This window comes from Oppia nitens, unplaced genomic scaffold (assembly GCF_028296485.1).
Source record: "Oppia nitens isolate AA-2021 unplaced genomic scaffold, nextdenovo-longstitch-racon4-pilon3 scaffold3_pilon_pilon_pilon, whole genome shotgun sequence".
NCBI classification, from domain to species: domain Eukaryota; kingdom Metazoa; phylum Arthropoda; class Arachnida; order Sarcoptiformes; family Oppiidae; genus Oppia; species Oppia nitens.
Window position 1 is genome coordinate 9,774,502 of NW_026533221.1, and position 60,948 is coordinate 9,835,449.

General features: G+C 21.5%; 19 protein-coding genes across 19 annotated transcripts in view; 6 read left to right on the plus strand and 13 right to left on the minus strand.

Annotated features, from left to right (window-relative positions):
• LOC128958357 (myotubularin-related protein DDB_G0290005-like) overlaps positions 1-29 on the plus strand; it is a 1,432-nt gene extending 1,403 nt beyond the window's left edge. Inside the window, exon 3 of the mRNA XM_054304203.1 lies at positions 1-29. This exon is cut by the window's left edge and continues 494 nt beyond it. The gene's annotated coding sequence lies outside the window, so the exon portion shown is untranslated.
• A 1,255-nt stretch (positions 30-1,284) lies between these two features.
• On the plus strand, positions 1,285-5,492 carry LOC128958242 (ATP-binding cassette sub-family G member 1-like). The gene is made up of 7 exons (XM_054304058.1): positions 1,285-1,595; positions 1,665-2,046; positions 2,122-2,418; positions 2,489-2,677; positions 2,774-3,241; positions 3,315-3,639; positions 5,356-5,492. Exons 1-7 carry the CDS (start codon positions 1,285-1,287, stop codon positions 5,490-5,492), a joined length of 2,109 nt encoding a protein of 702 aa, XP_054160033.1.
• Positions 5,493-10,190: 4,698 nt separating this feature from the next.
• Positions 10,191-12,766, plus strand: LOC128958243 (ATP-binding cassette sub-family G member 4-like). Its single transcript, XM_054304059.1, has 7 exons — positions 10,191-10,495; positions 10,679-10,915; positions 11,415-11,556; positions 11,616-11,813; positions 11,994-12,176; positions 12,289-12,320; positions 12,391-12,766. The coding sequence occupies exons 1-7, from the start codon at positions 10,191-10,193 to the stop codon at positions 12,764-12,766; spliced, it is 1,473 nt and encodes a 490-aa protein (XP_054160034.1).
• A 163-nt stretch (positions 12,767-12,929) lies between these two features.
• Positions 12,930-17,117, plus strand: LOC128958244 (ATP-binding cassette sub-family G member 1-like). The gene is made up of 7 exons (XM_054304060.1): positions 12,930-13,173; positions 14,292-14,574; positions 14,666-15,029; positions 15,106-15,573; positions 15,650-16,123; positions 16,190-16,479; positions 17,018-17,117. Exons 1-7 carry the CDS (start codon positions 12,930-12,932, stop codon positions 17,115-17,117), a joined length of 2,223 nt encoding a protein of 740 aa, XP_054160035.1.
• Positions 17,118-18,368: 1,251 nt separating this feature from the next.
• On the minus strand, positions 18,369-18,947 carry LOC128958245 (uncharacterized). The gene is made up of 2 exons (XM_054304061.1): positions 18,660-18,947; positions 18,369-18,500 (listed from the first exon to the last, which is right to left on the minus strand). The coding sequence occupies exons 1-2, from the start codon at positions 18,945-18,947 to the stop codon at positions 18,369-18,371; spliced, it is 420 nt and encodes a 139-aa protein (XP_054160036.1).
• Positions 18,948-19,677: 730 nt separating this feature from the next.
• LOC128958526 (uncharacterized) lies at positions 19,678-20,322 on the minus strand. The gene is made up of 2 exons (XM_054304396.1): positions 19,964-20,322; positions 19,678-19,860 (listed from the first exon to the last, which is right to left on the minus strand). Exons 1-2 carry the CDS (start codon positions 20,264-20,266, stop codon positions 19,738-19,740), a joined length of 426 nt encoding a protein of 141 aa, XP_054160371.1. The 5' UTR covers positions 20,267-20,322; the 3' UTR covers positions 19,678-19,737.
• A 994-nt stretch (positions 20,323-21,316) lies between these two features.
• On the minus strand, positions 21,317-21,965 carry LOC128958538 (uncharacterized). Its single transcript, XM_054304418.1, has 2 exons — positions 21,623-21,965; positions 21,317-21,511 (listed from the first exon to the last, which is right to left on the minus strand). The coding sequence occupies exons 1-2, from the start codon at positions 21,908-21,910 to the stop codon at positions 21,386-21,388; spliced, it is 414 nt and encodes a 137-aa protein (XP_054160393.1). The 5' UTR covers positions 21,911-21,965; the 3' UTR covers positions 21,317-21,385.
• Positions 21,966-23,315: 1,350 nt separating this feature from the next.
• Positions 23,316-23,858, minus strand: LOC128958573 (uncharacterized). The gene is made up of 2 exons (XM_054304450.1): positions 23,552-23,858; positions 23,316-23,459 (listed from the first exon to the last, which is right to left on the minus strand). Exons 1-2 carry the CDS (start codon positions 23,813-23,815, stop codon positions 23,334-23,336), a joined length of 390 nt encoding a protein of 129 aa, XP_054160425.1. The 5' UTR covers positions 23,816-23,858; the 3' UTR covers positions 23,316-23,333.
• A 1,502-nt stretch (positions 23,859-25,360) lies between these two features.
• LOC128958246 (uncharacterized) lies at positions 25,361-25,889 on the minus strand. The gene is made up of 2 exons (XM_054304062.1): positions 25,583-25,889; positions 25,361-25,486 (listed from the first exon to the last, which is right to left on the minus strand). Exons 1-2 carry the CDS (start codon positions 25,844-25,846, stop codon positions 25,361-25,363), a joined length of 390 nt encoding a protein of 129 aa, XP_054160037.1. The 5' UTR covers positions 25,847-25,889.
• Positions 25,890-27,302: 1,413 nt separating this feature from the next.
• On the minus strand, positions 27,303-28,084 carry LOC128958461 (uncharacterized). The gene is made up of 2 exons (XM_054304318.1): positions 27,737-28,084; positions 27,303-27,594 (listed from the first exon to the last, which is right to left on the minus strand). The coding sequence occupies exons 1-2, from the start codon at positions 28,013-28,015 to the stop codon at positions 27,469-27,471; spliced, it is 405 nt and encodes a 134-aa protein (XP_054160293.1). The 5' UTR covers positions 28,016-28,084; the 3' UTR covers positions 27,303-27,468.
• A 1,510-nt stretch (positions 28,085-29,594) lies between these two features.
• LOC128958471 (uncharacterized) lies at positions 29,595-30,295 on the minus strand. Its single transcript, XM_054304331.1, has 2 exons — positions 29,927-30,295; positions 29,595-29,809 (listed from the first exon to the last, which is right to left on the minus strand). Exons 1-2 carry the CDS (start codon positions 30,203-30,205, stop codon positions 29,687-29,689), a joined length of 402 nt encoding a protein of 133 aa, XP_054160306.1. The 5' UTR covers positions 30,206-30,295; the 3' UTR covers positions 29,595-29,686.
• A 1,497-nt stretch (positions 30,296-31,792) lies between these two features.
• Positions 31,793-34,110, minus strand: LOC128958248 (long-chain-fatty-acid--CoA ligase 4-like; the record flags this gene model as incomplete). Its single annotated transcript, XM_054304063.1, has 3 exons — positions 32,665-34,110; positions 32,235-32,602; positions 31,793-32,173 (listed from the first exon to the last, which is right to left on the minus strand). Coding segments are annotated over exons 1-3 (2,160 nt in total), but the record flags the coding sequence as incomplete, so codon positions are not given.
• Positions 34,111-35,498: 1,388 nt separating this feature from the next.
• Positions 35,499-36,268, minus strand: LOC128958475 (uncharacterized). Its single transcript, XM_054304336.1, has 2 exons — positions 35,853-36,268; positions 35,499-35,745 (listed from the first exon to the last, which is right to left on the minus strand). The coding sequence occupies exons 1-2, from the start codon at positions 36,189-36,191 to the stop codon at positions 35,551-35,553; spliced, it is 534 nt and encodes a 177-aa protein (XP_054160311.1). The 5' UTR covers positions 36,192-36,268; the 3' UTR covers positions 35,499-35,550.
• Positions 36,269-38,314: 2,046 nt separating this feature from the next.
• LOC128958429 (uncharacterized) lies at positions 38,315-39,254 on the minus strand. Its single transcript, XM_054304282.1, has 2 exons — positions 38,751-39,254; positions 38,315-38,637 (listed from the first exon to the last, which is right to left on the minus strand). Exons 1-2 carry the CDS (start codon positions 39,123-39,125, stop codon positions 38,440-38,442), a joined length of 573 nt encoding a protein of 190 aa, XP_054160257.1. The 5' UTR covers positions 39,126-39,254; the 3' UTR covers positions 38,315-38,439.
• A 2,664-nt stretch (positions 39,255-41,918) lies between these two features.
• On the plus strand, positions 41,919-42,847 carry LOC128958484 (uncharacterized). The gene is made up of 2 exons (XM_054304346.1): positions 41,919-42,396; positions 42,557-42,847. The coding sequence occupies exons 1-2, from the start codon at positions 42,019-42,021 to the stop codon at positions 42,818-42,820; spliced, it is 642 nt and encodes a 213-aa protein (XP_054160321.1). The 5' UTR covers positions 41,919-42,018; the 3' UTR covers positions 42,821-42,847.
• Positions 42,848-47,140: 4,293 nt separating this feature from the next.
• On the minus strand, positions 47,141-47,749 carry LOC128958566 (uncharacterized). The gene is made up of 2 exons (XM_054304445.1): positions 47,377-47,749; positions 47,141-47,275 (listed from the first exon to the last, which is right to left on the minus strand). The coding sequence occupies exons 1-2, from the start codon at positions 47,734-47,736 to the stop codon at positions 47,144-47,146; spliced, it is 492 nt and encodes a 163-aa protein (XP_054160420.1). The 5' UTR covers positions 47,737-47,749; the 3' UTR covers positions 47,141-47,143.
• Positions 47,750-49,276: 1,527 nt separating this feature from the next.
• Positions 49,277-50,656, minus strand: LOC128958249 (uncharacterized). The gene is made up of 2 exons (XM_054304064.1): positions 50,173-50,656; positions 49,277-49,543 (listed from the first exon to the last, which is right to left on the minus strand). The coding sequence occupies exons 1-2, from the start codon at positions 50,596-50,598 to the stop codon at positions 49,277-49,279; spliced, it is 693 nt and encodes a 230-aa protein (XP_054160039.1). The 5' UTR covers positions 50,599-50,656.
• A 7,052-nt stretch (positions 50,657-57,708) lies between these two features.
• Positions 57,709-58,715, minus strand: LOC128958454 (uncharacterized). The gene is made up of 2 exons (XM_054304312.1): positions 58,240-58,715; positions 57,709-58,014 (listed from the first exon to the last, which is right to left on the minus strand). Exons 1-2 carry the CDS (start codon positions 58,591-58,593, stop codon positions 57,817-57,819), a joined length of 552 nt encoding a protein of 183 aa, XP_054160287.1. The 5' UTR covers positions 58,594-58,715; the 3' UTR covers positions 57,709-57,816.
• A 367-nt stretch (positions 58,716-59,082) lies between these two features.
• On the plus strand, positions 59,083-60,391 carry LOC128958250 (uncharacterized). Its single transcript, XM_054304065.1, has 2 exons — positions 59,083-59,340; positions 59,434-60,391. The coding sequence occupies exons 1-2, from the start codon at positions 59,189-59,191 to the stop codon at positions 60,389-60,391; spliced, it is 1,110 nt and encodes a 369-aa protein (XP_054160040.1). The 5' UTR covers positions 59,083-59,188.
• Positions 60,392-60,948: the final 557 nt, after the last annotated feature.

Here is a 60,948-nt window from a genome sequence, read left to right on the forward strand (position 1 = left end):
TCACTTATTATTAATAATAGTATTATTATTATGAATAAATAATTTTTATTCAATAAAAAATTTGCATATTGTTTATTTAAATTTTTAAAATTATTTTTGTTTTAGTCTTCAATCGATAATTAAATATAATGATAAAATTAAATAATTATTTTAATTTTTAGTTAAAATTATGTTCACAAGAGAAATAAAAAAAACATAAATTTAAAAAGAAAACTATTTATTTAATTATAAATTTAATATCTTTTAAATCATATATATTTATTTTTAGAAAAGTTAGAAAAAACTATACGATTTTCAAGTATACAAATTAGATATCTAATAATAGTTATTCAATATTATGCTATTATACCTGTATATATTATACCAATAAATTACTAATAAATATACTGTATAAAACACATATTAGATATAAAAAATTAAATATATTTTTCTTATATTGATAATGACAACTTTGTGATTTAGTTAAGAAAATCAGTATTATATTTAATAGTAAACAATATAAAGTAATTTTTCTATTAGTAAAACTAACATAACTTTAAATAAAAATTATTTATAAAATCTTAATAAAATATATAGATATAACATAAATTATAATTATTTTATTGATTATAGATATTAAAGAAGTCAAACATTTTTTAAATAAAAATAATAATAAAAATAGCTTAATAAAATATTTATTTTATTTTATTTATAAAATCAGTATTATATTTAATAGTAAATAATATAAAGTAATTTTCCTATTACTAAAACTAACAAACTAAAATTATTCATAAAATCCCAATAAAATATATGGATATAACATAAATTATAATTATTTTATTGATTATAGATATTAAGCAGTTTTTAAGCAGTCATAAAAATAAAAATAGCTAAATAAAATATTTATTTTATTTCATTTCATTTGCATTTAAAATTTTTAAGACATAATTATACATGTATTCTACTAATTAAAATGCAGTTATTTCTTATCCAATTAAATCATATTTTATTTAGATTTAAATAAATTATTATATACTTTTGCTTTTAAATATATAAGCATTTTAAATACATAACTACAAGTTTCATAACTACAAGATTTTTATATTATTAGTAGTTTAATATAAAATTATATTTTTTAAAAATAAGTTTGTAATGTAATTTAATAATAAATATGAAAATTATTATTCTTTCATATATATAATTTAGTTTATTAACTAATTTGTAATTTGGCAAATTGTTTTTTAATAATATAAAATCAATAAAATTTAAATTGATTAAATATTGTAATTATTAAAAATAAGTGAAATGGTAAATAATAAAAATGAATTGGCATTGGCCTGGATCAATTTAAGTTATACACATAAAGGTGTACTAATCAATAGAAAAGAGACGACAATACTTCAGGCACTCAATGGACAAATCAATTTTTATGAAATAACGGCACTCATGGGACCGTCGGGTGCCGGTAAGACAACACTATTGAAATGTGTTAATATGCGGCAACAGTCGGGTCTGTCCAGTAATTCGCAAATATTTGTCAACAAATACATACCGTTGCGGACGTGTTTCATAATGCAGTCGTCCGATGAACACCTGTTAATGGGACTCACTGTTAGGTATATACAGTATATACTGTATTATAATTTATAAATGTAAGTATTGACTAAAAAAAATTATTTTCACAGAGAGTCACTGTTGTTTGCGTCAAAAATAAAAAATCGTGTGACCACTGGCCGCCAATATCGAGATAGTTGTGTCCAAACGGGCGACTCATTGCTGTGTCTCGAGTCCGACAACAGTGGACTTACTTATGATAGCAATGACAACATATACGATGACTTTAACGACACTTTTAACTCTGACGGCAACTTTGATCATAATCTTAATATAAACAAAATAATGTCTGAACTGTTATTAAGTGATTGTGCCGACACTACTGTCCAAAAGTGTAGTGGAGGCGAACAGAAACGTCTGTCAGTTGGCCTCGAGTTGGTTCAGCAAATTAAACCAAACTTATTGTGCATCGATGAGCCCACTAGTGGTTTGGACAGTAATGCATCGGAACTGGTATGTTAGCTGATATGACTATTTATAAGTCAAATATTATATATTAATATTATTATTTGTATTCATTAATTATAGGTTATTCAGTGTCTTAAACAGCTATCAGTGTTGCATCGGATGGCAATTGTCACATCAATACATCAACCAAACTCACTATTGCTCGACATGTTTGACCAGTTGTATGTGTTGGCCAAAGGCGGTCAGTGTGTGTATACCGGACCACCCAATCAATTGAGACAACACTTACTCGATTGCAATATTATATGTCCTCAAGAGGTCCTACCAATTGAACTGTTGCTGAAAATATCGTCAAATGCAACGAAAAACATCTCAAGCATAAAGTCTGATAAAAACAAATGCAACAAAATCTCGAGTGTTTGTCATAAATAAATTGCGATAAAATATTATAAAATAAAATATTAATATTTATAATTGTTTGATACAGTTATCAATGTTTGAGAGGAATGCCGTTGAGATCCGAAAACTATTGGATAAGACAAACAAATCAACGCAAGAGATCCAAGACATATGTCGACTGAATGGCAAACTGGTGTCTAAAGTGGTTGACAAACATAGCGTCGGTTTTAGCTTTTATAACATGTATTACCTATTGTTTCGAGGAATTACTTGTTTTGTATGTAAAATATTATATTTTATGAAATGTTAGATCACTTTCCCATTTTTCGGTTGAATAGTAATAAGACATGTATTACATTTGATTTTTTTTCAGATAAAACATGACTATATTTTGGGAATAGGATTGTTAGTTATGGCATTGTTTATAGCTAGTTGTTTATGCTATTTCTATGGCATGAATGTTGGCTATGAGGACAGTTGTCTCAATATAACAATGTTCGGCAACAGTACGTCAACAAAACATGTATCACTTGATAAGGCAATGAAAATTATTGATCAAGACTTGGATGTCATACAAAATATCAAGTGTCAGTTCTTTGCCATCACAACTATAGGTTTTATTACAATGGCCTGTTCTATACTATCGTTCCCGCAAGAGGTCCGGGTGTTCCTAAATGAACACAAAAACAAATGGTATTCAACCGGTTCCTACTATTGGGCTAAATCGTTGACCGACTTACCGATGACCGTTACGGTTGCCATTATCTACTCTATTATTATGTATTACGGAACGGGACAGTTGAATGAAATGATCAGATATTGTTATTATACTATAATAACGGTACAAATTTTTATATGAATTATCATATGTTATATCTTATAAACAAAAATTAATATTTTACAAAAATTAATAGATAATACTTATGTTGATAAGCAACTCGTTTGGTAACTTTATAGGCATACTGTTTGCACGAAACTTTCAATTAGCCACCTCTATTGGTGTCGCCTCCTTTTTGGTAGTGTTTTTGTTGGGTGGTTTTGCCGTCAGACTGTCCACAGCTGATCTAGTGCTACGAGGATTTAGTTATGTCTCGTTTATAAAATTTGCATTTAATTGCATAATTATAGTAATCTATGGTATGGATCGCTGCGGTGTTAACTTTGAAGGAAAGATATTGATTTTGGATCAGTTCGACGTCAATGATGATCATCTTTGGACTAACATGTATTGGCTGTTAGGTAATAGTTATAATATTTTTGAATAATAATTATTATTATTAAATATTCACTGTATATTTTTAGGTCATTTAATTATGTGGCGTTTACTTTCATTAACTGCACTGATAGCTAAATCTAACAATTTTAGTTTATTAAATTTTAGAAAATAAAAAATTTTCATATAATTTTGTTATTAACGATTCTATTTTTAATAAACAATTGATCACTATTAGACATAAAACTTAATCATTTCAATAAAAATACAAATATTATTATTTCAATTAAAAATCTACTGTTCCCAGCAATACTACAACTATTAAATGTTTATATAATGTATTTTTTATGGCACAGGTATAGTTTAAAAAAAACACTCATCAATGACTGTCGTATTAGATATACTCATATGAAATAAAATATCATGAATTAACTTAAAACTTGTGCAAAAAATAATAATTATTATTATGATTACATAAGTCCCCTGAAAATGACTAATTAATATGTATTATTTAGACTTTTTGTAATTATAATAACATGTTATTTTTAATAATTTTAGTATAACTTACTATTAAAATCTTTAAAAAATACTGCAAATCACTAATATTAATCAATATTTATAAATTTATATTAATATCTTACTAATATGATATTAAATTATTTTTTGTTATAAGCAATACAAACTATTATTTTTATTTAGTTTTAATTATTTTATTAATAAATATTTTAATATTATATTAAAGTTAACTCTAAAATTATTTAATGTCTAATATTAATCAATATTATTGTTTTTAATTTATTGTCAGTTTGTAATCAATATAATCAAAATGATTTAAATAGATTTATATTTAGTTTAATAGTTTTATTAACTATTTATATATTATATTTATCAATATTATACAGTATTCAGCATCTTTATGCAAACTAAAATCATATAAAGTAAATAAATAAAATCATTTTTTTATTACTTAAGTTAAATGAAAACATTTTTCCCGGGAATTGTTCCAACAAATTGTATTATAAAATATATAAACACATAAATATACAATTATATAAATTATAATAATGAAGACTAGAAATTTATTAATTATTATTTGATTAAAAATATAATAATAATTACATGATATTTAATTTATACAGTAATTAAATTAAACATATATTATATATATATATATATCATAAAATAATGTGTAACTATAAATTTGCAATTAAATATCTTTCTAAATGAAATAAGCAAATTAAAAAATATACAATTTCATAAACAGCAACAACAACAACAAAAAACATGAATTATTATTCAATTAGTTTTATAATAATTTTGTTAATCGCAATTAAAAGGTAGTAAAGATTTTTTAAAATTAATTTTATTATATTTATTATTTAATTTGTTTTGAGAATAATTGAAAGTATTATAAAATTTTTAGATACAATGTCTTACATAAGCCGATTGCATACATAGCTAAGTTGCGATTAATACAAACACAACGACCCTCATTATACTGTAAGTATTGAAACTTTATATTTAAAGTTATATTGATTAATGAATTTAATTTAATTTAACTAAGTTTAATGTATGTTATATAAATTTTCATAAAAAATAACATTTAGCACTTAACATAGTAATACGTGATATAAGTTTTCGATGCCATCACAAACAATATGGATGTATAACAATAGACACCGACACTACTGGCTATCAATTGTGGGACAATCATATAAAATCAAAAATATTGAATACGACAGACCATTACATGTGTTTACACAACTCACTTATTATTGGTATGTCAATGGACCTGGTTCAATTGGACTTAAATAGATCATTATATGATCAGGGAGTTGATATGGGATCAAAAGTTGATATAGATGTGCAAACAGGTTAATACAGTATGCATTATACAGTATATATATATATATAATCTTTTTATTATTTTAGTGAAGATATTGATAATAATATTATAACTACTGTAGTTTTAATTACTTTACAAAAAATAATATATTAATTGATATATTATATAATTGACATGATTATATATTGATTATTAGTAATTTATTTATTTAAAATTTTTAAATCATATTGCAATATAATCATTTATTGTACTTATTTGATAAAAATGTTATTTTAAACAAATCAAATTTATACGTTATTATAGTTAGTTTTTTATGACAATATTTTTAATAATATATTTATTTAATATTAAACATCTGTTAAACACATAAAATAATAAAAAATAGAAAAAATTAAAAATAATATACTAAAAGGTATAAATTATAGGTATTTTGTTATTTAAAATTATAATTATTGTTAAAATTGTTGAATTAAAAAATAGCTACAAATGTTTTTTTTTAAAAAACAAATTTTTATTATAATTATATATCTATTCTATTATTCAGCATTTATTTGTCATAAAATTAATTTTAATAATGTAAAAACAAATAGGAATTTTATATATTTAAAAAAAATTAAAGATATTTATTGATAATTATTAGTAAATAGTAAAAGTATTTAAAAAAAATATTACTTAAAAATAGTGAATATAATAGACTCTATTAAATAGAGTAATTATTTTTAAAAAAAATAAATCTAATTAATTATAAGAAAAAATAGTAATTTAGATGAAAAAATGATTGAAAAATAAAATAATTATTAATTATCCCATTTTAACCACTTTTGCCGCGAATTCTTTGAGCCAACCGTCCAATTGGTTTATCTCTGCATTTAAATGCCTAATACAAGCCCTCAATTGGTTTGCATCGCTCACACCGTTAGTATCGGCAGAAGCAACCAAATTGTGGTCAACACTGGGACCGCCACAGTCCGGGCAACATTGTTCCGGATTAAATGGACAGTCGTCCGATTCGTGTAAAAGCAATTCATCAATTTTAGCTTTATGTTGACATCCAGTGCCGCTGCTGCCGGTGCCGGAATAATACCTACATTTGATAATTAGTTTATCGAGAGCTTTCCAAACATGTTGGCCGACATTATCATCGACTGGTGTAAGCTTATCACACAAATAGCATACAGTATTTTTCTCACATCCAGTGTCACTGACTCCCTGTGCTATCGATTTCGATGCCAATACAGATGTTGTTGAATAGCATGATCGACACGTAACTACTTTACAACAATTCCGAAATACGGGATCAATTAGGACGTGGTCGGCACCAATCGGACAACATATAGTATGACGGGTTTCGGGACTAATCATTTCATCACTACTATTACTACTGATCCGATCCAAAGTGATTCTTCTTGAAGAGAAAGTGGTGGCAGACATATCAGCTGTTATTTTTGAAATACAAAATAATAAATAACTATAGAAAATATTTTTTTTAAAAATTATTTTATAAAATTAATTTTAATTTTATTATTATTTAGAGATATATGTCTTTAATACTCTTTTATAAAATATTTTCGAAAAAATCAATACTATTTATAGTAATATTTTTATTTTTGGTTTGTATTATTAAATTAGATTTAAGTTTAATCGCTTTCCATCTCAAAAATATGTATATATTACCTAACATACATAAGTAATGTCGTTATTATTATACATAAAGTAACGTTATTTTTGGATGGCACAAAGCATTGAAAAAAATTATTTTCATTTAAAAGTTTAAAAATAGATAGTTAAATTTTAATTATGTTGTTTTAAATTATTATTTTTCTTTATCAATAATAAATTATAAACAATTGTTTACGAAATATCAGATCAATATTTGAAAATGAAACTTTTTTATTCAATAAAATCATTGATATCGCCCGATGAAAATTGCAATGATGCTTATCATGAAGCTATTGTATAGTAAAATTTTTAAAAATTGATTAAAATTTTCAAAAGTGCTAATTATTACTTAGAATACAAGTTATATTCAAAGGTCTTAAAACAAAATTCAGACATATTTAGTTTTTAAAATCCAAAACTACTTAGTCAACCTAATATTGATAATTTTATGTTATTTTAATACACTAAAATAAATGTCATTCTATTTGCCGTTTAAAAATAATACTAGTTTTTGTACTTTTGAAACGACATTACTTATGTATGTTAGGTAATATATATTGTTTATATATTTTTTCAATAAACAATAACCAAAATCTATATATTCAGTATATGTGTGGAAATTTTTTTTATTATATATATAACTTTTAATCATTACTGACATTTTATTAATTAAATATATATTTGTATATATATATATATATATATAAATAATATTTTATATATAAAAAATTAGTATTTATATTATTTATTAATAAAATACTATTAAATTAATTTTTCAATTAAATTCAATTTAAATCTATTAATATTATATACTGTATATAAACTTATATATTATGGAATACTTAAACTTTTTATATAAAAGTAAATACAATATATATATATAAAGAAAACTTATTAATTAATAAATTGTATTAAAATTATTTACTTTTTAATCTAAAATCTATTCAATACTATAAATTGCAATTTTTTCCAAATTATTAGTATACAGTATATATATATTAAAGAATATTTTTGTTGCACTAAAATATATACTTTAATATATCAATTATTTGTTAATATAAATTATTAGTATTTTTTGGGTACTACTGTATTAATACAATAATATAGACTATATTATATAGTTATATTACTAATTATATCTATCTATTAGTTATCATAATTATTAATTAATATAAACTAAGTATAAACTACAAGTACTGTATATATATATATACTCTAGATATATATCGTATATATATTAATATACTGTATATTAAAACTCGTTATACCATTTTGTTTGCTAAATGCATCCAATATTTTGATGACACCTATCGGTGCGGCCATCAATTGATGCTCCCGTAGCGGTTTTCTGTCTAATGGACAGGTATTTTGATGCTGTTGTATGCGATGACCACTATTACCACCCATATCATTAGCTACCGGTGCTCTACTACTACTATTTTTGTTTAGCCATTGTCTTATACAATCCAAACAAAACAATTGTCTACAACATGGCGTAAGCACCGGATTTTTGTAGGATACCATTGCCAAACATATAGGACAAGTTAGATCAGCTACCAGTGCCTGACGATAGGCCTGTATGCTGACCGGCTTAGCCGACAACAGTTTAGCAAATAACGACAAACTATTATCCATTTATTTATTATTAAAATAAAGTTTATTTTTTTAATTTTAATCACAAATTTATTTTATTTCTATATAAAATATTGCTATAAATATTGTATAAATTAAAACTAAATAAATTTTTAACAACTAAAATAATAATATTTTATTATTATGTTTTACAGTATATTAAATATATTATTTATATATAAATATATATTTCATTTAGATATTTCATAGATATATATATATATATATAACTCATTTAATCATTTGATCATTTAATAATAATAATTATTATTAAAAAGCTTTAAATATTTTTAAAAATTATAAATCTTAAATTAATATTTTTATAAACTTATTTAATTATAATTTGTTATTAATACAAATAAATTGAATTGCATTTGTATTTGTTTAATATATTATTTATTGATTTTTTTGATAAAGTAAATTATTTAAAATTAGTATACCTTAAGTTTTAAACCTTATCTATGTTTTTATTGATTTATTTACTAATTTATTACAATAGAAAACATTAATTTGTTTTGTTTGTTTGTAAAGTTAATGTAAAATTTAAAAATCAAATTAATCTCTATTATTAATAATATTAGTAATTTAGTTAATATCAATAATATCAATAGTAGTTGATCATTTGATATTATTTATACAGGTGCGCTATTTATTGTTTTTAAAACAATATATATTATATTATATAATATATATAATTTATAATTTTACTTAAGTTCATTAGTAATAAAAGATTATTAATAATAAGTTATTATTTTAGAAATAATTTAGTTTTCTTTTTTATATATAGTAAACTTGTTTTTTAATTTATAAAATATTTATTTAAGTCAATTAATATTAAATAATTAGTACATATATATATATATATACACTGTATATTAGGGATCACTAAATGTCCTCAAGAGGTCCTACTAATTGAACTGTTGCTGAAAATATCGTCAAATGCAACGAAAAACATCTTATATATTGATTTATTTAAATTTTTTTAATCATATTGCAATAAAATCATAATTTGTGTACTTATTTCATCAAATTTTATTTTTTTAAATCAAATTTAAATGTTATAGTTTTTTATGACAATATTTTTAATAATATATTTATTTAATATTAAACAGCTGTTAGGCACAAAAATAAAATAAATTATAAAAATAGCAATAATTAAAAATAATATACTAAAAGGTATAAATTATAGGTATTTTGTTTTGTTTAACTAAAATAATCAAATTGTTTAAATGACAACTACCAATAAATAAATTTGCAAATAAATATTATAAAATAATTTTTTTAAAATCAATTAAATAAAAAATAAAATGTTTATAAAATAAATTTAAATACAAAAATTTAGTATTTCACTAAATTGTGTTGAATAAATAATGCTTAATATATTTAGATAATTAATTTTATTAAATTAAAATAAGTAAGCATAACATTATTATTGAAAATATGTCATTTAAAAATGATTTAGCAATTGCTTGGATTGACCTAAGCTATGGTAAAAAAGACTGGTTTAGTAAACATTCAAAAGTTATATTAAACTCATTGAACGGACGTATCAATTATCATACATTGACGGCACTGATGGGTCCGTCAGGTGCGGGAAAGTCGACACTATTGAAGTGTATTAATATGCGTCAAACTTCGGGTATAACATGCGATTCAAAAATATATGTTAATCAATGTACAGATTTTAAGACTTGTTTTATAATGCAATCATCTGATGAGCACTTGTGGTTGGGTTTGACTGTAAGGTAATGTTTGTTTAACAATACTTTTTTTAATTATATTCAATTTAATCAATTAATAAAAAACTTAAATATTTATATATAAATTAAATAAATAGAGAATCGCTGTTATTTGCATCAAAAATTATATAACAATACTTATATAATTATATTCAATTTAATCCATTGATAATATTTAACTATAAATAGAGAATCGTTGTTATTTGCATCAAAAATCAAGAACTATAAGATCAAGTATTGGGAGGAAAGTTATGATAATATGAGAATTGATTTTATCGATGAAATTAATGTATACCAGAGCTCTAAGTTTCGAGATGTTGAATGTCAAACGGATTACTATTTGGATAGAGATAAACATATTATTGATCACAATCTAAATGTTAACAAAATTCTTGGGGAACTCCTAATGGAAGACTGTGCCGACTAGTGTTGGCAAAAAAGAGAAATTTATAAAATAATAGAGAAATTTCTAGAAAGTCTCAAAAAGAAATTTCTATCTATGGGATCCCCATGTTAATTTTGTTTTCTGGATATATGTTATTATGTAACAATACATTGGTTTTACAAGTAATAATTAAATATTAATATTTTTATTATTAATTAAAATAAAAATTAATTTATTTAATTATCTTAAATTTTTATATATATAATAAAATGATTATTAAAATTTTAGAAAACTGATTATTATTAAATAATTATAATTATTTTACATATAGGTATCGCATTTTGTATAGTAGTGTATAGTGTAATGTTATATGAATAGTAGTATTGTCTCATTATTTATATATTATTTCAATAGCTATAGATATGGGGATCCCATAGTATAACAATAAAGTTAAATTTCTATAGAAATTTATTCCTGAGAAATTTTCTAGAAACTTTCTCAGTGAAATTTATTAGAAACTTTCTATTTGCCCATCTCTAGTGCCGACACACTTGTCTACTCGTGCAGTGGCGGCGAACAGAAACGACTGTCCATAGGCTTGGAGTTGGTTCAGCAAAGTAAGCCTAATCTGATGTGTATCGATGAACCAACCAGTGGTTTGGACAGTAATGCATCGAAACTGGTATAGTAGCTGAGGTAATACACATTTTATTGTATTTTTATACTTTATTATTGTTACAGGTAATACAATGTATAAAGCATCTATCAGATCGGCACCGGATGGCAATTGTTACATCTATACATCAGCCAAACTCATTGTTGCTCTACATGTATGACCAATTGTATGTACTGTCCAAAGGTGGTCACTGTGTGTTTACCGGACCACCCAATCAACTAAGAAAACATTTACTTGATTGCGATATTAGCTGTCCTCAGGATGTCTTACCAATTGAACTATTGCTAGAATTATCATCAAATTTACCGAAAAACTTAAATAGTATTGATATTACAGATAATACTAATAAAAATAAAGTTTGTAAACATTATTTCTTACTATATTATTAGTACTTATTTAATATTAATAATTGTTTTTTACTTTTATGCACATTATTTGATAAGACTGTCTTTGAAATCCGAAAACTGTTGGATAAGACAGAGATATCATCGCAAGAAATCATAGAATTTTGTCGACTAAACGACAAACTTGTGCCCAAAGACAACAACAAAGTGATAGACAATCAAAGCGTCTATTTTAGCTTTTATCACATTTATTATCTATTGTTTCGAGGATTTACTTGTTTTGTATGTATTATACAATATATATTCAAATGAAAAGTTAACATCACTTTCCTAATAATAGCTTTAGTTATTAAAAAAATAATACAATTATTTGTTTATTCATTTTTATTTTCAGATCAGACTCGACTATATTATAGGTCTGGGATTGTTTGTGTTGTCATTGTTTATGTCATTTTGTTTATGCTATTTATATGGCATGAATGTGGGCAATGAACAGTTGTCTTAATGTAACAATGACCACAACAAACAGTACATCCATGAAACAGGTATCACTTGAACAGGCAATGAAAATCATCGATCAAAACTCGGATGTCGTCCAAAACTCCAAGTGTTTGTTCTTTTCAGTAGTCATTATCGGTTTCCTAACAATGTCCTGTTCAGTACTATCATTCCCACATGAGGTCCGGGTGTTTTTAAATGAACACAAAAACAAATGGTATTCAACCGGTTCCTACTATTGGGCCAAATCGTTGACTGACTTACCGATGATCGTTACGGTTGCCATTATCTACTCTACTATTATGTATTACGGAACGGGACAGTTAAATGAAATGTTCAGATATTATTATTTTACTATAATTATGGTATTATAAAAGTAGTTAAAAAGCCTCATCATAGGTTTACAATCAATATATATATATATATATATATATATATATATATTTCTATTATTAGATTGTATTAGTATTAATTTGCAACTCGTTTGGCAATCTTATTGGTATACTGTTTGTCCAAAACTATCAAATGGCAACCACAATGGCCGTAGCCTTATTTTTGATAGTATTTTTGTTGGGCGGGCTTGCAGTTAGACTGGCCACACTTGATATGGTTTTTCGGTCAATCAGTAATCTATCGTTTATAAGATTTGCATTTGAGTCCACAATGATAATCATCTATGGTATGGATCGCTGCGATGTTAACTTTGAGGGAAAGATATTGATTTTGGATCAGTTTGAAATCAATGATAATAAGATCTGGACAAATATGTATTGGCTTATAGGTATAGATACAAATAAAAATTCATTACAATTATTTTTATACTTACGATTCAATATTATTAATATTTAAATTTGCAATATTTTTAGGTCATTTAATTATGTGGCGTTTACTTTCATTAATTGCACTAATAGTTAGAGCTAAATAATTGTTTGAAGATAATTATGCTGTTATTATTAATATTTTTTTGAATATTAAAATAAATACTAATTTTACTATATTATAAAATTAGTGTGTGTGTGTGTGTTTAAAAAAAATAAAAAATACAAATTTATATTTGTTAATTATTTATTAAGATTTTTAAAAGTTGATGTCACACATTATTATAAAAATTGTAAGTTTAACATTTGTTTTACAATAATTGTTAAGTGATGAAAAAGTTAGTTAAACTTAAAATTTTTACAAATCAAATAATGTTTTTGTTATTATTATGTTTTGATAATATGAGCTTAAGTTCATAAATCGTATTGTATTAATACAGTATTAGTAACACATTTGTTTTATATTAAAGATTTGTGTGCAAATATTATGATATATTATAAAAATTATGTTTTAATCTTATAGTTAATATATGATATTCAATCATAATAACAATTTTTGCAGATTTAAAATATCTTTAAATCATTGTTATAAATGTTTAGCTTTTTTTTATTTATGACAATATTTTTATAAATTTTGATTTTTAACATCTGTAATGAATAATGTATACTATTATAATATACTGTATATAGATAATATGCATGCATAATATAAATTTTAAAATTAAAAAAAAATTATACCATTTACTATAAATTATAATATAAACAATATTTTTGTATTTTGTGAAACTAAAATAATCAAATTGTTTGATGACAAATACCAAGAAATAAATCTGCAAATAAAATTTGTAAAATACAGTTTTGAAAAATTCATATAAATAAATATAAATTTTTATAATAATAGATTATATCCAAATACATATATGAAAATTTTTATTATTTTAATATACTTTTTAATTGAAATCAAATTTGAAAATATTAATACTGTGTAGAATAAAAAATGATTATTATGAATAATTAATTTATTTTATTAGTAAAATAATAAAAATTATGTTTGAAAATATGTCATTTAAAAATGATTTAGCAATTGCTTGGATTGACCTAAGCTATGGTAAGAAAGACTGGTTTAGTAAACATTCAAAAGTTATATTAAACTCTTTGAACGGACGTATCAATTATCATACATTGACGGCACTGATGGGTCCGTCAGGTGCGGGAAAGTCGACACTATTGAAGTGTATTAATATGCGTCAAACATCGGGTATAACATGCGATTCAAAAATATATGTTAATCAATGTACGGATTTTAAGACTTGTTTTATAATGCAATCATCTGATGAACACTTGTGGTTGGGTTTGACTGTAAGGTAATGTTTGTTTAACAATACTTTTTTAATTATATTCAATTTAATTAATTGATAAAAAACTTAAATATTTATATATAAATTAAATAAATAGAGAATCGCTGTTATTTGCATCAAAAATCAAGAACTATAAGATCAAGTATTGGGAGGAAAGTTATAATATGAGCACAGATTTTATTTGTGATAGTAGTGAATACCAGAGCTCTAAGTTTCGAGATATTGAATGCCAAACGGATGACTATTGGGATAGAGATAAACATATTGATCACAATCTAAATGTTAACAAAATTATTGGGGAACTCCTACTGGAAGACTGTGCCGACACACTTGTCCTCTCGTGCAGTGGCGGCGAACAGAAACGACTGACCATAGGCTTGGAGTTGGTTCAGCAAAGTAAGCCTAATCTGATGTGTATTGATGAGCCTACCACTGGTTTAGACAGTAATACATCAGAAATGGTATGAATTTAATTAGATTATACTTATACGGTATAAAAGTTTATTAACTAATTGTATTAATATACTGTTTTTACAGATAATCCAATGCTTGAAACAGCTATCAGTGCGGCACCGGATGGCAATCGTTACATCCATACATCAGCCAAACTCAATCATACTATCAATGTTTGATCAGTTATATGTGTTGGCCAAAGGTGGCTACTGTGTCTATATGGGTCAGCCCAGTCATCTGCGTTCACATTTGTCACTTTGCAACATCAAGTGCACTGACGATGTGTTGCCCATTGAATTGTTGCTGAAAATTGCGGCCTTAAACGGTAACGACACCAAACGGTCGGCCGTAAAAAATGGTAATACTTCAGGAGGACGACGTATTTCACGAATAGACCAATTGGCAACTATTGCCGACAAACAACGTGTCGACATTTTGAATGAATGTATAGAAAAGTGTCAGATAGTGACCAACACTGGAATAGGTTTACGAAAACAGTACTTCAATTTAAGACATTTTTATTATCTCACTTTAAGAACATTACATTGTTTTGTAAGTCTCTGATCTAATCTATTGAATATTAATAACTGTTTATTTTATTTTTGTTGTATAAAATCCTAATATTCAGTACCATCACGATTGGCTCATAAGTCTATTAATGTTTGTATTTCTAATATTTATATCACTATTTATGGTCTATCTGTTCGGTCGGGTCGGCGCCGATGACGGCTGTCTGGATGTTAGCCAACAAATAGACACATTGCTAGCAATCAATATATCGGTCATACCGTTGAAAGAAGCCAAACGTTTTATGACCGACCATTCAATGATTATGCAAAATGTCAAACTACTATATTTCATATTAATCTGTATGGCCTTTATATCTATCTCCTGTTCCGTACTATACTTTCCGCGTGATGTACGCGTATTTATCAACGAACACCGTAATCGTTGGTATTCGGCCGGTGTTTACTACTGGTCCCGATTAGTCATAGACACACCTATACTGATTGCTATGGCTGTCGCTTACTCTACAGTTATATTTTATACGACCGGACAGTTGTACGAGTGGTATCGTTACGAGTATTTTACAATTACCCTGGTTAGTAATATCTTATTTATTTATAATATTATATATTGATATATATATTTATTGTTAATAACCCAGGTAGCCTGTATGATAATAACGCACAACTGTGGTATGTTTATTGGTACAGTATTTTCCCATAATTTTCAATTGGCCAGTACGGCCGCCATAACTCTGCTAATCATGTGTTTTCTGTTGGGCGGCTTTCCCGTCAAACTGTCCACTCTTGACGTCGTAATGAAATGGTTAAGTCATCTGTCGTTTATTAGGCATACCTTTGAATGTCTACTATTGACGACCTATGGGTTCAACCGATGCCATGATAGTCAACTGTCCGTCATATTGAATGAGTTTAATTTAAACGATGATATGTTTTTGTGTAATATTCAATGGATAATAGGTATTTATATCAGATTTAAATATTCAATATATAAAATATTTTAAGTAATCAAAAAATTTATTAACTTTTCTATTTATTCAAAAATATACTAGGTCATCTATGTTTTTGGCCTATGATGGCATTATTTGCATTGATTATTAAAGATAGATAAATAATTGTTTTCAATTAGTATTATAATATGTAAAATTATTTATTAATAGTAAATAATTAAAATTTTAAGAAATTTATTAGTTTATTAAATCAACTTATAGTAAATTGATAGAATTAATTGATTGAATTAATAGAATTGAATAAATACAGTAATAAATATAACATTAATTAATAAATATGAAATAATAAATAATATAAGATTAAATAAATTTAGTTATTTCATCAACAAATCAAAAGTATTTAATTTATACAGTAACTCACAATTAGCTGTATTTATATGATACTGTATTACTAAAAATAAATAACATATAAAATGATTAATAAAAAACTAATAAACTATAACTGGCTAACAATGACAGTAAGATAAGCACCAAATTAGCAAATATCATGACAGTAGCCGAGTCTTTAGGTGGTGTGGGTTGTGGTATCGGTATTGGACAGTGGGTGCGATCTTTTTGAATGTGATAATCTATACAATAGACATTGTTAGCTTCATCCCTGACCTTATTAACTGTAGTTTCAATTTCATTAATAGTACATTGTGGCTGATTCTACACACAATTGAAAAAAGTTTTATTGCAATTATATAATTGTAGTTAAATAATTAATATTTTGTATTGTACATAAATTTTAATTAATAAAATATTTAATAAAAATTTATTTATTAAATCTAATTAAATCTAAACACTGAATAATTAAATTAATTAAAAATCTATATATTTAAAAAAATCTAAAATATAAACAATAATAATTTTTACAATCTATTGATAAAAAATATTTAAAAAATAATTAAAACTAATACCTTAGCAGCAATCAGTATGCAATCAAGCAAAATGCCCATGGCACAACATTGAAATTCAATATTATGTTTATATGTAGCTAGATCATTTTTGTCCACTTTAACAAAAAAACAATTAGTGGTTTCAGTTATAACCAAATTACAACAATAATCTAATTGACAATCTTCTATTGGATCACCGATATTGTTGTTATTATTGACGCCATATTTTACATTGATAATTTTCGAAGCCAGCTTTGCCCTGGTTATATTAATGAGATTGTAATTGTATTGTTGTTGTTGACAAAGTGATGGACCAAACAATATAAATATAAATAATAGACTTGATAACATAACAAATTTGTCCATATTAACAATAGTATAATATAAATTTCTAACTAAATCAAATTAACTATAATATATTTAATATGCTTTCAACTGAATAATTAATATACAATTTTATTTTATTATTTAATTAAATATCTTGTTTATTTCCAGGTAACAATTGATTCATTTAAAAAACAATGCATTATCTGATTTTATATCTTATTAACCATAAATAACTGTTTAGTGATGTATTAATCACATTATGTAAATTATATGTATGTAATATTAACTTAATAAATAATTTAAATCTCAATTTAAGCAATAACTGTCTTATTATATTAATATAATATAATTATTATAATTATTTATATGTAAAGTTACAAAAATTATATTTGATAATAGTTGAAGTTTAGAATTATTATAAATATGATAAGTAATTATTTAGTCAATAAATGTTTATAAATATCAATATAATATATTATGTTTTAAAGACACTTAAATTAAAAGTAATTATTTCTTAAAAATTTCAACACATAATTTACATATTAAATAAATTATTATTATTTTTAGATAAATATTCAATTTTATTTTTATAATTTTTATATTTATTTTGTAGGTATTTCACATTTATGTTGTCCACTAATGATGGGATTATCTTTACACTGACCCTTATTGTAGTCATGGGTTTCAGCTTCAATGTTAAGTCTGAATCTATCATAATCTGTACCACATTTTAGCTATAAATTTATTTAAAAAAAAACATTTAATAATCATTTTCTTTTATTTAAAAAAAATCAGACTAAATACTAAACAAACAAAAATATATAAAGTTGTTAGAAATTATTTAGAAATTAACTATTTAAAAAAATATATTATAATAATATAACAAAAATTACCTTGCCACTATCAATAGCACAATCCAACATATTACCAATTACACAACACATGAATTTGTTATTATAATAATATTTGGTGATTGTCTCTCTATCAACCAATTTATTAACACAAACGTCAATATCGGTGATTAACATTTTGCAACAAACGTCCTTTTTGCATGACTCGGTAAAATTATCAAATTGAACAACCGTACCAACAATACCGTTACCGTTTAGTTGGCCAACAATGCGACCAATTACGGTACATAAGACAACAATTTCTATAAAATATACAATGTTTTGTGTCATTGTTAGATAATAATAATAATATATTTCAATACTTTCAATGATACTTTAAATATAATTTGCTTATATTATAATTATTTGTAATTTTTATAGTTTACTAAAACTAACTCTATTTATATTAAAAAACATTATTACGAAATTCTATAATAATTGCGCCTGGATAATTATTAATATTTATAATACTAAAGTACTATAAACACTTGAATATTTTTTTACACAATATTAGCTATTTTTAAGATTATAATAATATAATTATAATAATTAACATACATAATAATTATTATAATATATCATTTTTTATCATAATAAGATTTTTTAAAAGTAATAGATTGTGTCATTAAAACTCAATTTGATATAATTTACAGAATTAAAGAAAATATAAAAATAGATAAATAAATATATTTATCAATATTAATTAAATATGAATATACAGTACTTGTGATATTTAGCAATAATAATATATCATAACTAGTAATTACTAGATTTGATAATTAAAGTACAGTACTTATTATATATAATATTTTTTTAATTTATAAATCTAATTAAATATGTGTAAATTATAATTAGTTAATCACTATAAAAAATATTTTGTAAAGTAAACTATTAATAAATAATAATATTTATAATAATAATTTTAGACTATTACAGATTATTATAAATTAGATTATTAGACAATAAATAATAAAAACAAATTTTTTTTTTTGGAAAATAACTTTTATTTAACAATTACAGTACAGTATATTAATGTTGATATACAAGTAATCCCTAAATTGATTACAATTATGATATAACATTAACCGACACATTTAGTACTACCAGTTTTAACGGGAAACTCTTTACATTCATTTTTGTTGAGGACATCCTTATCGGTTTCGACCACTTTTTTGAATCTATCGTAATCGGTGCCACATTTTTCCTATTAATTTTTATAAAATTCAAAAAAAAATAATAAACATGGTCAATGATCAGTATAAATTTATTTGTATAATTTTTTCAATATATATATATAATAATGTTACCTTGCCAATATCTTCGGCACAATCAAATTCTACGCCCAGCAAACAGCATAAAAATTTTCGGCTATCTTTATATTTTTCAATATCATCCTGGCTAATTTTTTTGAAAACACATTTAACAATGTCATCGATAACTTTTTTGCAGCAAGCATCATGGTCACAATCCTCAGTAGTATTGCCAACCAATGATTTCATTGATTGATGTCTACCGAGCAAACTGGGAACACTATTTACCCGGTATAGGGCAACAGTGTAACCTAATACAGTACATACTAAAAGTGTAATATATAAAATTGAGTTTGTCATTTTTGTTATAAAATATAATTATTTTGCTTTAATTATTACAATACCAAACTAATAATGATATTATATTATTTTAGATACAAGTTTTTATATAAACAAAGTATTAACCATTTTTATGGGTGGAATTAACTAGGACAATTTTATTAAAAAAAAGTAAACACTTGTAAGTATTGATATTTTAATTATAGATAAATAATGCTACTTTATAAAGTATAATGTACAATTATTATATAATAATAATGTTAATTATGTCATAGGATAGATACTAGCCAATAATTTAGCAATGCTTAAGTTTATCACAAATAGAAATTGTCTAATAATAAGATAATTTTAATTAAAATTAATCTTCAAAATTGACTAATTGTTAATAAATTGATAATTTTATTTGAAAAAATTATCTTTAAACTTATGTACAAAATATTCTAAGTTAAACTTATTAATTAAATGAATTAGTTGTAATAATATTAATTTTCTAAACTACTTTAATAAATCATTTATTTTTAATTTTATTAATTTTTATTTAAGATTTATTTGATTATTTCTTTTTCTTATTTAGTTTGATTAAAATACTAGAAGTATCTTATTACTAGTAATCATTATAAAATTATATAAAAATTATAAAAATTAAATTAAATAAATTAAATAAATATTAGAGAAATTAAACAGTTGTTTAATATTGTAATGATAACATGGTTAAGCAATTAATTAATTTTTAAACAAAATATAATTATTTAAAGAAAAATACAAGGTGATTTATCTTATTTATAAATTAATTATTAGTCAATAAAAGTACAGTAGCTGTAAATCATTAATATAGTTAAAATTATAAAACTATAAAAAATATTATTTAGTGAATTGATTAGTACTGGTATATTTTTAAAATTTTTAATTTGTTCACTAAAAAATTAATTTTTATTCATTTATTATTGAGAAAAATTAAAATGCTATATACTGTAAATACTTTAAAATTTAAATTATTAAAAAATAGATTTTATACTGTATGTAAAAATAATAAATGAAAAAATTCAATTAATTAAAATTTTATTATGCATTAGTATTACAATTAAAAAAAAGTATAAAAATACTTTTAACATTATTTTGGATTTAATATTATATAATCATTTAAATATCGCAATGTGTTACACCTTGTTTAATTTTATAATCTTGACATTCTTTTTCATTTAATAAATCTTTATCATGGTCAATTTTAGTTAACAATATATCACGATCTTTAGTTTCACATTTACTCTAAAAAATAAATAATTTTTGCAAAAATACATATAGATTATAATATATATATATGAATATATATACTCGTATAAGTAGAGTATATAATTATTGAATAACAAAAATGATTACCTTGGCAATTGAGTTGGCGCAATCAAATTCAATGCCAATAATACAGCAGAAAAATTTAGGCTCAAAAAAATGTTTAGCAATTGTATCTGGGTCCTCTTTATCAAAAACACATTGAACAATATCATCGATAATCTTTAAGCAGCAAGCATCTTTTTTACATTCCTCAGTAGCATTGCCATCTTGTGTGCCAATTAATTGTTGATAATTATTGATACCAATTATGCCGCCAAATGTATGACCTAAACATACAGTACATAGAAATACAGTTACAATCAAATATGTATTCATATTTTGTTTTAAAAATTTGAAATTTAATTAACAGTTAATTCAGTTTCTGTTATGTTTTTTTGAGCATAATTTTTTTGCGTTTATATACACAAAATTAATCTCTATTTAACAAAAAATTACTCATTGTAATAAATCTAGTATTGCAATTATTTGTGTAAATTTATTGATTATTGATGATAATTATACTAAACAATGAAAAACTATTATCAGTTTTTAAACTTTATTACTTTGCAAATAATTAGATAAAAACTAACCTGAAAGTTTTTAAATATACACAATGTACTTATAGTTTTATTTAAGATAAATAATGTGATGAGTAAATAAAAAAATTTCTAAAAAATTTTCTCAAGAATAATTTTCAATTTTAATGTTAATTATTTTCTACTTTATTTTTATTAATTTTATATTACATTTTGAAAAATAGTTCCATTAAATATTGTATTAATATAATAAAAAACTTGATGAATACTAATACTAATTATATATTTATAATAAAATTAATATAGTTTATTTTTTTATTTTTGTTGAATTTTTACTGATTTTGAACATAAACTATTTTTAGCTATAAAATAATTATTAGTAATTATTATTATTATTATATTTATTTATAACAATAACTAAATTTTGTATATTTTTATATTAAGTATTAAAAATGACAAATATATTTGAAACAACATTAAAATGTAATTCCAATAATAATAATAACTTATAAGAGAAACTTTCTAGAAATTTTATTCTTCAACCAACTTTAAATAATACATGTGTATTATTATTATTTTATGTAATCGACAATATCTATGAATCATTAAAATATATTACTTTATTTTTATATAAATTCTCTATTATGATAACATGACTAAAATATTTAAGAATAATGAGATAACATTTATTAAGCAAACAAACAAAACAAAAGTTATTATTTAAAATGTTTTTTTTTTAATAAATAAATATTTTACTTTTTAACATACACTAAATAAATTATATAAACAAAATTTAATCAAATTAAATCCTAATCAATTACTTATTTGTCTTATTAACATACTTTTATCAGTTATCGCTATATATAAAAAGTATATATATTTATATACTCTAAAATAAATTTTTAAAAAACAGTTATAAAACATTGACAATTTCAAAATCAATTAATAAATTTTAATATTATTTTGCTCTATAATAATTAAAAGTAATTTATAAATAAAAATTTTAATAATATAAATTATATATTAATTAATTAGACATAATGTTTAATTCAAAAAAAAAAAAAAAATAAAAATAAATAAATTATTCAACAAATAGTTCATTCATAATTTATTAGCTTAATTATTTAAAAAAACAAATTATTTTTTAGTTACAATCATTAGTTACTAATAAATACAATATTATTGTTATATAAATATTTAAATAACAATATATTTGTTGTAAATTATGTTAAACAATGTGTTCTACCGGTTATAATATGGTATTGTTCGCAACCATTAAGATTGAGATCATCTCTAGTTTGGTCGTTAAGAGTCTTCAAAATTTCGTAATCTTTAGTTTGACATTTGTCCTAAAAAATTATTATTTTACAAAAATTATTTATCACATTATATAAATATATATAAATTTTTATATTATTATCTAGATCATTTCAATTACTACCTTGGCTACTGCTGTCGAACAATCCAATCTAATGCCAATAAAACAACACATAAATTTATTTTCATCCTTATGTTTATCAATTGTTTCTTTGTCTACTTTGGCATTAATACAATTGGCGACATCATTGGTGATCAACTTTTTACATTCATCAGCACTGTTACCTCGTTTGCCAGTTAACTGCTGATCATTGATACCGAATAAGCCGAGTGTATGACCTAAGCATACGGTACATAAAAATACAGTTAAAATCAAATAATTATTCATATTTTTGTTTAGTATTGAAATTTTTCTAGACTGTTAAATTGTTTTTGATTGATGTGAACATAAAGTTTGTGAATTTATATACAAAATTAAATCGCAAAAAATAAATCAATTATCATAAAATATAGTATTGCAAAATTATTACACAATTTTTAAAATAAACTGAATTGAATTAAAATTAATTGATTAATTACATAAATAATTAGAAATTCTGTAATTAAAATAAATAGATATTTAAATAAGTACAATCAGTTTATTGAGATAAACAAATAACCTAAAAGTTTTTAATATAATATTATTTATGATAAATGTAAGATGATAAAAGGTAAATTATTTTCAAACTAAATTTAATTGAAATTAGTTAAGTAACTTTACTAAAAAATAATAACAATCATTATAATAAATAAAAATAAATCAAATAAGTACATTCAGATTATATATATATTAATTTTTATAATATTTACTACCATTTATATAGTATTATCAATATATGGTGTAATAGTCTTAGAGATTATTAAAATTATATTTAAGTTTTTCTAAGAAATTTTTCTAATATTATATTATTTGGTCAACTTTTGTTAGTAGTATTAACTTATTGTCAATATTAATATTTTATGTAATTAATAATAAGTATGATTTATGAAATTATTTTAAAAATCTTTTGCAGTACTTTAATTACATATTATTATTAATATATTTTTAAAAGTTAATAAAACTTAAGATTATTAAGATATTGTTTCTATAATTTAGAATCTAATGTTATAAAGTAAATAAATTCAATTGAGTATTTTAACATTTTTAAAACATATTTTTTAATAAAAATATATTTTAGAAAATTTAAATTTTGTCTATTTGTCAAATAGTTTAAACTATTTTTATTTATTATATGTATGGTCAATATTATGTATACCGTTATCTATTTATTAATTACAAATGTTGTGATAATATTAGTAATTAATTGTTGAAAGTTAGTTAAAAAAAGTATTTTATTGTTTAATTTAACAATTTTCATATTAAAGAAAACTTATTATTATTATTTGAATTTACAGTATTATGTTCATAATATAGAATATAGAAAATATATAATAGAATAATGTAATACATTATAATGTACTTTAAATTCATTGATTATTGAAAAATATTTGTTCATATTAAAATCAATATAATAGTATAGAGCGTTCATATTATAGAGATTTATCTGTATATATTTATATACTCTAAAATAAATTTTTAAAAAACAGTTATAAAACATTGACAATTTAAAAATCAATTAATAAATTTTAATATTATTTTGCTCTATAATAATTAAAAGTAATTTATAAATTAAAATTTTAATAATATAAATTATATATTAATTAATTAGACATAATGTTTAATTCAAAAAAAAAAAAAATAAATAAATAAATTATTCAACAAATAGTTCATTCATAATTTATTAACTTAATTATTTAAAAAAACAAATTATTTTTTTAGTTACAATCATTAGTTACTAATAAATACAATATTATTGTTATATAAATATTTAAATAACAATATATTTGTTGTAAATTATGTTAAACAATGTGTTCTACCGGTTATAATATGGTATTTTTCGCAACCATTAAGATTGAGATCATCTCTAGTTTGGTCGTTAAGAGTCTTCAAAATTTCGTAATCTTTAGTTTGACATTTGTCCTAAAAAAAAAATTATTATTTTACAAAAATTATTATATATATTATATAAATATATATAAATTTTTATATTATTATCTAGATCATTTCAATTACTACCTTGGCTACTGCTGTCGAACAATCCAATCTAATGCCAATAAAACAACACATAAATTTATTTTCATCCTTATGTTTATCAATTGTTTTTTTGTCTACTTTGGCATTAATACAATTGGCGACATCATTGGTGATCAACTTTTTACATTCATCAGCACTGTTACCTCGTTTGCCAGTTAACTGCTGATCATTGATACCGAATAAGCCGAGTGTATGACCTAAGCATACGGTACATAAAAATACAGTTAAAATCAAATAATTATTCATATTTTTGTTTAGTATTGAAATTTTTCTAGACTGTTAAATTGTTTTTGATTGATGTGAACATAAAGTTTGTGAATTTATATACAAAATTAAATCGCAAAAAATAAATCAATTATCATAAAATATAGTATTGCAAAATTATTACACAATTTTTAAAATAAACTGAATTGAATTAAAATTAATTGATTAATTACATAAATAATTAGAAATTCTGTAATTAAAATAAATAGATATTTAAATAAGTACAATCAGTTTATTGAGATAAACAAATAACCTAAAAGTTTTTAATATAATATTATTTATGATAAATGTAAGATGATAAAAGGTAAATTATTTTCAAACTAAATTTAATTGAAATTAGTTAAGTAACTTTACTAAAAAATAATAACAATCATTATAATAAATAAAAATAAATCAAATAAGTACATTCAGATTATATATATATTAATTTTTATAATATTTACTACCATTTATATAGTATTATCAATATATGGTGTAATAGTCTTAGAGATTATTAAAATTATATTTAAGTTTTTCTAAGAAATTTTTCTAATATTATATTATTTGGTCAACTTTTGTTAGTAGTATTAACTTATTGTCAATATTAATATTTTATGTAATTAATAATAAGTATGATTTATGAAATTATTTTAAAAATCTTTTGCAGTACTTTAATTACATATTATTATTAATATATTTTTAAAAGTTAATAAAACTTAAGATTATTAAGATATTGTTTCTATAATTTAGAATCTAATGTTATAAAGTAAATAAATTCAATTGAGTATTTTAACATTTTTAAAACATATTTTTTAATAAAAATATATTCTAGAAAATTCTAAATTTTGTCTATTTGTCAAATAGTTTAAACTATTTTTATTTATTATATGTACTGGTCAATATTATGTATACCGTTATCTATTTATTAATTACAAATGTTGTGATAATATTAGTAATTAATTGTTGAAAGTTAGTTAAAAAAAAGTATTTTATTGTTTAATTTAATCAATTTGATGACTTAGTACCTTATGATAATTAATTAAATAATTACAGTATTATGCAATAAAAGTAAATCACTAACAAAATATATAATAGATTAATAATAAAAAAAATTATTAAACTTTAAACTTTTGAAAATTGATTATTGAAATAATATATTTATTGCTAAATTTAAAAATCAATATAATAATACTTGTAGTTTTCAGTATTTTTTGAGTATTTATCTATTATATTTAATTATAGACTTAAATTAAATAAATTTAATTCAATTTTGTAAAAATAACACATATATACTGTATCATACAGTATTTTTAATGGCATTAAAAATTTTCTAATTATTTAAAATTATAATACTTTAGCTAAATACTTAACTTTATAATTTAATAACTTATATTAATATATTCTTAAAAATTTAGTTTAATAAAAAGATTGTTTAAATTTATAATTTGTTAATTTTATTATTATTTAATAATACAAAAAAAGTATTATGGTTACATTTTTAAAAAATATTGTGATATAATAACAAATACAGTAGTTATAATATTTATTATTGTATCAAAATTTATAATTTTTTTGTGGATAATATTACTAAAGTTATAGTTTTTAAAAAAATATCAATAAATCATTTATGTTTCGCATTTTGTAACACCGGTTTTAATATGATGTTCTTTACATTCACTTTGATCCAGTAATTTAGTAACTTGGTCAATTTCACCTTTCAATTTATCCGCATCTTTTTGATCACATTTAGTCTAAAAAATATAAATCGTTAAAATTAGATACATTTAAAATTTCAATATATTATATATATATATATAAATTTTAATACTAATTTAATTAAATTTAATTAAATTATCAAAATAATAATAATAATAAATTACTACTACTACTAACCTTAGCAAGTGAGTTGACACAATCAAATTCAATACCCATAAGACAGCAAATAAATTTTGATTCCTTAATATGTTTTTCAATTGTCGATTTATCCTCTTTATCGTAAACACATTTGTAGACATCATCGATAATCTTTAAGCAGCAAGCATCTTTTTTACAATCATCGGTAGTGTTGCCAACTTTTGAATCAAATAATTGGTGTCCATTGCTAACGAATAGCCCGAGTGTGTGACCAAATACGGCACATAGAAATACAGCTGCAATTAAATAAATTTTCATTTTATTTTCGTGTTGTTGTTATTATTGAACTTTAATTTAATTAAAAGTTTAATTTACTTTTAATGTTATAATAATAAATTGTTTTTACTTTCTATTTATATACCAAAAAAATAATCTAAAAATATTCTATCATTATTATTAAGTTATAATTAAGATAAACTAAGTAGTTTCAAATAAATAAATTGATATTTAACCAATCAAATAATAACTGATTAATATAAAATTAATTGGGACAACTAAATTAAAAATAAAATAATAATAATATAATAAACCGAAACACTTGACAAATTAAACAGTTATCTACAGTTTATATAATAATATATTATACGTTAGTTATTAAATGGATAATCAAAATGTTTTTAGAAACCGCTTTTGGTTTCGGTTTTTATGAACCAAACCGCTTATTAGTTCTTTACTCTACTAATAGTTACTATATATGATAATTATTTTTAAAAAAATAAAATAGCTATTAATTAGAAAAATATAAGAGTTTGAAGTTATTGATAGATTAGTACTATTTGATAATTATTAAACAATTATTATGCAATTAAGTACATTTAGGCTACTAAAGAGGCGTTACATATATATTTGTCACTAGTTTTTAAAAAATAATTTTAGAACAGAAAAAGATAGATTTATTATATTAAAAGCTTATTATACATTATTCTAAGCGTGATATTTTGAATACAATTTTTTTAAAAATTTGATCACATGATATACATAATATACATAATAAATAAACTATACTACAAATCAAACTACAGATGACTAAATATTGATGACTAAACAAAATTTGTAGCCAAACAATATAAGTTTAATATAATAGAAAAATTATTAAAATTGTATTGGTACTTTTATTTTTATGGCTTTTTAAATAGTAAAAAATAAAATTGACATTATTTATAAATATTAGACAGATATTAGATGAAGTATATCTCTTTTCGTTCAAAAATTATATCAAAAACCACCAGGGACAAATATATGTAAAGCCTTTTTAAATATAATGTCAAAATATTTTATAATATACTATGATTATCAATATTATGTTTTACGTTATCAATATACTTACAGGTATTACAATTTTTATAGTAATATTAGTGAGTAATTGTTAAATATTATTTTAAATAAATAATGCAAAAAAAATAATTTTATTTTATTGATTGCTTTAATCAATATAATTATTACCAGATTCATTTATTATTAAAAAATTATTAAGCTAAAAATGATGAATAATAAAATATATATTTATAATGAATAAAAAATTTATTAAATCTATTACTATAAAAACTGTTTATAAAACTATTAAAATAATTCTTAAAAATAATTTAATGTTTGTTTATAAATTTTTAGATCAAATATCAATTATAGACCTAAATGAAAGCAACAAATACTTTTTTAAAACAAAAAAAATATATTTTTAAAATCTTTTCTTTATTATAGTATTTATTTAAATATTAGTTTTAATCAGTCATAATATTTTATAAAAATATTTATTAAATTATTATTAAAAAAAATGTTGAATTCATAATTCATAATTTATTATTTTTATTGTTATTAAGTTTAGTTTTTTTATTATAATATTATTTAAAAAAATCATTATATAATTGATTGCTTATAAAATTATTATTGGTAATATTTACTAATATTTTACATTAGTTAAAAATATATAAATCATTCGCATTTTGTAACACCAGTTTTAATTTTATAATCTTTACATTCATTTTGATCGAATAAATCACGAACTTGGTCAATTTCTGATTTCAATTTATCGGCATCTTTTTTATCACATTTGGTCTGAAAATAACCATTTATATAAATTTTTTAAAAAAATATTTAGAAATTTTGTAATATATTTAAAATAAAATCTCAAGTAAATTTTTTTAACAAAAATAAACATTATAAATAATTAACCTTGGCAAGTGTGTTGGCACAATCAAATTGAATGCCCATAAGACAGCAACCAAATTTTCGTTCCTTAATATGTTTATCAATTGTCGATTTATCCTCTTTATCGTAAACACATTTAAATACATCATCAATAATTTTCAAACAGCAAGCATCTTTTTTACAATCATCGGTAGTGTTGCCAACTTTTGAATCAAATAATTGGTGTCCATTACTACCGAATAGGCCGAGTGTGTGACCAAATACGGCACATAGAAATACAGCTGCAATTAAATAAGTTTTCATTGTGTTTGTCTTTTTGTTTGTTTTTGAAATTTAAGGTAATTAATAGTTTTATTTGCATTTAGTGTGTTATTATAAGAATAAATTGTTTTTCCTCTCAATTTATATACAATGAAAAATATCTTTAAATAATCTTAAAATATCTTTATTATTGAGTTTTAATTAAGATAAAGAAAGTAATTTCTATTTTCTTTAAAATTTCATTTTTTATTTTTTTTAATCAATAATATCATAACTGATTAATATGAAATTAATTGGGACAATTAACAAAAATATTAACAAAAAAAATAAAATAATAAATAAACACTTCACAGTTATCTACAGTCTTGATGATACAGTAGTTATTATATAATTTATTTTTATTATTAAATAAAAAGTGATGAGTTAGAAAAATACAAGTGTTTTAATTTATTGATTGATTAGTACCGTATGATAATTGTTAAACAAGTGGTAAGCAATAGATGATTAATAAACTATAAAATTAATAAACAATAGAAAAATTAGTTATTGAAGTTTGAACTGAGGAAATACTTTAATTGAATTGATAAATTTATTATTAATAAAAATAGATTATATTAGTGTATTGGTAGTTTATTAATTTTTTTTGCTAATTATTTATAAGATTAATTGTTATAAAATAAATTATAAAAATATTTAACTATCTATTTATTATATTATAAAATAACAAAATTAATATAATGCTTTTTATAACGTAAAAAATTTAGTTTAGTTTCTATGCATTACTCATATTTTATTACTCTATACAAACAAATATTGAAAATCTTTGTGTTTTTAAAATAAATATCACAATTATTCTAATAATTTTTCTATAATTGTAAAATACATCCAGTACATTATAATCAAAATATTAATTATAATTTTTATAGACTATATTGTAATAGTTGTCTACTTTTATTTATATATAAGTGTTAACTGTATGCTTAAGACCTGTGTTACGAGTCGTAACTTACGAGTGATCATTGATATCAAAGTAATATTAAAATAAATACAGTATATTATATAGTATTATAAGCCTTAATATCTACATAACTTTAAATCAAATTAAAAATTCTCTAAATAATGTATCAATTATTTTTATTATTTGATTTTTGTTGTTGTATAAATCTATATGTTAATGAAATAATATAAACAGCAAAAAATTAATATATTTAATTGAAATAATTATCGGTAATTTAGTTTCGTAATTAAAGACAAGTACCGGTTATATATTGTAATACTAGAAATAATCAATTTAATAGTATAAATATGTATTAAACTAAATTGTTATTATTAAATAAAAAATGTAATTTTTTAGAATAAATTAATTTTACTTTTATTTATGTATTAAGTTATACTAAATTAATCACTAATTTTAATAACAAAAATACAATTGCAATTTTTATTGCTTAACTTAACATTTAGATTTATCGGTAAATTATTTTTTTGAAATCTTGAATCACAGATCTAAATAATCACAGATTATTGATTACTGATAGAAATAAATTTTCAATCAAATTATCAATAATACTAAAAACTTTTCAAAAATAAGTATTATTATTATTACGATATTATTATTTAAATATTTTGTTTTTGTTGTTGTTTTTGTTGATAGAGATCTTCAATGACTTTGTAATAAAACTCGTGGATTGCATTTCGTTTCAATTTAAACGAAGAGGTCAACAGTCCGTTGTCCGGAAGCCACTGATCCCTACAGAGATACACACGACGAGGAGTCTCGGCTCGGGTTAGACCCGACTGACCACAAAACTCTTGTATCGCATGCAATACCCGCTGCTCGATATAGTTGTCAGTATTGATAGCAGTAGTAGTAGTTTCTACAGACGATATGGTGGACAGTTTGTTCAAGTAGTCATCGTTGGGCACTATCAGTGCGATTAAGTAGTTTTCCTCTGAGTGGCCATAAACGCAAACATTCGCAACAAATGGCAGCGCTTTAAGTTCCACCTCAACCTACCGGTGCAAATAAAAAACAAACATTTTATATTAAAATTATCACAAAAAAATTAATTACTTTGGACAGTGAGACGTATTCCCCATTTGATAACTTTATTATATCCTTTTTGCGGTCAACTATACGAAACGTACCGTCCGGATACCGTTCCCCGATATCGCCGCTACGAAACCAATGGACACATTTACTATCAATCATAAAGTATTTTCCTGTTAGCTCCCTGTTCTTAAAGTAGCCGTTAGCCACACAATCGCCACCAATAATTAATTCGCCTCTCGGATAGGGTTTATCTGTCACCCGATAGCCACCTTCTGGCCAATCGATCAACTTTATCTGTACACCGATTAGAGGTGCGCCCACTCGACCAACACTTTGGTCATCTAAGTCCATAATAGTAGCGGCGGCAGTGGTTTCAGTCAATCCATAACCTAATTTTAGCAATTGATTCAAAAATTATTGATTAAACACTAAGATTATAATAATGTCATACCCTGTAGTACACGACAATCAAACAAATTGCTAATAAATTGATGAGTTTCCTGTCTGAGCGGTGCACCGCCACTGGCCATAAACCGTACGTTTCCGCCTAAAAGTGAGGCAAATTTTTGACAAATAAACCGATTAATTAGCGGACAATCTAAACCACGATCCGACCAAAACTGCTTATAACGAAGCAATTGATTTAAGGCAGTCATCAACAGTGGTTGTCGTTTGTTGAGCTGATCACTGATTCCACGTATAATCCTTTCCAATATCAGCGGAACAGTTGCTATTACTGTCGGTTTCAGTAGAGTTAAGTCACCTTTTGATCCCATTTTTAGACCTAATGAACTGTCGGTTAGGGTGTGAACTGTTGCGTAGCCGACGGGCACACCGATAGACAAAAAGGCCAATTCGGCGCACAGTTCCATACAATGAGCTAATGGCAGAAAAGCACAGTAGATGTCCTCAGATGTGAGGACACCGGCATATATATAGAAGGCACGGATGGCCAGCAAGAGATTCTTATGTGATATCATCACAGCTTTGGGAATACCGGTAGAGCCGGACGTATACATGAGGACAGCCGTGTCACTAGTGGACTGATTTGTGACTTGAGATACAATTTGATGGTCTGACTCACGACCAATAGTTTCAATGGTTTTCAATAGTATTATTTTTTTGTCCAATTCTTCTACTATCGATTCACTACCTGTACTGTCCATAACTATCAGACATTGAAGATGAGGTAATTGAGATGACTTAGCCATAAGTTTGTCCAATAACTGGCCACCACTGGTCACCACATATGATACTTGGGTTTCATTCAAGCCGTGAACAATGCCGTCGTCCGACAAATTGGTGTAAAGTGTGGCCACTGTGGCTCCCAATCGGAACAACGCTTGACAGGTGACCATCCAATCCAAACATGTGTTCGCGTATATCATAACTATATCGTTGGCCACAATTCCGATCTTCGAGAGTCCAGTGGCCACGCAAGTGACGCGCACATCCAACTCGCGATAGGAAAGCCAATGATATTCATTCAAAGTATATTTCTTGATCACCTGTCCATCGGTTTGTTGTTCATTGTCCACAACCAGAACTGGACGATAGCCACATGACCGGCGGTCGAGATGTTTGTCTACAATTTTGCCAAACAATTCAGGTATTGTCGAACACCGGTAGGCTATGAGATACGATTCGTCTACCGGTGCGCCTCCCGGTCCTGATATCCCGATATCATCGTCGCACGACTTAACCCACGGTCCGCGCAACGGATTATTCGGGTCTAATGGTCGACCTCTCACGGGTTTGGCCGGTCGTCCAGCGAGATATTGAAGGCATAAATGTATGGTCAGTGGTATGATATGATATAATAGGATACCTATTGATACACAAGTTATCAATAGTGTTAACATTATTTGACTTTTAATTCAAGTACAGTACTTATAATCACATTACAGATAACATTCAATCAATTGATTTAAATCATTAAAATACTAATCAAATTAGTTTTTTTTAAATAAAATTTTTGATAAAATTAATTAGTTTTGAAAAATGTTTATTAAATATATAAATAAAATTATCAGGTTAATATTACTACCAATTAATTGCTATATAATAATAAATATATAAACTGTAAGTTTTCTTTAGGAAAATTAATTTATTTGTTAATTAATAAATAGGGAAAAAATGTCAAAATACTAACAATTAATTGTCAAACATTTATTCAAAAATATTTTTACATGTTATGTTTGTAAATAAATTTGAGCATGCGCATTTTTATTTGTCATACAGTACATTATATTAATATTACATATCTATTATAGCTATTATGTAATTATTAGTAAAAGTACCAAGTTTAAAATATATTCATAAGCATATAATTTTCATAAAATTATAATTATTAACAAAAAAAATAATAATACATCCATATAATTGTTATGATTGATTATATTATTTGTAAATTAAAGAATTAAAAATCATATAAATAAAAATTTTAATTAAAAATTTAAGAAATAAATATAATTACTGTAAAACTAATTGAAACGATGTAGATATTTTTAAATAATAAATTTAAAAAAAAATAATATTTTAAATACTTTATTAATGTCATATATTGATATTTATATAAATATATTTTAGTTTGATTTTTATGAAAAAAACTGTTATAAATTATTATACTATATTAATAAATTTAATAAATAATATTTAGATAACTTAATTACTATGCTTACTATCAAATAATTTTGATAATATTGTTTATTAAAGAATCTATAATAACTTTGTAATAACCTTTGAAAAATTATTAATGTTTTCAATCATAGAATTTTTGTTTTATTTTTCTTAACATTACTAAAAATGAATTTAAACAAATAGAAATAATAATTTATTAATATTACTTAGTTATTGCTAATAATAATATACTGTATATTATTGATAATAAATTAGGATTAAATTCCTAACGCTATTTTGTCAAAATAAATCATGAGTCAAATGATTTATTATTAAATAAGCTATAGTTAAATAAGATAATACTTATTAATTAAAAAGTTTTATCTATAAGTAAATTATATCTTATTTAATGTTAACTCATTTGATTCATGATTCATTTTTAACATAATTACGTTGGACATTTAATTAAAAATATAATAATAATAAAATTATTAATCAATAATTTTTTTTTTAATCAAACAATCAATTAAATATACTTTTATTTTGTTATTTTCTTTAAATAAAAAATTACATTTTATATTAATAATATTTTCTTTTAAATAATATCTTTAAAAATCTATTTAAAATAAATTATATTTATCAATTGAAATAAAAAAAAACTTGTTGAATACACAACAAAATACTATCCAAAAAAAAAATTCAAATAATAAACAACAATTTAATTAGTAGAAAATATTGACATAAATGATAGTATTATAATAAATGTAAAACTGGCAACAATTGTAACACTAGCTGAACATTTTCCATCATAATTGATATCAATTTTATTATCTTTACATTGTTTATCATTATTGTTTGCGTCAGTTATTTCTTTATCAATCTCTTTTTTGAAGTCAGCCGGATCAGTACATTTCTAATAATTTAAAAAAAACAACAAAAACATCAAATATAATATTTTTTTTAAAACTGTATATTTGATATAATTTTTTCTATTGAATATAAATTGAATTTAATAAATACCTTGGTGGCAGCAGCTTTGACACATGAAGCAAACTGTCCCATAAAACAACATTGAAATTTGACGCTATCCTTATATTTATCGAAAACATCCATATATTTTGAAGCAATTTCTGTCAAACAATTTTCTAAATCTTTATCGGTCTTTAATTTTAAGCAACATTCATCTGTTTTACAATCGATATCTAAATCGCCATAGAGTTGATTGTTAGACAATTTGTTTAGTTGAGTCAAATTTGTAAATATCAATGATTTAGTGTTTAATGCAAGCGATGGACCAATTTGTATGCTTAGACATAGTGTGATAAACACTAAAAATAATTTCACTATAATGTTAAACATTTCTAATGTATTACAAATTGATTTAATACAACAATTGATTGTAAACTATACTAAATGAATGTTAAATGTTTAATGTTAATAATATGTTGGTTATCTAATATATTGTTTTTTAAGCTCAACTGAGTTATTGAATTGAGTTTATTGATAGCACACTATCATAGAAACAATGATAATAATAATTAGTCACTTATAGTATTATGTGGAAATAAAACAAAAATCTATTTACAAAAAAAATTTTTTCCAAAATATTTAATTGCCTAGCTTAAATATTAATAAATTATATTAATAAATATTAATTGCAATAAATAAATAAATAGTTTTATAAACTATAAATAATTAAACTTTATTTTCTAAATAAAATTCTATTTAGTTTATTTTTAATATAAAAATACAAATTACTAATAAATCAAGGTAAACTGATTTATTTACTATGGTTACTAAATATGTAGAGATTAATTGACAAACAAAAAAATAAAAAAAATGTAATAACTGTAGAAATGTTTTTTATTAAAACAATTTAGTTTATCAAATAATATAATATTTCAATAATTGATTGATTGTTTGATTTATAAAATAAAGTAATCAAAGTTCATTTCTAGATTTCTAATAAACAAAATTTTATATAACAATTAAATATTAATAAATTAAATACTAAATATATACATTTATTATACAATTGTTAAAAAAATGTATAGGAACTAAATAAACTTGTAGTATAACTGATATAATTAAAGTATTATCTATAGTCTTATAACTAGTTATAGTTTTTTATAATTGGTTAATTAATTAATTGATAATTTAAAAAACATAATTGCTACTCATGACAGCAATTATAAGTAATTGATATTTATTTAGTAATAACGGAATTATAAATACCTAATAATTATAATAATATTTTAAAAATTTTTATTTTGAAATTAAAAGTACTAATAACAAAAAATAGTCGAGTAACTAATTAAAAAAAAATAATTTTGATAATTTAAATGTTAGAATTATAAAAATTAAATGTTAAATAAATTTATAATAAATGTCAATGTTTAAGTGAAATAATAACAATTTATAAAAAATAATATTGTCAATAAATTTATCAATTAGATAACACTAATCTATAATACTGTATTATACCTGTATTTCAAAAAAAATATGATTCATAAATTATGTTTGAAAAAATTAATGTAAAATTATTTTATTAAATATAAAAATGTAAATATTTTAAATAATCGAATTAAAATTGTAACTAAAATAATTATATTTTCAAGTTTTAAATAAGTAGTTTTGTACAGTAGTTAAAATATTGTATCAAATAGTTTAAAATATTTATTTCATATTATCAATTATATGACTAATATTTATGTAATTCAAATAATTGCTATTATTATTTTATTTTCTTAATTAACTAATTTAAATTAAATAATATTTAAACCAACATGAATTATTTATTCAAAATAACATTTTTACTAAAATAATAAGTTGAGCTAATTGATCTTAATTAGTATATTAACAACTAAAGATAATTAATTAAATATAAAATAAATAAATGCTTGAAAAATGTCAAATGTAATAATATGTTAACTATATCTTACTTTTATTAATATAATACAATACAATAAACTATACTTATTAACTAAAATAATTTTTTTATCTATACTGATAAAATAAATATACAATTTATACAATGTACTTTAATATAATTTTCACATAGAACATAAGTTATATTTAGAATATAATATATTTAATTTGAAAATCATATAATAATTTACACTTAAATTATTGAAATATTTAGCTAAACTAAACTGTTTTTACGTTCTTATAAATTCTAGACTATTTTATACATGAAATTAAATATTTTAATAATATTTTAAAATATGTTTATTGTTAATAATATATGTAAACTGTAAAATTATCAGCAGCGAAAACAATATGTATAATGCAATAATTTATATATATAGAAATTTATGTATAAAACAATTTTTAAATGATAGTTTTTTAAACGTTTTACTTATTATTATTATTATCCTAAAAAGTATTACACATTAAATCTATTTAAAAAAATAACATATATTATATATATAGATTTATAGTATCAAAAGTTTATGTAACAAGAAAAATCAATTATCAGCTTAAATAATAAACATGACTAATTAAAAATTTATAAATAATTTATTGAGAAAAAAATAAATATTAATAAAAACACAAATTTAAATTTTTTAAGTAATAATACTAATATAAAATTGTATTTTTGTTGTTATTAATTCAAATATAGTTTAACCGACACAAACGATATCATAATAAGTGCAATGTTAGCCAATAAGGTAACTGTGCCCGAACAATAACCAACATCATCTGAGTTTATTTTATGACCTGAACATTGACCCTCATTCAATAATTTTATAGTTTCTTCGTATGCTTTTTTGTATAGATCGTAATCACCTGATGAACATTTAGCCTATAAATAAATTTAATAAATTATTCTTTTTGTTTACAAATAACAATTTAATTGAAAAAAAGTTAAATGTAAAATACCATTAATAAATATAATAAAAATAATAATAATAATACCTTTGCGTTGTCTTTAATACAGTCATATAAAACAGTTGTTGCGCAACAACTAAATTTGATAATATCATCGGCTGTCCATTTTTTAACTTCATCTTCACCTGGTGTTCTTAGTTTGCCACTAGCACATTTTATAGCGTCGTCTTTGATTTTTATACAACAATCATAACCTTCCATACCTTCAGTACATTTGACTTCAACATCGATTTGGGATTTTATATTTAAACCAACTGCTGCTTTATTATTGTTATTATTAATATTATCACCAATTGTCAAATTTCCAAATTTTATTGACTGTTTCACTGCCAATGATTGGCCGCCACCGACAACTGTACAGACAACCAACAGTGTCATTGCAATATAACCCGAAGTAAGCATGGTTAGATTTTTTGTTTGTTTGCTGCAATTATGTATCACTAATATATAATAAATTTTATAACTTAAAACAAAATAGAAAAATCTATTTTATTAATAGTATATTGTATTATTTCAGTTTTTAAAAAAATAACTAATAAATAATTTAATTGTTTGTTTCAATTTATACTTTTTTTAGGTTAATATTATTTAATTAACTTCAAGTATTCTGATTAAAAAAATATTGATATTAGGCTAAAACCCTAATTATGTTTCTTAGTCACAATTTTTTTTATCAGTTTTTTATATATTTATTTAATTATTACCACAACTCATGAAATATATTGTATATTTATACCGGTAACCGGTATATACTGTATTTATAAAATTTATTATATACATCATTCAAAAAGTTTAGAGCTGTGCTAAAACTAAAAGCATTATAATATTTTATAAGCTTATAGTAAATATTTAAAAATGAGCATTATGTAACTTTTGATTAAAGTTTTTCAAAATATAATTAAATATTTTTTATTGGTTCGCTTATCTTTCATCTGAATGAAACCAATTTTATTGAAAAATTATGTTAAAGAATATATTTTATTCTCAAATTTGTAGACCTAGGTGATAATTTTTAGTTTCCAGACATTTTTAAAAATAAGTTAAAATCATGTAATAATTAAACATATTATAAAAAATTAAATTAATAACTAGATTAACCAACTTAAATGCCAATTGTAGAGCTAAAAGATTCTTTTACTTTGTATATTGTTATTATTAAAATATACATTACGTTTTTACTCAGCTCTAAACTTTTTTAATGACGTGTTAAGTAGTTTCATTGTTTCGTGAAATTTTTGTTAGCTCTATGTATGCTTTAAAAATATTTAATACAATATATTGATAAAACACATAAAAACGTAAAACTATACGTATATTTTATATATAATTTTACATTATTTAATCTAGTAAATTTAATCTAAAACGCCCATGATATTTTATTCCGATTATACTAATACAGTAACAGCTTTATAGTTTTAACATGTTTTAACTCATTGTAAATTAAATTAAATATATAAGCTAATTTTGTAATCTATCTTAAAAGTCGATGTCAATTTTACATTTTTAAATATTTTAATTTACACATATCCTAGAATAAAATGTATTTAATTTTAATTGTGTTATTTAATACTGGCAAACATTTAAAGTGATTTGAAATATTAATTTAATTAGTATTACTGTTTTAATATATTATATACTGTATATCTAAACTAAAAAATAATACAAGTAGGAATAATACCGTAGTATACAAATATATTATTATTGAATCATACTTAAATATTTTATCAATAGATAAGTGAGTAATTTAAAAATTAAAAAAAAATAAAAATAAATAATTAAATTACTTGATTACTGGGTAATTGTTTGTAGCATAATTTGATGATTATAGAAAAAGTAACTAAAGATCAAAAACGATATAATTGTATTTAGGGTACACTGTTTTATAAAATAATAATTATGTGATAATAATACCAAAACTAATCTAAATAAATAAAAAAAAATTTATTATCATTATTCAATATTATTTTTTTTAGTTAGCTATTGAAAAAGTTATACAACATCCTGTAAAATACCTTAAAATAATTAGTAAAATGATGGCAAAATATTTTAAGGGAGTTTATTGATTGAAATTAATATATAAATAGAAACAAATAAATTATTATTTACCTTATATTACAATATTTATTAATAAAATTTTTTAGAATAGTGGGGAGTTTTCTAAAATAATTTTTATACAGATTTATTTATTACTTTTAAATACTGGTTTAAGTACTGCCATAATATTTATATATTATATTGATAGTGTATCTATCGTTTAAATTTATATCTATTATGTTAACCAATCGTCAAATTAACAAAATATTTTAATCTATATAATATTTTTTTTGTATAAATTATTATAAAATGAATGATAGCATTTTAACAATTTTCAATTAATTTTAGATATACATGTATTTTATTAATGTACATAATAATAACTTTCTTAAAATATTTGAATATATTTATCAAAAAAAAAATTTAAGTATTTTCTATTAAAATTCAATTATTTATATAATTAAATAAATAATTAATTTATAAAATTATATCAATCTTAAAATTAAAATAATTTGTAAAGAAAAATAAAAAAAACAATTATATATTTATTATAGCAAATAATGTCACAATAAGTAAATTGATATACCTGTAGTTAATTGATATACAATAGTAATTTAATATTTTTAATATAGATATCTAAAAATATAAACTAAAATCTACATTCAAGTTATAATTTGTACTGTAACACCCTATAGTGGTACAGTAGTATACAAATATATTATTAATAAATTATACTCTTACATTCAATCAATAGGTGAGGGACTAATTGAAAAAATTGATAATTAATATAAAACTAGATAATTAAATAACTTAATTAATGATTTATTGATTAATTTTTAAGTAAATGATTATTTAAAAACTGAATTAAAGTGTCCAGGTGAAAAAATGACATAATATAATTGCAATAATGTTTTAATATAAAGATAAAATAAAATTATTCTAAAATTAATATCCAAAAAATACCTAATGCACTAATAAGTAGTTTTTTAATCACAAATTAATATATTAGTTATTTAAAAGTTTTTTAATTTCATAAGTATCACAACCTTTAATGAAATATCAGTAATAAATAAATAATAACAAAAATTTTTAAGATAATTTATAACAATTAATAGGAAAAAATAGTATAAATAGAAACAACTATTAATAATTTATAATTAATATTTTTTTATGAAAAAATATTGCTATTAAAAATTTAGTACTATTATTTTTTTATTACTATATTTTTACTACAATAATACTAATAACAATCAATTTAACCATGATCATTGCAGATTGTATTGGTATAACACTGTTGTTTGTTTGTACAATACTGGTCGGTAGCCAATCATCTATTATAAACGAGAACTTAATTTTTGGCAATTTGACCCACAATGACAACAACAATAATAATAATATAATATTATCTCTAAATAGTTTAAACTATAAATCAGATGGAGATATAGCGATAACATGTATTGAGGGCCAACCAGGTTATGATTGTTGTATGAAAATCAAAGACGACGCAAGAAAATGTATTAATAGTAAACTACGATTACCTAATAAGGATGAAACTGATAAATGGTCTGCGGATGATATACTCAAATATAGTTGTTGTGCTATTACTATGATGACTGACTGTATAGAAATAAGCGCCAAAGTATGTGTTTTATGTAAATTGTAATTGTTTTATATATATATACAGTATATTTAATTTAGTTGTTATTGTTGTAATATATCTATATACTATTATATAGTTGTTATTTATTTAGTTATATTTAATTTATTATATTTAATTTTTTTATAATACATCAATTTAGACAACATGTTCGGCAGATGATTATGATTTGTACAAAAAAACAATTGTCGAGGGTATTGATAAATTGAATAAAGGACAGTGCGCTGATCATAAAATAGAGTCGGGCAAATATGATTTTTGTTTAAAAACTGATCCAGCACCACCAACTACACCCACTGTTGCCCCAACCAGCGGTTCAATCGGTTATATTAATCGACAAAATCTATTGACAAATGTTTTATTTGTAATCACATCTATTATTTCAATTAGAAAATATTTTAATTAATTAAATATTTTTGAAAGTAATACTAATAAAATTTATTATCTAAATAACTTGTTATAATTATTTTGACATTTTTCTTAATTATTAATGTTTTATATCCTATATTATAGACTATAATATTTAATAAAATTAATATTCATTTCTTAATTTTTGTTTGCTTTTTAAAAAAACATTTTTAAATAAATAACGAATTTATATATTTATTTAAAATCTAAATCAACAAAAATAAACTACTTAATTAAATAAATATATTTATCTTATTTGACATTTTAGCTAATTAATTATTATTACATTTTTATGTGAGTCATACATATAATTTAGATAATACTTATAAATATAAGTTTGTTATAAATTTTAACAAGAATTTTAAAATACGTAATTCAATCACATTATGTTAACAGTCATGTGATAAATATTAAATATTAATTATATTTTTAATCTAATAATTAGTTATAAATTGTTGATAATCTTTGACATATAATTTATAATTGGAATTGTTGTTATATCTTTTAAAATTACTTTATATTTTGTTTTTAATTAATATATTGTTTTTTAATTTATATTAATAACTGTTGTATTTTAAACTTATTTTAAATATTTTGTTAATCATTATTTTTTAACTTACTAACTAAAAACAATGCAATTAATTTAATATTTATAGTGTAAAAAATTAATTTTTATAAATTATAAGATTATATATAAGTAAAAATTAAAAAGTATTATAATTAAAATAATTTTTTTAAAATAACTATAAACACTATTAATAATATATAGTTTTGATTCTAGTTTAATTCTAGATTATTAATTATTATATATAAATTAGATAGAAAAGAAAACAATAATAAGTTTATTAGCAAAAAACATAAAAACTATATTTAAATATTTATAATGCTTTAATATATTTTAATATTATGCAATAAAATAATTAATTTTAAATATTTATTTAACTTAATCAATATGTATTAATAATATTTTTAAATAATAAACATAAATTTTGAAAATAATATTTTCAAACAACATATATAATTTAAATATAGTTAATAACTGAAATAATTGATACAATAATATATAAAGCATTTGTTAATATAATTTGTTTATTGTTATCACCGATTGAACCGCTTATTGGGGCAGCAGTGGGAACAGTAGGTGTGATTTTTGAACAATAATCAATATTGCCCGGGACAATTTGATGATTGGCATATCCAACTATATTAACTACTTTAATATTATTATCAATTTCTTCTTTGTATACCTTATAGCCATTTTCCGAACATAAATACTAAATAAATATACAATTTATAGTTAATTAAATTTAAATTATAAATAAATATATATTTAATATTACTATAATATTATATTAGTAAAAAAATAAAAGAAATACTATTAAATTTCTATCTATAATTCAAACAATAATAAACAAAAATTAAATTAATATTTAGTACTTTTAAATATTATACATTAATTAAACCTTTAGTTTTTGATTGTTTTTGATCTCAACAAATAATTAATTCAAATTTTACTGAAAAATTATCACTAATAGTCTAAAATTATATAAAATAATAACATTTTAATCAAAAATTTTTTGATTTACTTTCGATCTCAACTTTAATTCAAATAAAATTAAAAATAAAGTACTGTATATCAATAGTGATATCAATGAAGTTTACTTAAGCTCTGATAAAAATAGATTAAAAACTTTTAGGAAACTTTTATTTTTGGATAATTTGATTATAATTTGAATTAACAATTGTTGATAAATAAACGGAAAGACTAATGAATTTAATATTTGTTTAATAGTTGTTAATACTGTATATTAGTATTCAAATAGACACCTACCCGGGCATTGTCTAGTATACAGTCAGTTATTAGAGTAATAGCACAACAATCATATTTATTAATATCATCGGCTGTCATGTCCTTAATTTCCTCCTTAGTGGGCACAAGTAGTTTACCATTGATACATATTTCGGTTTCGTTTTTGATTTTTTTGCAACATTCATATACGGGTATACCTTTAATACATGATATCTCTATTTTATTGTTAGACTTAGTAATCATAACTAATCCAAAATGTTGGCCAATAGTATTTTGCAATAAATTTATTTGTGGTTTTACTACAAATGTTTGACAGAGTACTGTACTCCCAACCAATAGTGTCATTACAATATAACCTGCGATAATCATAGTTAGACTTATTTTTCAACAAATTGTAACAATTATTTAGTTTTCTAAAACACTTACTATATTTAAATTAGATTTGTTGAGTTAAATATATACTTTTTTGTTATCAATTTGTTTTTAAATAAAATTTAGTGCCATAAAAATTATCTATTAATATACATATTATAATACAAATATTTTACTAATAATAACATTTATGTAATAAAATAATGATAAAATTTTGTTTGTTCTATTAGTGTATATATTAATACATATAAAATAATATATTCTTTACTAACATTTATTATAATTTATTTTAGTATTCTTACAATTTTTGTCTGAACTATTACACTAACAAAAAATTATTAATCGTTAAAAAAATGTTAATTATTAAACTGAAAAAAATATGATTTCAAGATTTATTATATTTAAACAATTAATTTTTATACTTTTAATTCATATATTAAAATGGGTTGTTTAGCAATGCAAATATTAATGATATTATACGCAATGAGTTTTACCAGTTTCAGCAATAATATAACACATATTTAGTTATAGAAAGTTTATAATTATTTTTTTATATTAATTTTTGTTTTGTAATAAATTTTTAGTAATCTTGTTTACTCTTATATATATATATATATATATAAATATACTTAACTATATTTTTACCAAAGTGTTCACATGTTTTTTTGTTGTAATAACCAAAAATTATTATTTTAATAAATTATATATTATATATAGTAATAATATCATTAAGAAAGTACATGTCATGAAATAACAATTATGTTTATGAACTTTACTTAAACTTTTAATTAATAATATTAAAATAAATTTTGATAACAAAGGTTAATTTAAAATCAAAGATACAAAATTTATTTTTTATAACTTGAAATAATTTGATGAAACAATAAATAAATTTTATACTAATAAATAATTTTAATACTATTACTGCATAATTTATTTTAATATTGTTGATAAAATAATATATTTATAGATAGACTAAATTGATCTATTAAAAGTTTAATTATTTTATAAGTATAATTATTAGGTATAAATTTTTAATTCTATGTAACATAAAATATAAAGATAATTTAGATAAAAACAATAAATTAGTATTTATATTAATATATTATATATAATATAAGGGTATAATTTTATAATAACTTACTAATTTTATTTAAAATGATTTAGATTTGTGAAGAAAGTTTCTTATTTTAACAACTACCTGTACTAGATCAATTAACTTTTTATAAAATAATATGGTATTATGTAACAATAAGAGATGAACAAATAGAAAGTTTCTAATAAAGTTTATATAGAAATTAAACTTTATTGTTATACTGTGGGATCCAATTAGACTAAAATCCAAATCCAATCCAGGGATTGCAAAAAATTCACAAAAAAATTAAGTTAAATTTCCGAAAGTATATTGTTGTTTGATTACCGATGATTGGCTGCCGCCGATACATACGACCAACAATGTCATTGCAATAAAACCTGCGGTGATTATGGTTAAGTTATTTTTTTTATTGTAATATAATATAAATTAAAAAAAAACTATTTAGCTTTTAATAGTATTACTGTATTTTTATTACTAAACAATTACTAATTATTTTATACTTTTAAAAAACTTATTTAATTCAATTTATATTGTTTTTAACTTCAATATATTGATTAAATTTTATTACCAAATAGTTTATCAATAGACGAATTAAAACTACTGTATTTTTTTAATTGTATTATTTTTATAATTTCATAATAATTAATACATGTATAGATAACCACAGACATAGAGTATATGTATAAAATGTTTAATTTTTTATTAAAATTTTATAATCACACAATTTTATATCAGTTTTTTGGCTTTAAAATTATTTTTATAATTCAAATAAAATATATAGTATATCTGAATGAAAAGTTTACAAATTATTTAATTAAATATTATTTTATAATGAATTAAAATAATGATTTTTATTCAAAAAATTTCTTTTATATAGTTTTAACTATCTATATCCTTAATGACTAAAAATTTATAGTTAGTTAATCATAAATAAATATAAATCAAATAACAAAACAACTTTAAAATACATAAATTCTATTAGTTTTAATTAAAACATTATTTTACAAACACAAACAGTGCCAAAAAAAATGTTTGTCAATATATTACATTTTTCGACAATAATCAATTTGACCCGACACAATTTTGTGATTCACACATTCATTTTGATTGAATTGTTTGGTGCTTTTGTCAATTTTATCGATATATAACTTATGATCTTCTGATGAACATTTAGTCTAAAATAAAGTACAGTAAAAAATATTTGGAAATTATAAATTTTTGTTTTATTGTAATGTTATTTATTTAATATATTTGTTTTAAATAACTATAAAATTACCTTGGATATGTCATTTACACAGTCAAACATTATAGTAGTACCGCAACAAAAATACTGATCCAATTGATCGTCTGTCCATTTTTTAGTTTCCTCATCACTTGGTTTTTCTAGTTTACTATTAATACATTTATTTCCGTCATCTTTGAATTTTTTGCAACATTCATAACCGGGTCGATCACCAATACATGAACAGCTTATGTTGAAATTGATACCTAATTTATTGTCTACAGTAAAGACAATATTTTGACCAATTGGTAAATTATCAAAAGTTGATTGCGGTTTGAGTATAGATGACTGGCCACTGCCGAGTATTGTACACACGACCAACAGTGACATTGCAATATAACCCAAAGTGATCATGGTTAAAGTAATTTTTATTTGTTTAGTAACTAAAATAAAATAGTTAAATATAATAATATTTATATAACAAAAATTAGTTTCTAATAGTATTGCTATTATTTTACCAATTATTTAATTCAATTTATACTTAGTTATTTTTTCTGTTAATCAATCAAAATCTTATGATAAAATTGTATCAATGAAAGTACAAAAACAATAAGTAATTTTTTAATTAATTTTTTTCTACTTTATATCTATTGTACATAAATTATTACTGAATTATTATCTATAGTATAGAGTCTATACTATCAATACTACTGTTAATGTATAGATAACCCCACACCGAAAAAAAACAATCGTATAATAATGAGTCATATATTAAAATTGAGCATGGTTGATTAGCTAACTAGATATATCTTATTTATAAAAATTTATTGAACTTTAGAATGTTTAAGACGTCTAAATATGACTCATTTTAATTTAAAAAATAATCTGGGTAATGTTTAGATAATCATAAAGCAACAGTACTTTATTACTTTAATATTATTAAATTATAATGTACTATTAAAAATTATTTTTAACTAATATTTAAAATAAATATTATTTTTTACTAAATTTATTAAATAAGTTCTATTATAAAATTTATATTTTAATTTTAAATGATAATAATTTGTTGATTGATTGTCAAAAAATTTTGATTTGCCCTTTAAGTTAAAATATGCTTTTATTTTTTTTGTTTTAAAAAAAAAGAATATATAATAATTAATTTTACAAATAAAATGTAATCATATATTTCATAATTAAGTAAACAATTTTTTCACATTTTATTAGTTTATTTGGCGCACAGAGCATTTTTTACCATCCCTGGAGTACATTAAACAATGGATGGGAAAAATCATAAAATGGTGAACGAGAAACTGTAATAACAGATATTTAACAGTAATCCATTAAAAACGGTATATTTATAGAAATATAAGCTCACAATGAAACTAATACTTTTTTTTTAAAAAATAACAATTATACAATTTATTATGCGATAGATTACATCATTTAATTTTTTGTTGAAAGTTTTGTATTGAAAGTGTTGGTTTCATTGCGCACTTATATTAATTATTACCGATTATTAATTAGTTTATTAGTTACAACAATATTTAACGTTGAATGACATATTTGTATAAGTTTACCGTATTTTTTACATAATATTAATCGGTAAATAAATAGTATCTTATAATTGTTATTAATAATATTGATTGAAATACAATTTTTGTAATTATAAAAAACAAAAACAAAATTTTATTTATTGTTTATATATTATTCTTTTTAATTACATTTAATCATATTAAATAAAAAATAAAAATAAATACTTAACAATTAAGATTATTATATATAAATTTTTAATTAAGTCTTTAGTAATATTTATTTAATAGATAATTATTTTTCACTTAAATCAATTATTAATTTATTTTAGACTTAGATTTTGTAAATAAAAATACACTAATTGATAGTACAATTTATTTTAATTAAACAAATATATTATGAATATTTTTAAAATTTTAAAAATCTAACTCTTGTTAAAAACTGAAATATTTGATGCAATAATATATAAAGCATTTGTTAAAATACTTTGTTTATTGTTACCACCGATTGGACCGCCAGTTATGACTGGGATTGGGATAGCAGTGGTTGGAACAGTTGGTGTGGTTTGTGAACAATAATCAATTTTACCCGGTACAATTTTGTGATTGGCACATGCAACTTTATTTGTTTCATTAATACCCTGCTCAATTGCTTCTTTGTATAGCTTGTAATCATCAACCGAACATGAATACTAAATATATATACAATTTATAGTTAATTAAATTTAAATTATAAATAAATAAATATTTAATTTTATTATAATATAATATTAATAAAAATAAAAGAAAAGCTACAATATTAAATTTAATTGTATAATTTAAACAGTAATAAACAAAATTTACATAAATATTTACTAGATTTTATTATTAAACAGTAATTGACATACTAAACCTTGATGTCTTTGATGTTTAATAATTAATTCAAAAATAATTAATTTAAAATTTTGCTAAAAAATTATAGTTTTAAATTATATGCAAATAATTAGAAATTAAATAATAATTCAAATTCTATTGATTTACTTTAGATCTCAACTTTAATTAAAATAAGATTAATATATATCAATATTTTAATCAATAAAGTTTACTTAAGCTTACATAAACTTTTATGATCGCCATTTTTAATTATTTGCATTTATATAATTTGTAAAAATATAAGTAATAATTTTTTTTATAAAAAAGACTAAATTTTTAGGGAATTTAAGTTTATTTTAACAAAATTTGATTATAATTTGAATTAACAATTGTCTAGAAATTAATCTGCAAAAGACCAAAGGGTTTAATTTGTCAATTACTGTATATTAGTATTCAAATAGACACCTACCCGAGCATTGTCTAGTATACAGTCAGTCATTAGAGTTATAGCACAACAACTATATTTAGTAATATCATCGGATGTCATGTTTCTAATTTCCTCCTCAGTGGGCACAAGTAGTTTACCCTCAATACACTTAATGGCGTCGTCTTTGATTTTTTTGCAACAATCATAACCTGGCAAACCTTGAGTACATGTTATATCTACTTTAATGTCTGTATCGTATTTAATGGCTGATCCAATATGTTTGCCAATAGTAATGTTGCCAATGGATGCTATTTTATTGTTTGATTTAGTCATCATAATTGATCCAAGATGTTGACCAATAGTCATTTGAGACAATTTATTTTGCGGTTTTACTACCGATGATTGACTGCCACCGAGTACTGTCATCACAACCAACAATGTAATTACAATATAACCTGACATAATCATAGTTAGACTTATTTTTCAACAAATAGTAACAATTATTTAGTTTCCTAAAACAATTACTATATTTAAATTAGATTTCTTGAGTTAAATATATACGTTTTTGTTATCAATTTTTTTAATATAAAACTTGTTGCCATAAAAAATTATCTATTAATATACATATTATATTACAAATATTTTACTACTAATAAAATTTATTATTCATAAATAAATCACTTTTTATTTTTTACGTAAATAATATAATAAAATAATGATATCATTTTGTTTGTTCTATTAGTATATATGCATATAAAGCAATATATTCTTTACTAACATTGATTTTTATTGCATTATTCTTACAATTTTTGTCTGAACAAAATAATTATTATCACATTATTTCATATCAAAAAAATTATTAATCAATGTCATGATATCAATGTAATCAAAAATGTTAATTATTAAACTGAAACAAAATGATTTCAAGTTTTATTATTTAGTAATCATAATTATATTTCAACAATTAATTTTTATACTTTTAATTCATATATTAAAATATTTTGTTTTATTTTGTATTGCTTTTAAAGTATTATAATTAAGTTATTTTATATTTAAATATTTAAAATTTTATTATATATATATAAAGTATACCCGAAATATTTCATTTATTTTTAGTTTTATAATAAATTTTATTTTAGCATTTCTAATTGATTTTATTGTCTTAAATAATACTTTAAATATAACCTATTTTTATGTTAATTTCAATATATTAAATACAAACTTATTTCATGTATTTTCTTAGTATACGATTTATATTATCATATATACATATACAGTACATATTTTTGATATACATTGTTAATTAAACATATATTTGATTTACTAAATATAACTATGAATTTACTTGCATTTTATGATTATTTTAGTCAAAATATGATTTTATGATTTATTTTAAAGGGTTATAATCCTAACATTAATGTATGTCAAAGCAGCCGCTTGTGCGGCCACTTACCCAAACATGTGTATAAAAATAGGATATTGACTGACCATTAGGACAGTCACTCTCCATACACACACATTACTATACTTTGTTTAAACTTATTTTCATTAATTATTGTAATACTTTATAATTTATATTATTTCAATAAAAGTTACAGTTTTTATAATTTCAAATTACGACTGCAATTGTTTTATATTATTTGTTTAAATAATTAATATATTTTCAAGCAACTTTATATATATATATTAAAATAGTTTGATTTGTGATACAGATCTTATCATACGCTATGATTTTTCTCAGTTTCAGCAATAATATAACACATATTTAGTTATAGAAAGTTTATAATTAATGTTTTAATTTTTAGTAATCTTGTTTACGCTTGTATATAAAAATGTTTTATCCAATGATGCAAAAAAAACAGTATCAAATTATATATACATTCATTTTTAAATATATTTTTACCAAAGTTTAGATTATTTTTTGTAATAAAACGCCACTAATTTAAAAGCTATGCAATACATAAGCATATAGTTAACTATTTTTATAAATGTCGTTAATGTATATCTATAGTAAATGTTAAAATGTTTTATTGTATTGTTTATGTTATCATAGATACTGTACTTTTAAATATTAAAATTGATTTTATTTATTCTATTTAATAACTATAAAATTTAATGTATTTTATATAAAACATATTAATCTTTATTTGTAGTAATAAATAATAGACTTAATATTACAATATTATAAATTATATGCTAAGTAACATTTAAATTTTTTATTAGTTTTTTCTAGAATTAATTAAGTGATAAAATATTATTTTAGTTTTTGTTGTTATCGTTTATTATATTAATTAATATGATTTCAATAATTTCATTGTAAATGTGTAACCATAAAAAATAATTAATGTAATATTTAATTAATATTTTTTTTATATAAAACTCAATTTTATTAATAAAATGTTTATTAACTACTTTAAATACATTTTCTAATTAAGATAGCACTTTTTTTGCATTTAATTAATAATAAATTTTGTAAATATTATAATATAACAATACAAATATAAAATACCAATATAAAAATAACATCACTAAATAACAGAATATATAAATAATATAAATTAATATAAATAAAATATACATATTAGTTATATAGTTATATATAAGTGTATATATAAGGTAGTATAGATACTATTGTATTTTTTAATAATGTAATTAAAATTTAAAACAATAATTAAACATATTTATTTTTTATTAAATATCTTTATTTATTAAACATAATAATTTTATTATTTATAATAAATTTATAGATAATTTAGTCAATAACAATTTATTTAATTTAAGTCCAAATATAGCTTTACTAACACAAATCTCAACATAATGTATGACAATATATTAGAGGTTTTTAACAAAAATCAATTTTATGATTAACACAATCAACTTTGTTAAAAAAAATTATTTTTTCGTCTATTGAATATTTGCATAAATTGTAGTCATCTGATAATCATTTAGCCTAAATATAGTAAATTAAAATATTCAATACAGCAAGCTATTAATGTATTAATGTAAAATAGATAAAATCTTATTTAATAATATAATAAATTTTTTAAAAACTTATCTAACCTTAGAGTTGACTACTATACAGTCAAACAGTATAGTTTCAGCGCAACATATAAATTGTTGAATATGATCCTGGGACTATTTATCTACTGTATTTAAAATGTATTTTTTATAACTTTTAAATAATTTGATGCAGCAGTAAATAAATCTACTATTAATAAATAATTTCAACACTATTACTGTAGAATACATTTTAATATTGTTGATAAAATAATATATTTATAGATAGACTAAACTGATCAATTTAAAGTTTGATTATTTAAAGTATAATTTTTTATTAAAATTTTATGTAATATAAAATATAAAGAAAAAAATTGGCCTTTTATTCAGGTAAAAACTATAGAGTAATATTTATATTAATATATTATAGATTATATACAATATTATAATATACAATTTTATAAAAAACAGTAGTTTTATTTTATATGATAAACTTTTTAATGTAAGTTTTATTTTTGATAATATTTTAATAACTAATTGGACTAAATCAATTAACTTTTTATAAAAAATTATGTAATGCAACTTATAACGTGATAATTAATACATGCAATTGTCTTATAATTTGTTAGTAATTAATTTTTGTTAAATATTGTTATTAAGCTTTTTGTTTTGTTTTGGTAAATCTATATTACTGTATAGGCTATAAAAAAATTCTGTGAATCATATCTATATCTTAACATAATTTATTTAAATCAATTTGATTACAATTTTTTTTAAATAATATAATATTTTTCTTAATAAATCAAATAATCAATGTCATACATAACAATTGTATAATCAGCTAATTAATAGCTAATATTAATATTTATCTAAATACTTATAATTTTGTTTGTTTGTTTAATTTTTGAAATATAGTTTAATCTATATAAACGATATCATTAGAAAAAATGCAAAATATTATTCAATAAAGTATTAGCAGTCTCTATCTTACTATCAGACCTCATCAGACTCCCGACTCATAGTGTTTTGTGAATATCTATTAAACTATATTTTTAATATAAAAACCTCTTTTAACGGGTCTGATGCAATTATCTGGCCAATCATATGAGTAAATAAAAAATAATTAATTATAAATATATCCAGTCTAAAATTATCTACAACTTTGCCATTGGTCATTTATATATTAAAAATATAGTTTAATAGATATTCACAAAACACTATGAGTCGGGAGTCTGATGCTGGTCTGATTTTAAGATAGAGCCTATTAGCAAACATATTGTTTTATCGTTACAGACTATAACTAGAACCCCTATAACTAGAAAGTATTGACAAACGGGTGTCTCGTCTAAAAAAATATGCAAAAAAAGATAAACTTTTCTTTTGAGACCAAAGTATAATTGCAAAGCAATTTAAAATACAACAAAAATGAATTTTAATTCTACATATAATATATATAAACTATAAATTTTTAAATATACTTTATAAACGTTTGTAATGAGAAAAATAAATAATAGAATTGAACAAATAAATTTAATAATTATATATTTAAAATATTTTATTAAAATGTTTATCTTTTAAAAAAAATAATATATTAATACAAATATAGTAAAACTGAAACAATTGATGTCATAAATATAGTATTAATCAATTGTTGATTAATAGGACCGATTGAACTGCTGGTTGGAACAGGGGGTTGAATTTTATGTGAACAAAAATCAATATCACCCGAATCAATTTTATGATTAACACAGTCGTGTTCATTCAAATAATTGATAGCCAAATCAAATGTAAGTTTGTATAACTCGTAATCATCTTTTGAACACATAGCCTTAAAATATAATAATAATACAGTAAATAATTATAAATATATTCTCAATTTACAACTCTTGCTATATTAGTATATTGAAAATATTTAGGTTAAAACACACCAACAAAAAAAACATTAACTATTTATCAATTATTAATAGGAAAAATTTAAATTGAATATATTAATAAACTATAATATGTATACCTTTGCATTATATTTGATACAATCAAATAATATGGTTTCACCACAACAAAGATATTTGATTTGATCGTCGGCCGACATTTTATTAAACTCGTCATCACTGGGTATTCTTAGTTTACTATTAATACATTTTGTTGCGTCGTCTTTGATTTTCATACAACACTCATAGCCTGATCCGGTATCATCACATTTTACCACCACTTGTCTACCCCCTGTTATATAATTGATACCAATGTTATTGTTATTACTGCCAATAGTCAAATTGCCGAAAATTAATTGCTGTTTGAAAACTGATGATTGAACGCTAACAAGTACTGTACAGACGACCAACAATGACATTGCAATATAACCCAAAGTGATCATGGTTAAATAAATTTATTGTTAATGTTATTTTCAATAAATATTAAAAGTAATTATAATTTTACTATTGTTTCACTAATATTTCAGTTTTAAACAATAACTACTTATTATACAAATTTTTTTTGCTTAAATTTATACTTTTTTCTCAATGGGATTAATATTATAATCTCAAATGTCTTGATTGAAATAAATAAATATATAATATATATAATCAATAATACTGTTATCTTAGTAAACCGATAATTATGTTTTTTAGTCACACATTTTCATAGCAGTTACAATAGAATTATAAATTTTCACAATTTATGTATATTTTTAATTTATTAATATATCTATACACAGTCTATACAGTATTTATGCGATTATGATAACAAAAATTGTGTAATCATTAATTAATCCAATAGAGAAATAAATTTTTATAATATAAGAATAAAAAGTGTTAAAACTTAGTAAATATTTAGTTAGACAACCAGTATTAGTAATGGACAAATAAAAATTTCTAATAAATTTGCTTGATAAAGTTTCTAGTAAATTTATCAAGAATTTTATTTTCTACTCCATTAACTATAGCTATTATAATTTAATACAGTACTATATATACTAGAAACTAGACTACTATACAATGTGATCACTATAAATAAATATCTAATTATAGTTAGTTCTGTAAAATTTTATTCATTATTCATATATTTTATGTTAAATTAAAAAAAAAATAAATTTATTATAATTTTGAAAATTAATTAAAATACTAATAATAATATTTAGTTATTTTTGCAAATAATTGTATTATTGTTATAAAATAATAAATATGAAAATTTAACATTGGATCACCTAGACACAATTTTCTTTCAAGAAATTTTTTAGTTATTTCTTTATTATTTTATAAAACTTCTGATCACATTTTCCTTACTGATCTAATATCAATAGTCACTACAATTAATATTTTTACTAAAAATCTAGATATTGTAAAATATCTTTAATTGAAAATACATAATCGTTTAGATATATAATATATATAGAAATTATACAAAAAAAATTATTAAAATAAATTATTTAATTACAATAGACTTTTAATTTGAGTTATTTTTAAATATAGCAATTTAATATTTTTTTTAATTTATTGTTTAAAAGATGCTAAATTAAGTTTCTTATAAAATTAATATTAATCTAATTTAATTAATTAGTTTTTAAATATTAATTTAACTTAATTGTATACATTAAATAATATTTAGTGTATAATACAATAGTAATCTAATATTTCTACATTTGCAGTAATAATTTAATTTATTTATTATAAATGAATAAATTTCATTCATTCATTAAATTAAGTATTTAGTTAATTAATTATAAAATTAAAAATAATTTATAATTAAATAACTTAATTAAAAATATATTATTTTATTAGTATTCAAATATATATAAGAATTTCTGTATTTAATATTTGTAACAATAATTTTTGTTAGATAATAGTTAATAATATTTTCATTATCATTGTGATAGTATCCATGCATTTGTTTTTATAACTATGACTTATTGAAAAAAAACTGTTATAAAATATTGTAATCTAGACTTTTGTTTGATTTACTAATAATATTTTATATAATAATTTATTTTCTTTTATTAATTTTATGTTTTTTACATAGTTTATTTAATTTTAAATTTACTACAAAGTTTATTTTTGCTGTAGTTAAAAATTTTATCCATTAATTATTAAAGTAATTTTTTTTATTAAAATTCAATATTAATCAATATTTAAAATGTCAAATGTTAACAGTTAATTATTTTTTAATTTATATATAATAAACGTAACTGTAATAAATACTGTATAACTTAATGTATTACTATAACGATAATCTTAATAATCTTAAAATCATATTATTGCAATCATAATATAAAATTTATATTAGCAATAAATTTGATACAGTCATTAGATATAAGTTTATTATTTTATAACTATATAGTTGTATAAAAAATTTTATATTAAATAATTATTTTAATAAATTAGAAAAATAAAGAATAAAGCTTTTATATTTTGTAAGTTATAAAATCCAAAAGTATTATGTATTTTTAATTGAAATAAAACAATATTTATTATATTAATATTTTTATAAATTTATATTTTTGTATAAATAATTTTTTAATAAATACAATATAAAATAAAACATAAACTTATCATCGAGTTTTAAATAAAACTAATTTTTATTAAATATTTAAAAATTTTATTTTGCTTATTAATAAATATACTAATAAATACATAACAATTTAAATTTGTTAAAACATCATAATTAATTAAAATCTTTAGTAATATTTTGTTGTTGTTATTAATTCAAATATAGTTTAACCGATACAAACGATATCATAATAAGTGCAATGTTGGCCAATAAGGTAACTGTGCCCGAGCAATAACCAATTTGGCCAGGTACAATTTTATGATTGGCACAGTCTCCTTTATTTGCTACTTCTATACCCTGGTCAATTTCTTGTTTGTATAGCTTGTAATCATCTGCCGAACATGAATCCTAGATAAATATTATATATAAAATACAAAAATATTTTAATTATATTTTTTTATAAAACAATAATTTAGTTATGTAACTAATAATATAATAACATAAGTAATTGTAAAATTAATACAAACAAACAAAAAATAAAATAAAAAACATTAAAAATTGGTTACAATTTATACATAAATATAAATAATTATAAATTAGATTTTAGTTATATATTTTGTAATGAACATCTACCTTGGCATTGTCTACAATACAGTCAGTCATAATAGTAGCCATACAACAACTATATTTAGTAAGATCATCGGCTGTCATGTCCTTAATTTCCTCCTCAGTGGGCACTCGTAGTTTACCCTCAATACACTTAACGGCGTTGTCTTTGATTTTCAAACAACAATCATAACCGGGTTGACCTTCAATACATTTTATCTCTACTTTAATCTCTGTATCGTATTTAATGGCTGATCCAATATGTTTGCCAATAGTAATGTTGCCAACATTTGCTATCGACTGTACAAGAGATGACTGGCCACTATCGACAACTGTATACACAACCAACAGTGTCATAACAATATAACCCGAAGTAAGCATGGTTAGATTATTTTTGTTGATTGATAAATTTTACTATAATATCAAATAAAAAGTAAAAATAAAATGGTGACAATTATGTAAAACTTAGTTTTTTAAAGAAAACAATTACTATAACTAGAAATTAGATTTTGTTTGTTTTAATTTATACTATTTTTATTCAGCATCAAAAGTTATAAAATTTAGTGCCATAAAAACATTATCTATTATAGTATTATTATATTATTGGTATTTTACCAAAAAAAAACGCCTTAATAAGTTTATTTGTAACAAATTAATATTACTTATTATTTTTTTACTAAATTAGTTTCACAATTTTATGAAAAATTTTATGACACACACAAACACACAATAAAAACTATGACAAATTTATTTTATTGTTTTTTGATAAGTTTAGTATGTTATATATACATTTATATAGTGTACTATAATTATATTGTTCAATCATAATAAAAAATTTATACACTGTGTAAATTTAAAAGCGGAATAAATAAAATGGCCGTAATTTCTGAACGGTAATACATTTTGAAGTCAATGTTTTGTGTTTATGTTGACCACATGTTAGGGTTTTTTTGACAATTGTTTCGGAGACTTCACAATGGCGTCATCCTATTGTTATTACACAACTGAAGAAAAAGTGTTTATTGTAAAACAATATTATTTAAATCAAGAGTCACCGACTGAAGTCATCCGTAAATTTAAGTCCGAGTTTGGCCGCAATTCGACACTTTCCCCGAGTAGTGTCTTACGGTATAAAAAAATATTTTTAAATATTGTCATAAAATAACTAAAATTAATTTTAGATTAATAAATAAATTATTAATTTTAATTTTTTTTTGCTAGTATAATACAAAAGTTCAATGCCTCCGGATCAGTATTGGATGATCCACTTCATCAAAAAGGCCGTAAACCTGTCGTTACAGATCCAGAAACCGTTGAAGAAGTCCGGCAATTATTTGATGAATTTCCACAGACATCCACACGAAGAGCGGCTCAAATTCTTTCTGATAGACGACAGATCAGTCATACAACCATTCATCACATTCTAAAGTCCATAGACATGTTTCCCTACAAAATACAAATTACTCAAAAATTGGGAAAATATGACATTGAAAGACGATTTGATTTCGCTAATGATGTCATCCAAAAGATTGATACCGGTGCTATTGACATCAACAAAATTTGGTTTAGCGATGAAGCCCACTTTTGGTTGGAGGGTTACGTAAATAAGCAAAATTGTCGACAATGGGGTACTCAAAAACCCGAATTTTCTGTCGCTGTTCCCCTCCATTCAAAACGAGTTACGGTTTGGTGTGCAATGTCTGCAAATGCGATCATAGGTCCAATTTTTTTGGAAGAAAGTGTGACGGGAATTGTTTATTTGGATAAATGTATCGAACCATTTATTGAAATTGTCGACGGAATGGGAAAAATCGACAATTATTGGTTCCAACAGGATGGTGCACGTGCACACCGAACTATGGATGTTTTGGATAGGATTCAAAAGTGCTTTGAAGATAGAGTGATTGGTTTGGACTTTCCCGAAAAGACTGGTTCCGGAATAGATTGGCCACCCTATTCACCCGATTTGACTCCTCTCGATTTCTTTTTATGGGGTTATTGTAAAGATAGGGTGTATACTAATAACCCTAAAAACTTAATTGAGTTGAAAGATTCAATAACTCATGTGATTTCAACAATAAGTCAAGATATGCTGAAACGGGTTTCGGATGGTTTTGAGAAAAGGCTCCGTCACCTCATTGCAAATGGTGGCGGAACGTTCGAAAATTTAATTTCATAAACCCTATTTATTTATTAATTTTTTGTAATTAATTTGATTAAAATATCTATAATACTTTTTTTGTAATTAAATTTTCATTTATTCCTCTTTAACCAATACACGGTGTATAAAAAATCTTATTATTATATTTTCAAATACGTTACAAATACATAATATATAAATACAGTAATTGATTGCAAGTACTGTATATTTCTAATTATATTAATAAAGTTTATTATGTAATAAAATTTTTATATAGTTTTGAGGTGTTATCATTTATCAATTAAATTATTATTAACTTAAATTAAATGTTGCATTTTTTTTTGAAAAAAGTAATTAGTATAAAAATTAATTTTTCTATTTAGCCAAAAGTAAATATAATTATTATAAACTTTGGAGCAATTTTATTAATACAGGGCTGCCGATAAATTTTATTAACAATTTCAAGTCAATGACGACACACCATCTAATCGCACCGGTAGCACAAACCTATAGTATAGAAAATCAAATATCAATGATTAAACATGATTTTTTAATTATTTGATATATATGACCAAGTAAATAAACCTATACATATC

What these genes read in the sequence shown, in the direction of transcription:
- LOC128958242 (XM_054304058.1), top strand. Translation starts at nt 1,285, where the DNA reads ATGGTAAATAATAAAAATGAATTGGCATTGGCCTGGATCAATTTAAGT. An exon ending in AATGCAACAAAATCTCGAGT is followed by an intron (nt 2,419 to 2,488) that starts GTTTGTCATAAA and finishes TGTTTGATACAG; the next exon opens with TTATCAATGTTTGAGAGGAA. An exon ending in TTCGAGGAATTACTTGTTTT is followed by an intron (nt 2,678 to 2,773) that starts GTATGTAAAATA and finishes ATTTTTTTTCAG; the next exon opens with ATAAAACATGACTATATTTT.
- LOC128958243 (XM_054304059.1), top strand. Translation starts at nt 10,191, where the DNA reads ATGTCATTTAAAAATGATTTAGCAATTGCTTGGATTGACCTAAGCTAT. An exon ending in ACAGTAATGCATCGAAACTG is followed by an intron (nt 11,557 to 11,615) that starts GTATAGTAGCTG and finishes TTATTGTTACAG; the next exon opens with GTAATACAATGTATAAAGCA. An exon ending in ATATTAGCTGTCCTCAGGAT is followed by an intron (nt 11,814 to 11,993) that starts GTCTTACCAATT and finishes TTATTTGATAAG; the next exon opens with ACTGTCTTTGAAATCCGAAA.
- LOC128958244 (XM_054304060.1), top strand. Translation starts at nt 12,930, where the DNA reads ATGGCCGTAGCCTTATTTTTGATAGTATTTTTGTTGGGCGGGCTTGCA. An exon ending in AAATATGTATTGGCTTATAG is followed by an intron (nt 13,174 to 14,291) that starts GTATAGATACAA and finishes AAAATGATTTAG; the next exon opens with CAATTGCTTGGATTGACCTA. An exon ending in ACAGTAATACATCAGAAATG is followed by an intron (nt 15,030 to 15,105) that starts GTATGAATTTAA and finishes CTGTTTTTACAG; the next exon opens with ATAATCCAATGCTTGAAACA.
- LOC128958245 (XM_054304061.1), bottom strand. Translation starts at nt 18,947, where the DNA reads ATGACACAAAACATTGTATATTTTATAGAAATTGTTGTCTTATGTACC. An exon ending in GTGCTATTGATAGTGGCAAG is followed by an intron (nt 18,501 to 18,659) that starts GTAATTTTTGTT and finishes ATAAATTTATAG; the next exon opens with CTAAAATGTGGTACAGATTA.
- LOC128958526 (XM_054304396.1), bottom strand. Translation starts at nt 20,266, where the DNA reads ATGACAAACTCAATTTTATATATTACACTTTTAGTATGTACTGTATTA. An exon ending in GTGCCGAAGATATTGGCAAG is followed by an intron (nt 19,861 to 19,963) that starts GTAACATTATTA and finishes AAAAATTAATAG; the next exon opens with GAAAAATGTGGCACCGATTA.
- LOC128958538 (XM_054304418.1), bottom strand. Translation starts at nt 21,910, where the DNA reads ATGAATACATATTTGATTGTAACTGTATTTCTATGTACTGTATGTTTA. An exon ending in GCGCCAACTCAATTGCCAAG is followed by an intron (nt 21,512 to 21,622) that starts GTAATCATTTTT and finishes TTTATTTTTTAG; the next exon opens with AGTAAATGTGAAACTAAAGA.
- LOC128958573 (XM_054304450.1), bottom strand. Translation starts at nt 23,815, where the DNA reads ATGAATAATTATTTGATTTTAACTGTATTTTTATGTACCGTATGCTTA. An exon ending in GTTCGACAGCAGTAGCCAAG is followed by an intron (nt 23,460 to 23,551) that starts GTAGTAATTGAA and finishes ATAATTTTTTAG; the next exon opens with GACAAATGTCAAACTAAAGA.
- LOC128958246 (XM_054304062.1), bottom strand. Translation starts at nt 25,846, where the DNA reads ATGAATAATTATTTGATTTTAACTGTATTTTTATGTACCGTATGCTTA. An exon ending in GTTCGACAGCAGTAGCCAAG is followed by an intron (nt 25,487 to 25,582) that starts GTAGTAATTGAA and finishes TTTTTTTTTTAG; the next exon opens with GACAAATGTCAAACTAAAGA.
- LOC128958461 (XM_054304318.1), bottom strand. Translation starts at nt 28,015, where the DNA reads ATGAAAATTTATTTAATTGCAGCTGTATTTCTATGTGCCGTATTTGGT. An exon ending in GTGTCAACTCACTTGCTAAG is followed by an intron (nt 27,595 to 27,736) that starts GTTAGTAGTAGT and finishes TATATTTTTTAG; the next exon opens with ACTAAATGTGATCAAAAAGA.
- LOC128958471 (XM_054304331.1), bottom strand. Translation starts at nt 30,205, where the DNA reads ATGAAAACTTATTTAATTGCAGCTGTATTTCTATGTGCCGTATTTGGT. An exon ending in GTGCCAACACACTTGCCAAG is followed by an intron (nt 29,810 to 29,926) that starts GTTAATTATTTA and finishes GGTTATTTTCAG; the next exon opens with ACCAAATGTGATAAAAAAGA.
- LOC128958475 (XM_054304336.1), bottom strand. Translation starts at nt 36,191, where the DNA reads ATGTTTAACATTATAGTGAAATTATTTTTAGTGTTTATCACACTATGT. An exon ending in TCAAAGCTGCTGCCACCAAG is followed by an intron (nt 35,746 to 35,852) that starts GTATTTATTAAA and finishes TTAAATTATTAG; the next exon opens with AAATGTACTGATCCGGCTGA.
- LOC128958429 (XM_054304282.1), bottom strand. Translation starts at nt 39,125, where the DNA reads ATGCTTACTTCGGGTTATATTGCAATGACACTGTTGGTTGTCTGTACA. An exon ending in GTATTAAAGACAACGCAAAG is followed by an intron (nt 38,638 to 38,750) that starts GTATTATTATTA and finishes ATTTATTTATAG; the next exon opens with GCTAAATGTTCATCAGGTGA.
- LOC128958484 (XM_054304346.1), top strand. Translation starts at nt 42,019, where the DNA reads ATGATCATTGCAGATTGTATTGGTATAACACTGTTGTTTGTTTGTACA. An exon ending in GTATAGAAATAAGCGCCAAA is followed by an intron (nt 42,397 to 42,556) that starts GTATGTGTTTTA and finishes ACATCAATTTAG; the next exon opens with ACAACATGTTCGGCAGATGA.
- LOC128958566 (XM_054304445.1), bottom strand. Translation starts at nt 47,736, where the DNA reads ATGATCACTTTGGGTTATATTGCAATGTCACTGTTGGTCGTGTGTACA. An exon ending in GTGTAAATGACATATCCAAG is followed by an intron (nt 47,276 to 47,376) that starts GTAATTTTATAG and finishes ACTTTATTTTAG; the next exon opens with ACTAAATGTTCATCAGAAGA.
- LOC128958249 (XM_054304064.1), bottom strand. Translation starts at nt 50,598, where the DNA reads ATGATTATGTCAGGTTATATTGTAATTACATTGTTGGTTGTGATGACA. An exon ending in GTATACTAGACAATGCTCGG is followed by an intron (nt 49,544 to 50,172) that starts GTAGGTGTCTAT and finishes ATATATATTTAG; the next exon opens with TATTCATGTTCGGTTGATGA.
- LOC128958454 (XM_054304312.1), bottom strand. Translation starts at nt 58,593, where the DNA reads ATGCTTACTTCGGGTTATATTGTTATGACACTGTTGGTTGTGTATACA. An exon ending in GTATTGTAGACAATGCCAAG is followed by an intron (nt 58,015 to 58,239) that starts GTAGATGTTCAT and finishes ATATTTATCTAG; the next exon opens with GATTCATGTTCGGCAGATGA.
- LOC128958250 (XM_054304065.1), top strand. Translation starts at nt 59,189, where the DNA reads ATGGCGTCATCCTATTGTTATTACACAACTGAAGAAAAAGTGTTTATT. An exon ending in TCCCCGAGTAGTGTCTTACG is followed by an intron (nt 59,341 to 59,433) that starts GTATAAAAAAAT and finishes TTTTTTTGCTAG; the next exon opens with TATAATACAAAAGTTCAATG.